Source organism: Acomys russatus, chromosome 27, assembly GCF_903995435.1.
Source record: "Acomys russatus chromosome 27, mAcoRus1.1, whole genome shotgun sequence".
In the NCBI taxonomy this organism is placed as follows: domain Eukaryota; kingdom Metazoa; phylum Chordata; class Mammalia; order Rodentia; family Muridae; genus Acomys; species Acomys russatus.
Window position 1 is genome coordinate 58,079,181 of NC_067163.1, and position 60,643 is coordinate 58,139,823.

A 60,643-nucleotide genomic window follows, 5' to 3' on the forward strand; every position below is an offset into this window, starting at 1 on the left:
GCAATGAAGGTGTAGCCAACACATGTGTTTTTTTTTTCCCCCGAGACAGGGTCTCTCTGTGTAGCCCTGGCTGTCCTGGACTCACTTTGTAGACCAGGCTGGTCTCAAACTCACAGAGATCCGCCTGCCTCTGCCTCCCGAGTGCTGGGATTAAAGGCGTGCACCACCACGCCTGGCCCCAACACACTTTCAATGTCTTTCTATTTTTTCTTTGTTTTGTTTTTTTGTTTTTTCTAGACAGGGTTTCTCTGCATAGCCCTGGCTGTCCTAGACTTGCTTTGTAGACCAGGCTGGCCTAGAACTCACAGAGATCCACCTCCCTCTGCCTCTGGAGTGCCTTTTTTTTTTTTTTTTTTTAAAGATTTCTTTATTTATTATGTATACAATATCCTGCCTGCAAGCCAGAAGAGGACACCAGATCTCATTATAGATGGTTGTGAGCCACCATGTGGCTGCTGGGAATTGAACTCATGACCTCTGAGCCATCTTTCCAGCCCCCCCCCTTTTTTTTAAGACAAGGGTCTCTCACTGAACCTGGAGTCTGGCTGGTCAGTGAGTCCCAGCACTATCCTGCCTCCTCTAGCAGTGGGGGGTTACAGGCACTGGCCACCACGCCCATACACCTAATTTTGTCTGTAGGTGCTGGGGACATCAGGGCAGCAACTCAAGTAGGAACCGGAGCAGAGGCCAAGGAGGAATCCTACTTACTGGCTTGCTCCACATGGCTTGGTCACCCTTTCTTAAACAGCCAAGGCCCCCAGCCCAGGGTCAGTACCACCTCCAGTGGGCTGGGCTCACCTGCACCAATCATCAGGAAGAAAATGCCACATCGGCTTGTCCACAGGCCAGTCTGAGGAGGAATCCTCTCAGTTAAGACTGCATCTGCCCCAATATGTCTAGGTTTGTGTCAAACAAAACCAAACAGCACAGACTGCAAGTACTAGCCGGTTCAGGCACCACCCGAGCCCTAGGGGTGGGCTTCTTTGGAGGATAGAATGTCTGGAATACACAGAGATGAGTTTGCAGGAGATGGTAAGTACCAAACATCTCTGTACAAGTAAGTAGCAAGCCAGTAAGAGAGCTGGGGGGGGGGGGGGGGGGAAAGAGGTGGTGTTTGTTTGTTTGGTTTAAATCGTGAAGGTTTTGTACCCTTGAGATGGCACAGAGTGTGTAAAGGTGCTTACCACCAAACCTGGAGGCGCCGTGTGGGAGAGGACTGACTCCCACAGCTGTCCTCTGACCGCCATACATCCGCTGTGGCCCGAATGCCCCCCCATATAACATACACACTAAATAATATTTCTTACAAAATAAAATGGTGCAGCTGGAGAAAGGGATGTGCAATTAAGCGCTCTGGTTGCTCTTCCAGAGGACTCGGGTTCAATTCCCAGCACCCACACGGCAGCTCACACCTGTCTGTAGCTCCAATTCCAGAGGACCCAGCACCGTCACACAGACCTGCATGCAAGCGAAACACCAATGCACCTAAAATAAAAATTAATTATAAAAAAAATTAAATGGCACACCTTTAGTGCCAGCGCTCAGGAGACAGAGGCAAGTGGATCTCTGAATTCGAGGCCAACCTGGTCTACAAAGTGAGTCCAGGACAGCCAAGGCTACACAGAGAGATCCTGTCTTGAAAAACAAAAAGAAAAATTTAATTATATGAAATGTAGAGTATCTTCCCGCCACCCCCCACGCCGCACTCAAAGAAACCTCACAAAGACCAGTAATCTTTCCCCCACGCCCCCACCGCGCCTCAGGGGGAGGAAGTGTCCAGGCACAGGTGGGCGAGGTTTCGAGGGATCAGCAGCAAAGTGGGCTGGGTTCCGTTGGCCTGATATGACTCAGCAGGTGGGGCGGGGCCAACGGGTCCAGGTAAGCTGCCGCGGTTTCTGTCCGGCTCATCCTGTCCAGACCACAGCAGAAGAGTTTGAATGAGATCCTGGCCAGGGGTGTGGTTTCGGGTCACAACCGAGGCAGAGGCAGAAGGGTCGTGAATGCGAGGCTAGCCTGGGTTACAGAAAGAGGCTCTCTGCTGCAACAATCAATCAACCAATACAAACTAAGGGGGTGGGGGGAGGGGCCGGCAGGGTCTTGACTGGCACCTTCCTGTGGGTCTACTTCTCACGTCTTCCTCAACCACTCCGTCTTACTTTTTGAGTTAGCGTCAATCTCAGCTTGGAGCTACCTGGTTCTGCTAGACCATCTGGCCAGCGAGCTCCCAGCATCCTCTCTGATCTTCCTAGTCTAGCGATGGGGTTACAGACACAGACATCACAACTGTCCTGCCTCCAGCTTATATAGCGAGACGCCCACTGCCCCAGCTCTGCTGCTCACTGCTGTGTGACCTCAGGCAAGACCACACACGTCTCTGAGCCTGTCTCCAATGAAATGGCCATCACAGTGTGTACCCCTTACTCCAGGTGCCTAGGAAGTGTTTTGGATTTGGGTGGGTTTATTTTGTTTTGTTTTTGTTTTCCCGAGACAGGGTTTCTCTGTGTAGCCTTGGCTGTCCTGGACTGGCTTTGTAGACCAGGCTGGCCTCGAACTCACAGCAGGGATTAAAGGTGTGCGCCACCACACCCGGCCAATTTGGGTGTTCTTGCTTGTGTTCTACATCTGTCTGAGGTTCCACTGCTTTAAAAAGAAAAAAGCAAACTTATTATTACATTTTCACTTAATTGGGGACCAGAGGGTTGTGCATAGGTCACTAGGTCACTGTGTATATAGACATCAGGGGACAGCTTGTGAGAGTCAGGTCCCTCCACCTACCATGTGGGTCCTTAGGTCCTCCTGCGCTTTGGCAAACATCCTTACCCACTGAGGCTTCTTGTCAGCCCAACTCCAATGCCTTTTAGTATATAATACAGAGGTAAATACTGTCCTGAAGACTTTATGGGACCCAGATGACTAACTCCAGCTCCTGTAAGTTATCCCCGGACTCCTGCCTCCCTGCACATTTATGCGCACATACAAAGAAACAAATGTAGTAAAAAAAAATTTTTTTTTAAATAGAAGAAGGCCTGCTGTCAGCCCTGGGCAGGCGCTGTGTGTCTCTGGTGTGAATCTCTCATCAGCCCTGGGCCCTGCCGTCAGCCCTGGGCAGGTGCTGTGTGTCTCTGGTGTGAGTCTTTACTGTATTATCTGTGTCCGACACAGGGCTTTTCCTGTACCCAGAGACTCGAGCGACACCCCTTCCCTGCTGGACTCACATCACCCCGGCTGTGCGCTGGCTGGCCTTGGGGAAGTCCACTGTGAAGCAAGATGCTGGAAAGGGCACCTGGCAGCCTCCTCCCGTGTGGGCAGCCCTGGAGGGAAGTGGTTCAGAGGGGAAGTTGAGAAAGAAGAGGCCCCGGACAGTGAGATAGCGGATAAGCACGGAGGGCACTGGAGGGTCCTGCCTTGCTTGACCTGGGCACCTGCATCTGGGGTCCCCGAGGCTAACCCATTTCCTGATGCTCTCTGAATATCAGAAGGCTTTGTTGATGCCACCTGTGTCTCCAGATTTACTCCTTCCTGTGTGCGTGTGTGTGTGTGTGTGTGTGTGTGTGTGTGTGTGTGCGCGCGCGCGCGCGTGCGCGCACATGTGGTAATTAGAGGTTGACACTGGCTTTCTCCCTCACACATTCTCAACATTGATTTTTTTTTTTTTTTAATTTCCTTTTCTTTGAGACAGGGTCTTACTATGTAGATCAGGCTGGCCTCGAACTCATGGGGATCCTCCTGCCTCTGGCCCAAGCTCACTTTCCTGAGGGCTGAGGGTGGAGCCTGGGATCTTCGCCAGCTTGGCAGGGGCTCTCCTGCTGAGCTGTGCCCACACCCCTCAAATTTGTTCTCTGGAGAATAACTTCAGACTTGCACAAGAAGTGTTCGTGTTCCCCTTCACAGGCTCGCAGTGGTGTCCGCCACTCTCTGACCCCCCGGCCTCCCTGTCACTGAGCCACGTATGTTCACAGGACGTGAATGAAAGAAGGACTTTTGCTGTGACGGGTCCCTGCACATCAGCAGGACAGCCAGAGCAGAGCGAGGAAGTCAGGGCTGTGGGAGACGCAGGAGCCTCTCTGGAAAGGGCTTTTAAGATGTATTTTGTAACTTTATGTGTGTTTTGGCCATGCATGCCTAGTCCCTGCAGAGCTCAGAAGAGGCCTTGGATCCCCATGAGCTAGAATTAGAGATGGTTGTGAGCTGCCATATAGATGCTAGGAATTGAACCTGTGTCCTCTGATAGAGTGTCCAGTGCTCTTAACCACTGAGCCATCTCTCCAGCCCCAACATCATTGGTTTGGATGTGTGTGTGGTGTGTTCAAGTGTGTGTAGATATTGTGTGTGTGTGTTGCACATGTGCAGCCTAGAGGTTGATGTTAGGCTTCTTCCTCAACTGCCAGCTTGCTCGAGGGATCCTCCCTACCCCCCCACCCCACTCCCCTCTTTGAGACAGGGTTTCTCTGTGTCGCCCTGGCTGTCCTAGACTTGCTTTGTAGACCAGGCTGGCCTCGAACTCACAGAGATCCGTCTGCCTCTGCCTCCCAAGTGCTGGGATTATGGGTGTGCGCCACTGTGCCTGGCTGTGATTCTGTGTCTCTTTTCCCATGCACAAAGATGACAGACTGGCTATACCATGGCCCAGCATTTGGGTGAGGGTGTGGGTGGAGAGGATCCGGACTCAGGGCCTCATGTTTGTGTGGTACTGAGCCATCTCCACAGGACCCAGGCAAGGCTTAGGGGAGGAATAACGGGAGGGGATGTCTGAGCAGAGGGAGCTGGCTGTGCTGAGCTTCCCAGTGGCCCTGACCTAAGGCAGGTGGGGGAGCAGAAGAGAAGGTTGTATGAGCCTGCCCCCGCCCAGCAAATAAGGTAATCCATTGGTAGAGTGCTCGCCTGGCACACGTGAGGCCGTGACCGCCATCCCTAGCCCTACGTAAACCAAGCAGCAACATGGTGCACACCTGCCATCCCAGTGCTCAGGATGTGGAGGCAGGAGGACCAGGAGTTCAAAGTCATCTTCAGCTGCGAACCAAGTTGGAGGCCAGCCTGGGCTACGAGTCTCTGTCTCAGGACACAGAGGACAAACTAAATGTCTAAGGAAGGTGTTCTAGAGTTCAGTGTGGGGCTGGTCATGATTGTTCTAGAACCCATCAAGGTAGGTGCCACACCGGTGCAGTGCATGTGTTACAGAAAGTTTTAGTGACGCCCTCCTTTAATCCCAGCACTCGGAGGCAGAGGAAGGCAGACTGCTGTGAGCTCCAGGACAGCCATGACTGAGAAACCCTGTCTCAGAAAACAAACGAAAAACAAAAAGTTTAGCAAACAAAATTAAAGCAAGTGATGACCTCCCTCCCTCTCTGCTTCCTCCCTCCTCCCCCACCTCCTCCTTCCCTCCCTCCCTCCCCCTTCCCCTCTCTCCCCCCTCCCTCCTCTGGCATTCTGAGCTCCCTGGTAGGGGGCACTGTGGTGGCTGTAGGAGGGAAGTACTGAGCTGCTAGTCATCCTGACAGAGAGTAGGTGACCCCAGGGGAACTCCCTCAGCCCTGGCTGGCAGCCAGGCAGGTGCTAGGAACTGCCCCTTAGATGTGGGATCGACCTGAGCCCCCTGCCCGCCCTGGGGTTTCCGATGCCTGTCTACCTGCAAAGCCACTTCCTGTCTGTCTGTCATTCTGCTGGCCTGGCACCTGGCATACTCCCTACCCTGCTTCCTTGCTGGCAGCTGCTGGAGGGGGCACCCAGGAAAGATCCTTCTTGGAGCCACCAGGCCCCTAAGGGTTCCAGGTCACACCCTGGGCTTGCCTTTGGCCCCTCTTGGGATCTTCCAGGGACAGAGTGGGACTCAAAGTGCCCAGTCTGGGCAATCACTGCAGCTGGGGGCCTTGCAACAGAAGTTCCCTTTGGGGTCATTGTTCCAGAATTTTCCAGGAAGGGCCAACTCCTGCAAGAGACCTTCCCTGACTTCTCTACCCACAGGCGCATATGACTCTGTCTCAAAAACAAAGCAGGACGGAGGGCTAGGAAGATGGCTCAGTGGGTAAGAGTGTTTGCTGTGCACGGGTGAGGACCAGAGTTCAGACTCCAGCACCCACGCAGAAAGCCAGACTTGGCCATCCTCCTGTCCCAGGCCTGAGACAGGAGGATGGCTGCAGCTTGCCAGTCACCAGCCTACCTCTGGGCTCAGTGACAATTTTCCTGCTTCATGAGAGTATGGTGGAGAGTGGCAGAGCGGGACGCCAGGTGTCCTGCCTGTGCCTGTGTGTGGGTGCAGCTGCACATGCAGGCTCCGATAGCACTCACACACCACACAATGAAATAAATGGCTCGGTCACTGTTATTGACACAATATCTCTTTTTTTTTTTTTTTTTTTGGTTTTTCGAGACAGGGTCTCTCTGTGTAGCCTTGGCCATCCTGGACTCACTTTGTAGACCAGGCTGGCCTCGAACTCACAGCGATCCGCCTGCCTCTGCCTCCCGAGTGCTGGGATTAAAGGCGTGCGCCACCACGCCCGGCTTTTGACACAATATCTCTTTATTAAATGTTTTATTACCTTTTTTGTTTGTTTGTTCGCTTTTGTTTTGTTTTGTTTTTGGTTTTTTGAGACAGGGGTTCTCTGTGTAGCCTTGGCTGGCCTGTGCTGCAGTTAATATATCTCTGTGCGGCCAAAGAAGCCAATAACTGACACAATGAGACTGAAACGTAATTTAAAGCTGCAAGCACTACGTTGGGCAGAATCTAAACTGCTACTAATCTACCAGTAAACTAAACTAAACTGCTCTAATCCTCATAACACTCGCCAATCTGATCCCCCTTGGGCGGCTTCTCTGCACAGACTCCTGCTGTCAACTGTCCACTCTTAACTGTCAACCCCGGCTCCTCCTCCTCTCCTGGAAGCCCCTCCTTCCACTTCCTGTCCATCTGCCCAGCTGATTGGCTAAGAAGTGCTTTATTGACAACTACTACATCCACTCAAGGCATTCCTCCACAGTTGTGGACTCGCTTTTGTAGACCAGGCAGCGCTCCCCATCACCTGCCTCTGCCTCCTGAGTGCGCTGGGAATTAAAGGCGTGGGCCACCATGCCCGGCCTTAATTACCTTTTTCTTTTAGTTGGGGGAGGGGTGAATGCCAGACTCTCAGGACAACTTGTAGGCGCTGGGTTCTCTCCTCCTGTCATGCGTTCCCAGGGTTAGGACTCAGACCAGCAGGTCTGTCGAGCTGTCTTGACAGCCCCTCTGTTTACTTTCTATTTGTTTTTTCCTGAGGGGGGGCGGAGCTCATGTAGTCCAGCCTGGCCTTGAACTCCTGACCCTCCACCCTCTGCCCTCCAAGTGCTGGAACTGCAGGTGTATGTCTCCATGCCCAGATGTTTTTGTTTTGACACAGGGTCTCATTGGTGCTGCCCAGGCTGCCTTTGTGTTGGCAATCCTTCTACCTCAGTTGCCCCAGGATGGCTGATGAGCACTCCAGCCGTCTCCTCAGCTTCAACTCTGGCTCCAGAAGAGCCCTCCCCACTTCTTTCCTTCCTTCGGTCCCCTCCGCAGAAGTTCCCCAGTCCTGGGCCCTTTGACTAAGGCATTGTGGGAAAATTTCTTCCAGTGACGTCACATAGGCCAGAATCTGCTGCGTTCAAGCCTCTATGTAACCCGACCGTGTGCGTCTAGATTTTTTTTTTTCAGCCACCCCACCATGTTGACACAGGCTGGCACTTCTGAGAAGAGCTAGGCCCTCAGAGCACCTGTATCCTCCCCTGTCTCTGCCTGCTGTCGATAGCAGATAAGAGCTTCGAGCTGTGGTTTACGAAGAACCCAAGTTATTGACACTGGGTCAGAGAGCAGATGGGACTGAAGCAGTGGGGTGCGGCGGATTCAAGCTCTTTAGCCGGGATGGTGGCGCCTTCTTTCACAAAGTCGGGGTACCCTGGAAGCACAGCTTGTTTGGGGTACCTGAGTTGAGGCTTGGTGCGGGCTGGGCCCAGGCAGGGACCCTGACTCCACCGGATACAGACAGAGCCTCAATTTTCCGACGGCACGCAGAGGCCTGTAATTTCCAGCGCCCTGGAGCTCCTGAGGGGAAGGAAGCCTAAAGGCTTTGAGGCGCCCAAGGCCCGACCTAGATCTTCTCCCAACTGCCCTCTGGGTACATCATCCCCCATTCCCTCAGCCCCGCCTCCCTGCTGCATCAGGACCACACCAGCTACAGCCCTTCACACTGGCGGTTCCCTTGGACTCACTTTGTAGACCAGGCTGGCCTCGAACTCACAGTGATTCACCAGCCTCTGCCTCCCAAGTGCTGGGATAAAAGGTGTGCACCACCACGCCCGGCGAGGCTGTGGGCTCTGCTCCACGTGTCTTTAGGGATCCGAACTCGGCCTCCTGCTCTTGCGGCAAATGCTTCCCTGACTAAGCCTTCTTGCGGCCTCTAGAACTAGCAGTTAACTTTCAGTTTACTAGTCCCTCTTGGAGTCAGGTTAGACTTCTCTCAGAGTCAAGGGTCATCCCAGGAAGATCTGCAGCTGCCGCCTGTGGGGGTCTGAACCTCAAGGAGCTGGTGCCCCTCAAGTCTACCCAAAGCGCTCCGAGGTGGCAGACTTCATGCAAACATCACAGTTTCCCCAAAAGGCAGCTCACCTTGCCAGGCCCTAGTGCAGGCTGGAATGAGTTTCCCCACAGCAGGTGTGTGGCCTGCCGTGGGGGCAATTTAATGAAGAGCTATTTGGATTTCTGGACAGCATGCTCTAGGGGCCTCAAGACTGAAGAAAAATTGGATGGGGTTGAGCTCTCTGCCCACCTAGCCTTCTATTTCCAGTTTGAAAGAGTTTTGATGGTGGTGCATGCATTTAATCCCAGCACTCGGGAGGCAGAGGCAGGCAGATTACGGTGAGTTCAAGGCCAGCCTGGTCTACAGAGTGAGTCCAGGACAGCCAAGGCTACACAGAGAAGCCCTGTCTTGAAAAGCCAAAAGGAAAACAAAAAATTTTGTTTTGTTTAATTGAAAATAAATTTGTTTGTTTCTATGTGTGCTTGCTCATGGCATGCATGTGGAGTTCAGAAGACGCCCTGAGGCATCAGTTCTTTTTCTACCATGGTGGTCCAGGAATTGAAGCCAGGGCATCCAGGTTGGCGGCCAGCACCTTTCCCTGCTGAGCCGTCTTGCTGGTCTTTGGTTGATTTGCTGTCAGGATCTCATGCGGTAGCCCAGGCTGGCCTTGAACTCGTCTTCTCCCCGGAGAATGTCCTACCACTTAGTGTGATCTCTCTTCCTCTCTTCCTCTGCCTTCCTGTCTGAGGACCTGAGGCACCTGGGTTTGTGTATCTTCTCGGTTGGTGTCCACGTCCATAAATGCAGTGTGCAGTGCTACCATGTCAGCACTTGGAAAATTGAGGCAAGAGGATCTGGAGTTCACGGTTACCTTGGGCCGCACAGAGAGCATCTACTACATGAAAAAGGATTCTGCAGGCATGACTCAGGGTGGAGCCTCTGCCTGGAACCCCCCTTGGGGGGGCCGTGGGGCATCTGTCTCAGCTATAGAACGCTGGCATAGCACATGTGAGGTCCTGGGTTCCGTCTTCAGCCCTTCAAAATAAAAGGACTGAAATGGCAGCCTGGTAAGCGTTTTCCTGTAGCGGAATTTGTCAAGGTCTCAGGAGCCCCTGTCCCTGGCTTCTCTGTACAGTCACTACCAGGTCCCTCAGTGCTGTCATCTGCCTCCAGGCTGCCATTTGCTGTAAGCCAGCGCAGAGGTGGCAGCACAGGGGTGAGCTCACAGGTGGTTGTCACGAGCCCATGGTGGCAAAGGGGAAATGGGGCTTTCGTGGTCTCTGTGTCCTCAATTTGCATGGCTACTTTTACATAGAAACCTTTCCAGGCTTTGCACAGCAGCCCTGCTGTGGGCCACTGGGTTAGGACCCAGGGACAGCGTCCGTTTGTGCTTCCCATTTTGAGGGAACGTTATCACCAATGTCTTCTTAGAAAGAGGACAGTGGGAGCTGGGCGGTGGTGGTGCACCCTTTAATCCCAGCACTCAGGAGGCAGAGGCAGGCAGATCGCTGTGAGTTCGAGGCCAACCTGGTCTACAAAGTGAGTCCAGGACAGCCAGGGCTACACAGATAAACCCTTTCTCAAAAAACAAAATGAAACAAACAAAAACTTAAAAAAAAAAAAAAAAGGTGCAACCACGCCTGGCTTTTTTAAAACTGCATTTATTGTGTGTGTGTGTGTGTGTGTGTGTGTATGTGTGTGTGTGTGTGTGTGCAACAGAGCACACATGTGGACAACTTGCAGGAGTTAGCTCTTTGCTTCCACTGTGTGGGTCCTGGGTTGTCAGCATGGTGACAAGTGTTTTTAACCACAGACACACTTAGATAGCTCATGTTTTAGATTTTTACAGACAGAATCTCAGTCTGTAGTCCAGGCTGGCTATGAACTTGAGGCAATCCTTCTGCCTCAGTGTTCTGAGTGAGACATGACAAGCATGAGTCACCGTGCCCTGCTTTTTTCCTTTTGAAATTTCTGGGGGTTTTGTGTGTGCTTTAACATTTTTTGACAGATTAAGAGTGAGCTCTGTAGCCCAGACCTGTCTCCAACTTGGCAGTGACCCTCCTGCCTCTGTTTGTGAGTGCTGAGGTGACAGGCTCTGCCACCATGCTGTCATCCCAGAGCCTCCTTGGTGCAGACTGAGCCCGCAGCCCCACTCCCACCCCCAGCCCCAGCCCCAGCCCCACCCCCACCCTCACCCCTCTACCTATCTGCTGTTCCCTCCTCAGAGCGTCTTTCTCAGAAAAGCCACCTCTGCCATCATCTGCAGCTTGTGAAACGTCCTCTCCACAGCCTGGCATCTGCGGTGCTCACTGTGCAAACAAGTAGGGGACTTGCGGCTCAGTGTGGGAAGCTGCAGGGGGGCTGTCCAGGCCCTTCCCACCCGTTGTCCCCGTGGGATGGGAGTCCATTGGGAGGTGTCACATGGACACAGTGGTTGTGTCTTCCATCCAGGCACAGATGAGAGGAAAGCACAGGCCGTGGGCAGTCAGCAAGGGCCTTTCTTATATGGACAGTCTGGCTTTGCTGGGCCTCAGTTGCCCTCTGGGAAATAGGAAGAGACATTTCTCCTCCACTTGGTTATGGGTATCACAATTCCAGTGCTGGAAGGCCTTGAATATGCCCACTGTAGCGTCATTGGTGTGATGGTGCACACATTCAGTCTCCACGCTGGGGAGACAGGACCAGTGGCTGGCTGCGAGTTCCTTTGTTGTTGTTTTTCGAGACAAGGTTTCTTTGTGTAGCCCTGCCTGTCCTGGACTCACTTTGTAGACCAGGCTGGCCTCGAACTCATAGTGATCCCACCTGCCTTTGCCTCCTGAGTGCTGGGGTTAAAGGCGTGCACAGCCACGCCTGACCCTGCCCCATATTTCAACAGGTACCTGCCTACTATGGCCAGCCTCTGGGAAAGCTGAGGCAGGAGGATTGTAAGGTCTGTCAGTCTGACTTACAGAGCAAGACCCTCCTGACTCAGAACGTGGGGTATGTATGTGTGTGACTGTGGCACTGCGGGTAGAGTGCTTAGCTCACAACAGGACCAGGCCTGATACCCAGCACTGTGTCAGCTGGGGTGGCACACAGGCCTTTGATCCCAGCACAGAGAGGGGGCACAGGACAGTCAAGGTCAGGGCCAGTGCCATGGCTCAGTTTTGTGAAGGAGCTTGCTTGCTACTAAGCTCAGTGAGCTGTTTAAGGCCCAGGAGCAGCTGGTAGAGGAGAGTCAACCTCACAGGTTGTCCTCTGCCTGCCGCACATGTCCACTCTCAACCAGTAAGTAAGCATACTATGTACATTAAACAAAAGCACCAGAGAGCTAGCTGTTCCCTAAGAACACTAGCTCACGTGGCCACTCACAATTGTCTGTTAGCCCAGCTCCAGGGCGAGCAACACCACGGGCCTTTGCCTGCACACACACATGCACACAGACAACTAAAACACATTCTAGGAGGCTGAAGAGATGGTTGGCTCAGAGGTTAAGAGCGCTGAGTTCGATTCCCAGCAACCACATGGTGGTTCACAACCATCTGTAATGAGATCTGGTGCCCTCTTCTGGCCCTCACGTGCACATGCAGGCAGAGTGCTGTATACATGAAAAATGTCTTTAAAAAAATAAAAATAAAACACATTTTATACTAATTAATTGATAATTAAATAAAAAATTAAAGAGGAGGAGGACTGAGAATAGGGAAGAAGCAGAGGAGAAGGGAGGAGGGGAGGGGAGGGAAGGAGAGGAGAGGAGAGAAGAGGGGAGGGGCAGCAGTTGGAAGCCTAGACTCCGAGGTAACTGAGGTGCAGTTGTCTAATGAGGCCGGTGATGTGGGTGGGTGCTGGAAGGGCAGCAGGCACCAGGGTTCACTAGGCATGAGCTAAGTTACGGCCCTGGGGGAAAGGCCCAGGAAGCAGAGGACATTTAACGGGAGGGCAGCCCAAGATCCCAGTCTCCTGGGCCTGGCTTGTGCACCGCTTTGATTGAGGCAGCAACTTTCACTAGCCTAAGTTTCAAAACTGTGCGGCCTGCCCCCTGGGCGGTAGAGAGGCTCACCCCGGGACACAGAGGCCAGCCCTGATGAGGGAGCTTGGGCCTGCAGGCCGCAGACAAGAGAAGCCTTGACCCACTATTCCGCACCAGGGCTTAAAGACTTCGAGGGACACGTGTTCTTGGAGTACGGAAACTGAGGCTTGGCACAGGATACTAACCCCACCACGAGAAGTCTTTGGCCCAAAATGACTTTTCAGGCATAGGGGCTCGGAGCCGCGCTCTGGGTGGGGTCCGGCTGGTTATATCTGGCACAGCCGTTCCCTTTGGGTGGCTGCAGCTGCCCGGGCTTGGGCCGTCGTGCCCTGCTTCAGCACCCATGCCGGCAGGTGCAGGCAGCCGCTTTACATAGCCACGCTTGGTGTCCCTCGCCTGCCTCTCTCTGGCTCTGTGCTGCAGACCCAGAGAGCTCAGGGCTCTGTCTCACTTCTACTTTTCACTTTTACTAGCCTGAGGAGAAAAGCACTCGTCAAAAGGCCTGGCAGCTTGGATGTGTGCTCCACCTGGACGCAGCAGGGAAGGTGGAACAGGGTTCCAATCTCAATCCTGCAGGGGCCAGGCTGGGGTGGCCTGAGGCTAGTGTCTTCCCTTCTTTGCGCCTCCGTTTGCAACTGTGGAAGATGAAAATAATTACTGTAGAATCTTTATAATCTGTCACTCTGTTCGATTTTGTGCTGGGAGGCCTCAGAGGGACTGAGCCTGGTAGGTCTGTCTTTCCTTCCTTCCTTTTTTAAAAAAACAAATAGACTGGGCATGGTGGCACATGCCTTTAATCCCAGCACTCGGGAGGCAGAGGCAGGTGGATCGCTGTGAGTTCGAGGCCAGCCTGGTCTACAAAGGGAGTCCAGTACAGCCAAGGCTACACAGAGAAACCCTGTCTCAAAAAACAACCAAACAACCAAACGGCAGTAGTGGCACCAGGGAGGCAGAAGCTGCGGCATCTCTGAGTCTGGGCAGCCTGGTCTACAGAACAAGGTCTGGAACGTCCTGGGCTGCACAGAGAAACCTTGAAAAACCAACACAACAAAATGGTCTCTGGCTGAAGAGATGGCTCAGAGTTTAAGAGCACTGCCTGCTTTTCCAAAGGTCCTGAGTTCAATTCCCAGGAACCACATGGTGGCTCACAAGCATTTATGATGAGATCTAGTGCCCTCTTCTGGTGTCCAGGCATACAGGCAGGCTGCACACTGTATACATAAGTAAATAAATAAATCTTAAAAAAAAAAAAAAAAAAAAAAAGGTCTCCTTATGTAGCCCTTGCTGGCCTAGACCCACAGAGACCCCATGCCTCCTGAGTGCACAGAGATTAAAGGTGTGCAAGACCATTCCTAGATTTTTTTCCTCTTTTTAAAAAATATTTTAAAAACCATATTCATTTATTGGCTTTATTGCATTGTATTTGTATAGGTCAGTGGACAAATTGTCGATCCTGGGGACCAAGGTGAGACATCAGTGGCAAGTGCCTTTATCCACCGAGCTGTTTTGCTGCCCGTTTTAGTTTTGGGGTATGTTTGTTTTCTGAAATAGGGTTTCTCTCTACAGCCCAAGCTGGCCTGGATTTCACTATATGGCCAAAGCTGGTCTTAAACTTTTTGCAATCCTCCTGCCTCAGCCTCCCAAATGTTAGGATAACAGATGTGAACCAACACACCTGTTCGTTTTTTCCCCTTTCATGACACAGGGTCTCATGTAGCTCAGGCTAGCCCCAAACTCAATGTGTTACTAAAGCATATCTTGAACTTGGGATCCTGGTGTCTGCACATCTGGAATGCTGTGTCTACACTGGGGGTGGAATTCAGGTTTTTCTCACCCTGGGTGAGGACTCCGCCAACTGAGTATCAGCACGACGCCCCTAGCTATTATTTTTATTCATTTATTTTTAATGTTGATTGTGTCTATGTGTTTGTATGTGTGTTTGTGTACATGTCTTCAGAGGACAGAGGTGTTTGTGAGCCCCTTGATGTGGGGGTTGCTGGGAACTGAACTCCTGTCTCTGCACATGATCTTGGTTACTCTGCTACCCTTCCACACCCCTTTTTTAAAATTAATTAATTTATTTATTTATTCATTTTTGAGACACAGTTTTTCTGTGTAGCCTTGGCCAGGCTGGCCTCAAACTCACAGAGATCCACCTGCCTCTGCCTCTCTGAGTGCTGGGATTAAAGGAATGTGCTTTCATGCCTGGATTTTTTTTTCCCCAAGGCAGACTTTCTCTGTGTAGCCTTGGCTGTTCTGGAACTTGCTCTGTAGACCAGGCTGGCTTCAAATTTATAGAGATCCACCTGCCTCTGCCTCCCAAGTGCTGGGATTAATGGTGTGTGTCACCATGGACTGGCACACACTCATTTTTATTTATTTATTTAGATTATATTCGTGTGTTGTGTCTGTGTGTGTGCACCTGCATGGATGCGCACTGCATATATCTTCTGCCTGCACAGCTCAGAGGGGGCGGGATCCCCTGGAGTTACAGATAACTGTGAGATGCACCATGTGGGTGCTGGGAACTGAACCCGGGTCCTCTACAAGAGTAGCAGGTGCTCCCAGCTGCTCAACTGTCTCTCCAGCCTCAGCCCTGTGTTCACTTGAACGTGGGCCTGTCTCACAGGCTGGTTTATTCTGGGAGTTCCAGACATGCCCTGGCCTCCCAGTTTGTTTTTCACCTAGAACAGAATCTGAGGAGGCCTGTGAAAGGGGAAAACGGGCCCAGAGAGGTGTAGCCACCAGCTTGGGTTGCGCAGCAGCCTGACAGAAGGCCATACGCCTCTCAGGAAGGTTCTTGTGATTTGGTCCCTGTGGCCTCCAGCTTGTGAGGGACGTGGAGACAGAGCCTTTCCCCGGGAATAGTCCAGCTCAGAGTAGGAGCTGAGTCGGGCTTAAATAGTGGCTCCCAAAATATCAGGCCGATGATAGGCCGAGCCCGGCGCGGGCGCAGTTGGCTCACTTCGTGGTTTCCTGCTTGCTAAGATGTTTCCTGCTGATAACACACTGGCAGCCTTATCTGTGACCCAGGGACACTCAGGGGACAGGCTGTCCTGGCCCTGGCAGGAGCTGTGAGGACAGGGAGGGAGCATGGCCCAGGTGGCTGTGGCTGGGCAGCCCGCTGAGTATGTATTTTGGGAAAGAGCACTGTCTTCGGAGTCTTACTGCTGTGGAGCTGCGTCCTGGCCAGCTGTTTCCCGCTTTACAGCCCCCTGTGTCCTTTAAGGATCTCCTAGTCGGCTGGTGGTGGGGGGGGCCGGGGCGGGGTGATGTCCCTGGAGCCTCAGGGCTCTGATGCATGCAAGGAGGGTGACCAAAGAGGGGACATTGCAGACAGAAGTTCACGAGGAAGATGGGCTGGAAAGGATGACCAGGCTGAGGGAACACATGTGCAAAGGCTTTGCCTCCCACCTCTACTGTCCCCACCCCTCAGAGGAGGAAATGGAGGTCACAAGCTGAACGTCTGATTCTATAAAGTTTTTTTTCATTATTTATCTATTTTTAAATATTTATTTATTATTATGTATACAGTGTTCTGTCTGCATGTACACCTGCACACCAGAAGAGGGCATTAGATCACATTATAGATGGTTATGAGCCACCATGTGGTTGCTGGGAATTGAACTCAGGACCTTTGGAAGAACAGGTGGCAGCGCTCTTAACCACTGAGCCATCTCTCCAGCCCCTTTTTCATTATTTTTAAGATTTGTATGGTATGTGTATGTGCATGCGTATGCCATGGTGTACAGAGCACACCATGGAGGTCAGTTCTCTTCCTCCATGTGGTCCCTGGGGATTGAACTCAGGTCTTAACGCTTGGCAGCAAACACCCTTACCCACTACGTCCTATAACAACCCCTGGAAATCTGATTCTTTCTCTGCCCTCACTGACCAAGACAAGACCTCTGGAGAATTCTTTTGCTGTTATTTGGGGTTTTTTGTTTTTCTTTTGTTTTGTTTTGTTTGTTTTTCGAGACAATGTTTCTCTGTGTAGCTTTGGCTGTCCTGGACTCACTTTGTAGACCAGGCTGGCCTGGAACTCACAGTGATCCACCTGCCTCTGCCTCCCAAGTGCTGGGATTAAAGGTGTGCGCCACCACCGCCCGGCTCTTTTGTTATTGTTGTGGTTGTGGTTTTGATATAGGGTCTTGTTCTGTGGCCCAAGCCAGCCTGGAGCTTATGTCTCCCGCCTCAGCCTGCCCATGTCACATCACTTGGCTTGAAATATTATTCTTTTTGGTGTTTTGAGACAGGGTTGAAATATTCTTTTATCTTAAAAGTATTTTTTGTTTGTTTGTTTAGTTGATTTGGTTTTTTGAGACAGGGTTTCCATGCGTAGCCTTGGCTGTCTTGGACTCACTTTGTAGACCAGGCTGGCCTCAAACTCACAGCACTTCTGAGTGCTGGGATTAAAGGCATGTGTCACGCCTGGCTTTTGTTTTGATTTTTTGAGGCAGGTTTCTCTGTATAGCCCTGGCTGTCCAGATCTTGATTTGTAGCTTAGGCCGGCCTTGAACTCAGAGAAACACCTGCTTCTGCTTAAGTGCTGGAATTAAAGGCCCGCACCATCATGCCTGGCCCTTAAAAAGTGTTTTTACAGCTGGGCGTGGTGGCATACATGCAGCACTTGGGAGGCAGAGGCAGGCAGATCTCTGTGAGTTCGAGGCTAGCCTGGTCTACAGAGTGAGTCCAAGGCAGCCAGGGCTACACAGAGAGACCCTGTCTTGGGAAAAACATCATTCTAGCAAAAACATAAACGATACTCAGTACATAGGCCTGCCTGTACGTGTGCGCGTGTGTACATTTACATGTGTGGCTGATGAATTCACCAAAACATTAAAGTCACACATGAGTGATGTGTGGAATCCTCCATGTGGGGCGAGGACATTCCATGTTCACACTTCCCTACATCTCTTAAAATCCTGGCACCACATTGACTTCAAACTGGGCCAGGGTGGGGATGACGAGATGGCTCACTGGGTAAAGGCCCCGCAGGAAAGGAGAGAGGTGACTCCTGCAAGTCACCTCCTCCGGCTTCACAACACCCACACACACACACACACACACAGTGTAATTTGTAAAAATTAGTAAATGCTGTGCAGTGGTGGTGAACGCCTGTAATTCCAGCACTCAGGAGGCAGAGACAGGTGGATCTCTGAGTTTGAGGCCAGCCTGATCTATACAGAGAGTTCCAGGCTACACAGAGAAACCCTGTCTTTAAAAAAGTAAAAAAAGAAAAAAGGTGTGTGTGTGTGTGTGTGTGTGTGTAGTGTGTCGCCTCATGGCCAGCACTATGGGACCCATCTGTACTGTGGAATATTACTTAGCCTTGAAAAGAAGCAGAGCTCTGACACACATTGCCACCAGGACAGACCCTGAGAACGAGACACTGAGTGACAGAGCCAGGCCCCATAGCATGGATTCCCACTACCATACACTATCCAAGTCAGGCCAGTCGACTGACACAGGAAGCAGATCACAGGCTGCCAGGAGCTGAGGGAGGGACTGAGCTGGCAATAGGGTTTCTTTCTGGGTCAATGGAATGTTCTGGAACTTGATGGTAGTGATAGTCATAGTACATTTACTGCTAAGTTGTACATTCTACAAATGCATGCTGTGTGGATTTAAACTCAATTAAAATATTTTTAGGTGCTGGGGTTTTTAGCTAAGTTGTTAGGGTGCTCATAGCTCAGTTGGCAGAGTGCTTGCCTGGCATGCACGATGCCCCAGGCTTATTCCCAGCACCTCATAAACTAGATGTGCTGGGTGAGGGCAGGGAATTAAGGAGTTCATGCCAAAGTCTACTGCTTGGCACTCAGGGGGCTGGCCTGACTGCATGAGACCCTTATTTAAAAAAAAAATGAAAGCTGTGTGTGGTGTTACACGCCCGTAACCCCAGCACTCAGGACACAGGCACAATATCCACTCAAGTTTGTGGCCCACCTGAGTTATGCAGTTTGACTCCGTTCCCCAAAACTGCATGTATGTATTGGCTTGTCTAACATTTCCATACTTGTGTGTGTATGTGTGAGTGGTGCATACACATGGATGCCACAGACCTGCTGTGTTGCTCTCCCTGACACTGGGGCCAGCCTGGCAGCTAGCCAGGCCCAGGGTCCTTCTATGTCTGCTCCCCGCAGGCTCGCAGCACGGCCAGGCCATGTTCTTACAAGGGCGCTGGGATTTGAACTCAGGTCCTCATGCTTGCATGGAAAGTACTCTTCCCACAGCACCATCCCAGCCCACTAAGTACAGACTTTTCCAGTGTGTATCATGGAGAGATTGTGGGATTACATTTTTATTGAGCTCTTGGCCATGATGCCGCTGGCTCTCTGCCGGCACCCCTCAATCCCACCAGACTTTCTCTGAGAGTTCATGGCCTTTTGAGCCCATTTCCCAGACAGGGCATGGAGGCTCAGATGCTGGCAAGCAGCTGAGTCCGGGTGGCAGTCAGGTTTGGAGGGCTCCAGCACCCTTGTGCCCAGCCCTCCCTCCTGTGCAGCTGAGGTGCCATGTGACCAAACACCTCCCACAAATCTCTCACGTGGGGTGGCTGCTGCCTGCAAGCTTTCTGGGAAGCTGTCCCAGGTGCAGCCTGTTTCTCTTGGAAGCTGCTTGGATGGGGAGGGGTGGGAAACAGCTGGTTGTGCAGAGGCACAGGGTGGAGCCTCTGCAGGAAGGGACCTCGGGACTCCGGGCCTCTGTCTCTGGCTCTGCTCTCTGGACGCAGCATGCTTCTGTGGAGAGTGCAGCTTGAGGGACGTTGCCTGCTGGACTCAGTGTCTGTGTGTGGGTGTGTGAGCATGCACACAGAGGCCACGTGTGTCGGGCATCATTCTCTGTTGCCCTGTCTTCCTCCTTTGACAGTCTCGTCCTGATCCTAGTCTGACTTTTGGGGATGTTGCTAGGTGGGTGCTCAGATCAGAACTCATGCCTGCACAGCAAGTGTCATTCCTGCTGACCCATCTCACCTCTCTCGCCCTTGAGAGACATTTTCCTCAGTGGTGTAGCCACTGGCAAGGAGCTCGTGTACTTCTGTACAAGTCTGCATGCTCCTGTAAGCAGCCATCCTGAAAGTCTTGGAGGAGAAGGAGGAGGAGGAGGAGAAGGAGGAGGAGGAGGAGGAACAGCACCAGCAGGAGGAAAACTGGTTGGGAAGAGAAGGGGATCAGTGGGTGCAGGAGGGGGACAGGAGACAATGGAGGGTGAAGACGATCAAAAAATGTCAGATGCATGTATGAAAATATCAGAATGAAATTCAACATGCACAATTCATATATACACGTTAAGAACTCTAGGGCACAGAGGTAAGGGCGGTTCTCTCTTCTTGGTCTGGCTGGTTCCCACTGAGTTCCTCCTCTCAGCTCCAACAGTGGGTACAGAGCCTGGATTGCAAAGTGCTTGTAACCTCGTGAGCCAGAGTGATATCACTAAGTGTTGGCAAGGACACGGAGCAAGGGAGTGCTCTCCCTCGCTGCAGAGGAAGAAAAGAAGCTTACCAGCTTGGAAAATTGCAGCAGCCATTCAGCTGAGCTCAGATTTCTCCTGTAGTCCAGACATTCTCCCCCAGACACTAAACACACATCTGCCACAGTGAGCCAGGCACGCTTGGAATTGCTTCGTGCCCGCGAGCTCTTGATGGAATAGTATGCAGTAAGGACAAAGAGGGAAGAGATCCGCTGCACACAGCGAAGTCGGAGAGCAATGGAAGGCAAGCATTGCACAGAAGCAGTACAGAACATTGACTGGCGACCAGGACAGGAGGCACAAGAGAACGTGGCAGAGCAGCTACTCTAAGCTCCCACTAAGGACAGGCGAGCTGCTCAGCATCCATGTAGGACAGCCCAGCAGTGCCCGGAACTTCAGCTCCAGAAACCTGACACAACTTCCTGGCCTCTGTGGGCTCTCACGTGCACATGAACATTTAAATAATAAAGCAAAATCTTAAGGCAACTCTAACTAGCCAGTGGTTTTAACTGACACATCAGTTTTTCTCCAGGAGAGAGGATGACCTCCATCAAGGGCATGCGAGAAGAGCTCATGTGGCTCTGCACATGTGCACTGTCGAGCAACGCAACGTATCAGGGTGCATGGGTAAGGTATACTGGAGCTGGAGTCTGGGTAAAGCCTCTGCCTAGAATCCCTTGGTGAAGGCCTGGGAGACATTCTGGATTCTGCTCTCAGGTTAGTGGAGAAGGCATGTCGGGTGGTGAGGGGCAGTGCGCAAGGGGAGGGATGTGGACATCAAGTGTTAAGCAGGGCTACACCCATTGTGTAGAAGAGGCGCGTGTGCCTTGTGAGGAACTTGCAAGAAATTTCCAGACACTACCTTCCTACCTTGCCGATAGAAAGGATTTTACCATGAAAATAGAATTCCTCGGGAACAAAACAGAATTATCTCGTGTCCCAGAAATTCCATTACTGGGGAATCCACTTAAAACACCCAAAGACTGATGGGCAAAGCGATTTTTGTGAATTGGATTCATGGTATGAGCGCAGTGTGCTGAAGGCAGAAATGACCCATGTGCCTGTCAACAGATGAGCAGTGAGACAGGTTCAGCAAAGGGATGAAGCAGTGACCTGTGCCACAGCCAGGACAGAATGAAAACATGCTGTTGAGTGACAGCAACCAGACACGGAAGGCCCCGTGGTGTGTGACCTCATGGGCATGAAGTGTCCAGACCAGGCCAATCTAAATGGTAGCAGATCAGTGGCTTGCCTGGCTTGAGGGAAGCGTGTGGGGACAGGCCTGCGATGATGCCACTGTTTAGAATGTCACTGAATTGTTCATATCCAAACCATCTATGAGCCTGGGGGGACTGTTGAGTGAGTAAAGTGCTGCCATGTGAGAGACAGCCTGAGCCTGAATCCCCGGGACCCACGCAACAGCAGTGCCTTCTCTCTGCTCCCAACACCTCTGGGGCCAGATGGGAGCAGAGGCAGGAGAGTCGTCAGAGAAGCCCTGTGTCAAAGGAGGCAGAAGGTGAGGGCCACACCCAAGACTTCCCCTAGGCCCCCCAAATCAGTGGTCCTCAACCTGTGGCCACAACCCCTTTGACAAATCTCCAAAACTATTTAGGTTTCAATTCACAACAGTAGCAAAATTACAGTTATGAAGCGGCATCGAAGAGTTGGGGTCATCACAACATGAGAAGCTGTATTAAAGGGCCACAGCATTAGGAAGGCTGAGAACCAGCTACATGGACCCGAGGTTTTCCTTCCTTGTTGCTTCCTTTTTTTTTTTTTTTTTTTTTTTAAAAAGACAAGGTTTCTCTGTAGCCCTGCCTGTTCTGGCCTCACTTTGTAGACCAGACTGGCCTCGAACTCACATTGATCCGTCTGCCTCTGCTGCTGGAGATACCTGAATTTCAATTTAAAAACATAAGTCTGAGCTGGGCTTGGTGGCACACGCCTTTAATCATAGCACTCAGGAGGCAGAGGCAGGCAGATCTCTGTGAGTTCAAGGCCAGCCTGGTCTACAAAGTGAGTCCAGGACAGCCAAGGCTACACAGAGAAACCCTGTCTCAAAAATCAAACCAAACCAAACCAAACCGTAAGTCTGCTGGGCGGTGGTGGCACAAGCCTTTAATCCCAGCACTTGGGAGGCAGAGGCAGGCAGATCGCTGTGAGTTCCAGGGCAGCCTGGTCTACAAAGTGAGTCCAGGACAGTCAAGGCTACACAGAGAAACCCTGTCTTGAAAAACAATAAGAACTAGGACAAATTCCCCACTCTGCAGGCGGTGGGGGCCCAGCCTGTCCTTCCTCCTTGTATGTGGACAGCTATTTATAATGCGCGTGTGCCCTCTCGTGGTCACAGCTGGAAGAGTGCCATGGACAAGTCTGCTTTTCCCTTCTCCCTGGGGACAGAGCAGTGACAACCCAGGGGCAGACAGAAAGGCCTGGGGACACACGACTGGAGTCAGGAGCAGCTGTGTGTGTGACAAGCTGGCCTGCAAGAAAGGCTGAGCAGGATTACTGTCACACATGTCAAGAAGTGGCTGACAACAGAGCAGGCTGTGTCCCAGTGGTGTGTGTGCCCATGGACACCAAGCCGTGCTTACTGACTTTTTGTGGTGCTCAGGCTGCAGCCCGCAGTCGCCCTGTGCACACTGGGCACATGCCCGCCACAGGGCTGCCCCATCTAAGGTCGCTGTCTGAGCACCCTGCTGGCGGGCCCCAGCTTCAGGCTGGCTGGCTGGGTACACGTCCGTGTGTAACTGGGGCTGGGGCTTTCCCTGAGTTGGCTGGAAATGTCACTCAGTTCTCTCTCTCCCAATTCTTCGAAAAGCCTATCTGTCTGTCTGATTTTTGAAGGTCGTATGTATTTTTCTCTGGCTGCTGCTGTGAAGACCCCCACACCCCCCATACCTTGTAGTGTTTTTCTCACTTTGTGTTTTACCGAAGTGTAACTGTAGAGATGAGTGAGTAAACACATGTAATCATTATTTATAAAAGGACCAGTGAGATGGCTCAGTTGCCGAAGGTTCAGTTCCTAGGACACACATGGTGGAAGGAGAGACTGACGCCTGCAGGTTGTCCTCTGACCTCCACACCAAATAAATGAATAAAAAGACAAACTCCAAACCAGAAAGTGAGCTGGGTGGTGGGGTACACCTTTAACCCCAGAACTGAGGCAAGCATCTATGCATTACAGACTAGCTCTGCTACTTAGCAAAAGATCCCAAACAACCCAGCCTGTTCCTCCCAGAGGTTGATGACCATACACTTACAAGTAAACCCTCCAAGCAGCCTGGCCCAGTCCAGGCTCCGCGCTCCACGCTGGAGCACCGCTGGCAGGGTCCCCGCTGGAGCACCACTGGCAGGGTCCACGCTGGAGTGCTGGAGCTCTGCTGGCAGGGTACTTTATAAAGAATCCAAGTACATCTCAGTGCCATGCCCCTTAAACTCAGCACTCAGGAGGCAGAAGCAGGTTTGCTTAATGAGTTCCAGGCTAGCCAGGGCTACGTCTCAAAACAATCAAAAGCAGTAACAGCAGAAAGAATGCTTTCCAGTTCTGGAGGCCACCATGTTTTCTGGTGCCTTTTTATGCCTTTCCAGGACAGGAGGGCAAAGTGACACAAACTTCCTCCACTGGGAACTTTTTTTCTTTTCTTTTCTTTTCTTTTTCCTTTTTTGAGACAGGGTTTCTCTGTGTAGTCCTGGCTGTTCTGGACTCGCTTTGTAGACCAGGCTGGCCTCAAACTCAGTGATCCCCCTGTCCCTGCCTCCCGAGTGCTGGGATTAAAGGCGCGGCCACCACCACCCAGCATACAGTGATGTTTTGCTTGCATGCATGTCTGTGGGAAGGTGTCGATGCCTGCAACTGGAGTTACAGACACGTGTGAGCTGCCATGTGGTTGCTGGGAACGGAACCTGGGTCCTCTGGAAGAGCAGCCAGTGCTCTCAATCACAGAGCCATCTCTCCAGCCCCTAGAGGGCAATGTTTTAATTGATTCTCTCCATCCAGCACAGGTGGGCTGGCAGAGCCCTCCGACTTCTGGGCCTCCTGGTATCTGTGAGACACCAGTGCTCAGCTTTGCTGCCTGCTTGGGGTTAAGTGTGGGCACCTTTGTGCCTGCTGATGACCTGGTCTGCTCCTCTGCTTTTTAGCTGCCATTTCTTCTTGTTGGTGTGCAGGGTGGCACCGGAGCCCTGCACACCTCCACTCCTCTCACATGCTGCACAATGGTGGATGAGCTTTGGGTGACTGGACTGAAAGGGACTGCGTAGAGCCACAGCCTGCTGCAGACCTGGGGAGGGCGATGGGGTGGCAGGACACAGCCTGGACTGGCAGCCCTCGGGGCCACTGGTGGTTAATGCAGGGCTGAGAGGCTGCTGGGGTGCTGGCAGGCTCTGCCCTGGGAAGTGAGCTGTGCACTACACACCCATAGAGGAGTGTGGTGACAAGGAGGCGCAGGAGAGCACAGGTAATGAGTACGAGGGCAGCACCTACAGACAGCCCATGCAGACACTTCAGAGCCCAAGGCCACAGGAGCACAGTCCAGAGTTTGGGAGCCCAGCCCCCACCTGCACAGGTGGAAACCTGGGAGTCTATACCCTCAGACCACCAGAGAAGAGCCATCATGCACAGGTGGGACAGGCAGACTAGAGGTCCTGAGGGTATCCTGTGCCCCTTTGGAAGGGCACTCCAGCTACCAGGGGGAGGGGCCACGTGGTCCCCTCGCTGCTGGGCCTCCTTTCCTGCAAGGGGAGTCAGTGGCCATCCAGGGTGCACAGAGAAAGGACAGGCATTGAGTGTAACAAATGGGACTTTAATGTAGCTGTCACACACACAAGGTGGAGGGCAACGTGGCCCTCTGCTGTAAGGGTAGCCTGTGCCGCCCAGTGACCCTCAGGGGCAAACCTGAGGCCATGTCCCCTCTCGGGGAAACACTGATGTGGCCAAGGGCTAGCACAGGGGGCACAGCTGGCCTGGGCACAGCAACTCTCCTGGACATAGACCAGCGTGGAGAGGACAGCTGCTCTCAAGTGCTGCATGGTGTGTGCACAGGACACACAGAGAAAAGGGTGGGACGGTAACAGATGACAGTGACAGTGATCAACAGGCTCAACACAATGGCAACAAAGGAGGCCCTGGTGCTGGGTGAGGATGGCGTCCACAGGGTGCTAAGTGGCCAGGCATGTGGCACTGGGAGCCGAGGCTTGAGCTGGCTTGTCCCTAGGAGAGGCTGGCAGGCCCTTTCTTCCCACCCTGGATCAGAGTGGGACCAGGGAAGGAGTTCTGTGTGGGTCCACGCAGGCTTGAGGGAGGGCGGCTGTGTGCCCAGGACCACCCTCCAGCTTCGGTTTCGGTGAGTGTGGCAAATGTGCCCAAGGCTGGGTGGGCTGGGGTGGTAGCAGAGCCCCTCACTGGGTCCGGAGCTGGTAATCTAGAAAAACAGGGCACCCACCCTCAGCTCTCAGCTCTCCACAGGGACACAGGAAACCCACCCTCAGCTCTCAGCTCTCCACAGGGACACGGGGCACCCACCCTCAGCTCCACACAGTAAGCCCTAGCCCTGGACCAGCTCTGCAGGTCCTGACAGCCGGGCAGCCACTCACCTCCGTTCTGTGTGATGTAGCGCACCCAGGGCAGGGCCTGGTAGCCGCTCTTCTCAATGATCTTCAGATAGCGCACCTGGACACAAAAGCCGTGAGTGTGCCGCACCCCCACCAGCACCCTTCATCCACGGGGGCGGGCCTGGCCCAGCACTGAAGGTCTATCAGAGGCAGCCAGTAGCCAGGCTGTATGCTTTCTCCTTGGTGACCTTGGGCTTTTCAGGGGACAAGGAGGTGTCCCTCACCCACACACGTGCTGAGGGTCCCCATGCCAGAACCAGGGTCTGGAGGTTCTGCTGTGCCTCGGGGCTTAAGTGTGGTCCCAGGAGGCCCGTCCTGATACATTCATACCTGGATGCCAGAGGTAGTGAAATAGGGGATTTCGAACTTGACACTGATGGGAGGCTTGCCTTCCTTGTCTTCAGCTTCCACACTCGGGAGGCCAAAGTGGGCCCGCATCAGGTACTCCTTGCCACCCTGGGAGCCAAGGTAGGAGACAGTTAGGCAGCTCCCAGTCCACAACTAGTGTGCTGTCTCCCAGGCTAGCCCATGGCTCCCAGGAGCTGAAGCTGGTCAGGCTGTGAAATGGCTTCACCAACTCCGAGGAAGAACGGGGTGGCTGCTGGGCCAGACAGGTCAGCCTGCCTGTGGTGGGAAAGGGAGCCTGGGATCACACTGGGGAGAGGGGTGCGTCCCACTACACGGGCCTTTCTGCTTGGTCTCAGAACAGTCTAAGGTAACAGTAAAAGGTTGAAGGGGACTATGAGAGAGACGGCACTGAGCTATGGGTGGGCTCAGTTCCCAGGAGCCTAGCAATAACATGGAGGTGGTTTGAAGGCAGGACCAGTCAGGACTGGCTGGGACCGTGGCCTGGCTCTGGCTCTGTAGAGCATCAGGCCTGTGCCAGGTACCCCAGCTCTAGCTATACCTGGGACAACATGGCCTTTGGATCCTGAGCTCAGACTGACGGGCAGCAGGAGTGGCTATAACTGGAGCTGGGGAGCAGGTTCCCTGCATCAGCTCCCAGCCATAGAGGACACCATGAACTCTGCATGAGAGATGGAGTAAATAACACCCTGACTCCTGAGCCGGGTGTGGTGGCTCACGCCTGTAATCCCAGCACTCGGGAGGCAGAGGCAGGAGGAGCTCTGTGAGTTCGAGGCCATCCTGGTCTACAAAGTGAGTCCAGGACAGCCAGGGCTACACAGACAAACCCTGTCTTGAAAGACCAAACCAACTAACCAACCAACTAGCACCAACAAAAGCCCCAAATCTCACAGAAACAACAAATAAACAAAAATCCTCACAAAACAAACAAACCACCACCAAAAAACCATTTTGACTCCTAGCACCTAACAAAATGAGGAGAAAATGTAGAGAGAAGATGCACTCACAGGAAACACAAGAAAGCAAGTGTAAGCAAGGCCTGGCCATCCCAGGGTGAGGAGACAGAGGCAGGACGATGGTGGCAAGTTCAAGAACAGTCTAGAGTGAATCTGAGACCAGGCTACACAGTGAGTACAGACCACTGATACTACCCAGGTAGACCCTATTTCTTTCTTTCTTTTTTTGTGGCAGGGGGAGACCCTGTTTCAAACAAAGTCTCAACAAAACAAAAATGCACACTCAGGAGGCAGTGGCAGGTGGATCTCTCGGAGTTCAAGACCAGCCTGGTCTACAAAGGACAGCCCAGGCTACACAGAGAAAGCATGTCTTGAAAAACCAAACAACAACAAAACCAGAAAATAAAACAAAAGAAAAACAACAACAGCAAACAAACCAAAAAACAAAACCAAAAACCAAGCAACCAAAGAAACAAATAAAAAAACCCAGAAATACAGGCTGGGCATGGCCAGCCTGGTCTACAAATCAAGTCCAGGACAGCCAACGGTACACAGAGAAACCCTGTCTCGAAAAACTAAAAGCCAGAGAAACAAAAACAAAAATGCTTCCATGTGAAAGCAGAAGCTGTAGAAGTGGGATCCACATGCTCAGGGCACCTCTCATGGGTAGTTAGAGTGGGGCTGAGAGAAATAGTTATGTGCATCAACAGTAAACAAAACGACCCTAAGTGAACGGAAGTGAGGGAGAGCTGACTGGGCTGGGAACTGGGTGCACACTCATAAATTAAGACTAAGGAAACATGGACTGGAGAGATTGATCAGAGGTAAGGGCACTGACTGCTCCTCCAGAAGTCCTGAGTTCAATTCCCAGCAACCACCTGGTGGCTCACAACCATCCATAATGAGATCTGATGCCCTCTTCTGGTGTGGAGGTGTACATGCAGGCAGAGCACTGCGTACATAATAATAAAAAATTTAAAACAAAACAAAACCCCAAAACAACACGAAAGACAGGAAGAAGCCAGAACTACTCAAAACACCAAGGCAGATCCTCAAATAATTAAAAATACTTTTTGGAAACCATTCAGAAATTCTGCTTCTGGGCATGTGCCTGAGAATAGAAGGCAGGGCACAGAAACACCCATAATTCCCTGCAGCGGTAGGCTCAACTACAGTGCCGGTCAGTGGAAAAAGAAGGGACATGGTGTGCAGTTTTATCAGCAACATGCAGGACACATGAGCTGCGTCATTGTGCCATGTGGCGAACAGCTGCACAGAAGGGCCCATACTGTGTGACTCCGTGTACAGATGGTCTCCTGCAGTCTCTGAAACCAGAGAGAAAGCAAAACAGTGGCCACCAGGGCCAGGGAAAGCGAGTCGGTGTGTCACTAGATGGCATCTACCTTGAGCCTGGCTGTCCTTCCCACCTATGCTCCCTGACTCCATGCAAGGCCCTCGGGCCAGCATGCAGTGTGGGAGTCTACATGCTTGAGGTGCCTTGGGGTCATCCCTAAAGCACAGAAAGGGTAAAAAGAAGAAGTCGGCCTGCCTTGGCTCTCACTGCTTCATCTCTGAAACACTGCGGGGTGGCACAGGGGAGGGCGAGGGTGAGGGCAGAGGTAGCTGCAGGGCTCCCCTACTGTGTGTGGACCCATTTGCCGTGTGGCTGTGTTGGAGCACCAAGAGGAAGCCTCCTGGGATGTGCCTGTGGCCTGCCCTCCCTAGTCCTGCGAGGGTGCATAGAAGGACCTATGTTCCTGGGACCGGACTGCCACGCCGCAGCGCTGCCCCTCGCTCACAGCAATCACCGTCCCACAGGCGGCACACGGGTGGAAACTGGGATGTTTGGGGGCTCACCGGGAAGGACTTGATGGACCACACAATCTCACTGTTCTCGGGGACCCACTTGACACTTCCCACTGTAGTCTTGAACTTGGGTGAATCAGCATCGTTGGGGACTGGTATGTGGATCTCTACGTTGTTGGCTGTTGACCGACGCTTGAACTGGCTCTTGGCCTGTAAGGACACCCCAGGCAGAGGCTCTGGATGCAGGGACGGGAGTCTAGCCCCCCACCCCTACCCCCAACCACCTTAGCAGGGCCGCATAGTCCCTGCCTGACAGTGGGACCGCACTCTGCCCTGGACTCTGACCTTGACCATGTACTCGATGCGGCTGTGGGAATGCTTCTCAATCACGGACTCGATCCAGATCAAAGGCTTCACCTGTGGGGTGAAGGAGGAAGGTACTCCCACCTGCTGCCATCTCACCAGTCTCATGCTATTGAGGGAAAATAGGCCAGACAAGGCTCCATTCTTCCAAGAGACTACTGTGTATGAGCAGGGGCTTCTGCCCACCTAGGGGCGGGGAGGCACTCACATGGGTGTTGAGGCGGTAGGACATGAGTTCGAACTCTCCATCCGGGGGGATGAAGGAGATGGTGCGGTCGTTCTCAAACCGTGACAGCCGCACACACTGGTGGAATTTCACATCCTCCAGCTCCACCGACTTGCTCTTCCCTCCTATGCAGGGCAGGGGTGAAGGTCGCAGGGGTCTAGCGTCCCTGCGCAAAAGCTCCCACTGCCAAGACCACCCTAGCAGACCAGTGCCTGTCCCATACCCAGAAGGCATCTCGGTTTGCATGCAGAAGCGGCCAGTTCCTAGGTACCTCCTGTCATCCTCCACCTCCACATCCCAGCCTGATACTGGAATGGAGCCCTGGGGTCCGGGCTGCCTGTGCCATGCCATGTCTTCCGCATAGGAAACACGTGCTAAGTGGCCGTGGGCTGCACCCACCCACTTCAGAGGGCCCAGGTAGGGCTAGCAAGTCCAGGAGGCTGGCAGGGGGCAGGCATCTGAAGAGGGCCTCGGTGATGTGCCCAGTGAGGAGGACTGGAAGCCCAGCCTTGGTGTGTGACCTCCCAACAGCCCACATGCAAAGAGAAGAGGCCAGAAGATGGGGCCAGGCTCTACAGCAGGCCTCTGACTATAGGGTAGGTTGGGCCTCCCTGAGGACATCTAAGGCTTAGGACTGTGACTCTCTGTCACCCTCCCAACAGTCTCGCACTGTAGCTCAGGATGTCCTCAACCTCATAGTCTTTGTGCCTCAATGTCCTGAGTGATGGGATGACAGGCAGATGCGACACTAGACCTTCCTGGCTTTTGGGGGCTGGTGGGTACTGAACCCAGGCCTGCTGGGTCCACACTGGCCATTTACTAAGCTGCAGCAAGGCCTTTGAGGCCTTTTGAGCAATGTGAAATTCTGTTACATCTTATTTCTTGTGGATGGGAGGGGGTGTGTGTGCAGCACACATCTGACACTCAGAGAACAAACAACTGGCTCTCTCCTTCTACTACCACGTGGGCTCAAGAGTTTCACACCAGGGCTGGCTGTGGTGGCACACACCTTCAACCCCAGCACTCCAGAGGCAGAGGCACATGGATCTCTGTGAGTTTGAGGCCAGCCTGGTCTATAAAGCAAGTCTAGGCCAGCCAGGACTACATAGAGAAACCTTGTCTCAGAGAGAGAGAGAGAGAGAGAGAGAGAGAGAGAGACAGACAGAGAGAGAGAGAGAGAGAGAGAGAGATAGAGATAGAGATAGATATGGAGATAGATTGGTTCACACTAAGGTAATGGGGTGTGGCAGCAAACGCCTTTACCTGATGAGCCACCTCAATGACCAAGACATTTTCTTAAGCCTGGTACTTGAAAGCAGCTGGCTGTCCAGTAGGTAAATCTGGGCTCAGCTGAAACCACCTCCCAGCCTCTGTGCTGTGCTGTTACTCACGGCCTGTGTTGTCGAAGAGGACTTTGTCGTTGAGGCCCAGACGCAACTCAGGCATGCCTGAGAGGAAGACCCGCATCTTGATGGAGCCCACAATCTCACTGCGCAGCACGTTGCCATTGGCACTGACCTGGAACAGCAGGGGCCACGTGAAGTGAGGCTCCAGCATGCTTGGTGCAACTGAAGCATGGCTCTCTCCCTAGCGTCTGTCCTGGGGTGGACAAGTGACAGCCGGATGTGGGCAGGAGGTTAAGCAGCACGGAGGACCCGTGATGCCTCACTTCCAGGAGAGCACCTGTCTAGCAGTAGAACCATGACCAGCTGGGCCGCGGTGTGGGTGATGTCACCATGACAGCATCAGAGGGCCTACTGGAACCTAGGCCAGGCACGGTCTACCAGCAGGCACTAGCTCTGGGTGGCAGCAGGGTGTATGAGGCAAATATGGCTGCTGCTTCACCTGCATGTTTTCCAATGTTGGCCCAATGTTGGAAGGTGGTACAGGAGCCATGTCACGGCAGCAGTGGATGCAGGACACAGCAGCACAGCCAGCAGCGCTCTCCGCATGTTGTGCCAGCATCCGCTACACTGGGCAATGGCGGGAAGCCTTCCCAGGCCTCTGTGGTCCTCAGGGGAGCAGCATCATGGGTGTGAGCCACTGACTGCCAAAAGTCACCATGCAACAACACACAGCTCTAGGTGCTTTGCAGAAGCCGCTAAAATAACCACCATGACACAAGGGCAGAAGCACGAGGAAGAAATAATGGAACCCTGAAATGTCTCCATAGGGAGAGCGGGGAGGAGACACAGCATAGGAAGCAGAAAAGAAAGCAAAACAGCAGCCCTTAGTCCAGAAACTCAGCAAGCATGAGCCACGTGTATGCACACAAGCATGCACGCATGCTCATACACAGACACGTACTCACGTACACACACACAAACAAAATGGATTTTCCTTTTGGAGGATGGGGGATAAAGTCACACCATGGAATTCAGACAGGCCTCAAAATTATGATATTCTTGCTTCAGCCTTCCAAGTACTGGGACAATGGGTGGACGCTACCAGGCCTGTTCTCAGATTAGGTTTTAAAAATGGTTGCCTACCAGAACTCACTTCCAATAAGATGTAGGCAGATTCAGAGTAGGCTAGGGTGTGGTGTCTGACTGAGAACCGCCCCCCCCCCCTGCAGAGCTTCAGGCTTTGGAGCGCATGCTCACTGGCTGGTGCTGCTGCTTAGGATGTGCAGCCTTGCTGGAGGATGGGTGTCACTGGGGTGGGCTTTATCGCTTATAGTTGGAACTCTCAGCTTTCAGCCCCAGCCACCATACCTGCCACCTGCTGCCATGCTGTCCCTGCCGTTATGGGCCCTAGCCCTCTGGAAGCCACAAGCCCAAATTGACTTTCCTAAGTTGCCGTGGTCATGGTGTTTTACCATGGCAACAGAGAAGTACCTAACACATGGGGAAAGATAAATGTCAAACGGTATGGCAGCTGCATTCCTGTCGCCTTGCATTTGGGAGGCTGAGGCAGGTCCTCGGTGTAGGTACAGTGACACCTTGTGCTAGGCGCTCTAAGCCCTTTACTGACTTACTGACGTCTCACAGCCGCTTGGATCACTTAGTGGAGAAGAACACTGTCAGCATCAATAGTTAAAGCATGCTCTGTTCTTTTGCTTTGACTAAGGAAGCTGAGCTACCTCAGTAGCCCCGAGACTTCTGTGGGTTCTAGGTTAGCCAGAGATAAGGAGACCCTGTCTCAAACAGAACAAAGCCCTGGGCCAGGTGTGGAGGTGCACACTTCTAACCCCAGCACTTTGGGGGCAGAGGCAAGTGGTTCTCTGAGAATCCCAGGCCAGCCAGGGCTACATAGTAAGACCCGCTTTCAACAAACAAAAACACACTGTTGGGAATGGTGGCGCACGCCTGTAATCCCAGCACTTTGGAGGCAGAGGCGGGGGGCGGGGGTGTCTCTGAGTTCAAGGCCAGCCTGGTCTACAAACACAAGGCTAGACAGTGAAACCCTGTCTCAGGAAAAAAAAAAAGAAAAAGAAAAACCAAAATGAGCTGGGCGTGGTGGCGCACACCTGTAATCCCAGCACTCAGGAGGCAGAGGCAGGGGCATCTCTATGTCTTTGAGGCCAGCCTGGTCTACAAAGCAAATTCAGGACAGCCAAGGCTACAAGAGAACCCGTCTCGAAAAACAAACAAACAAACAAACAAAAAAAAAAACCCCAAAACAAACAAACCATAAAAAACACAAACCACAACAAAGGAAACAGGCTGTAAGAGCACACACTATGCAAAAATGAATAAATAAATAAAACTGGGTGTATGGAACACACATATACACATACACACACAGTTGCAAATTAACTGCTAACACGACAGGTTCTGCAGTTGCCCTGGAACAGGCCTTGTCTGGGCTCACTAAGGCATGAAGACCAGCAGCATGTGAGGTGGGCTCTGCAGGAGTGAAGGGAGAAGCATGAGCAGAGCTGCATCCCCTCCCTTCCTAACTGTGGGCACGAGGCGACAGCTGCCCACAGCCCTGTGGCCGTGACGTCTGCACAGGATGGGCTGTGATTTACAACCAGCCCTTCCTCCTTTAAGCCGCATCTGTCAGGTATTCTGTGACAGCGGCACACTAACTGACACACCCGTGAGTACAGGTCCTGCACCCAGGACCACAGAAGCCAAACGCTCAAGCCAACCATGGCGCTAGCATCCTAGAAAAGTACCACAGTTTTGGCGTGTGTGGTTTTGTGGGGTGGCAACAGGATTCCAGAGTGGGGTCTGCGGACAGTCACAGCCATGAGCTCACCCTCCTGTGCCCATGCTCAGTGATGGGTTACAGCGCACACCACCACTCCCAGCCTCCACACGTGTTAGTTCCTCAAGCTTGTACACAAGTGCTCTGTGGGTCCATCTACTTTCACTTTAAAATGTTATTACTGTGTGTGAGTGTGTACAATGTACATGTCGGGGTGCCACCACCTCTGTGTGGAGATCAGAGGACAACTTTGTGGTGCTCTCTCCTTTCACATTTCTGAGGGCTCTGGGGATGGAGCTCAGAGGTCACTAGGCTTGAGCTGTGGCAGCCTGGCTCACCAAGCCATCTCCTCAGCCCTGTATTTTTTTTTTTTTTAAGCTAAATTGTATTTATTTAATTATTGTGATCTCTGTGTGCGCGTGCATGGGTGCGTGCGTGTGTGTGGTCAGAGTAAGCTCTGAGGAGTCAGTTCTTCTCCATCATTGGTCCCAAGACGGAGCTCAGACGGTCAGGCTTTGTGGGCCTGAGCCATCTTGTCCACCTTGTTGCCCCTCTAGTTTTGTCTGTCTGTCTTTCTTTCTTTCTCTTTTTCTTTCTTTCCTTCAGTTTTTGAGACAGGGCTTCTCTGTGTAACAGCTTTAACTGTCCTGTAGACCAGGCTGGCCTCGAACTCACAGCGATCCACCTGCCTCTGTCTCCCAAGTGTTGAGATTAAAGGTGTGTGCCATAACTGCCCAGCTTATTTTTGTTTCCCTGAGATAGTGTGATCCTAGATGGTCTGGAACTGGAAGTTCCCCTACCTCAGTCTCCTGAATGCCACCAAAATGTTGTTCCTACAGTGAGAGAGAGAGAGGCTGGTGCAGGGAGAGCAAGGTGTCTGTGGGGCTGAGCTGAGCCCTGCCATCGGCTGCCACGGTCCCGGCTTACACTGCTGGTTTTTAGTTCTGTCCCTGACTTCCACCCTGGAAAAGACGGCATGCTAGGGAAGAGGAGCAAAAGCAGCCTACCAAGAGGTTAACGGCCTCAATGACATCCAGGAACACTTCGTTCTTCCGGTATTTGATGCCCTCCGAGCGCCAGGACACAGCGTTGGTGACGGTGGCTGGGGGCCGAGGGGCCCCTGTTTCTAGCTTGTGGCCCTCCTGAGTGATGTACCTGTAGGGCCAACCGCTCAGTTACAGAGGTGACACACAATGCTGGGCCCTGACCTTGGGATGGAGCTAGGGTGCAGGGCAGGCTCTCGGAGGGGTGACCTCTGACCCGGCAGTGTGCATGCTCTAGTGACTGCCCGCATACACTTACTTTCAGAGGCAAGACACTGGTGCGGGGTGGTCAGCATTGTGGGCACCTGGAGGGGACTGAGCCCTGGGCCACCCAGTGACCCCACCCCGCCGGGACAGCAGAGTGGCAGCTTTCCCTGGGCTCCCAGTCAGGGGGGAGCTGGCACTCCAGGTTGTATCGAGTGGATGGAAAGTGCAGCAGTGGAAACCCAAGACCAGCCCTGGGCTCAGCAGCAAGTATCTGCAGGGTCGAATACCAGCACCAAACAAACCACCCAGACTTAGGACCCCACGTCCAGTGTCTAGTGAACAGGACATGTGGCCTCCTCCTGTCAGCTGGCAGGAGGAGCAGGACACGGCCTCAAAGTAACTAAAAAACAAGTAGGGCAGGAGGAGCAAGCTGGCAATTCAGGCCCTGTGGGGCTGGGGAGCGCATGGGCACTCACTCCTGCAGGATCTTGCTGTCCGTGGTCTGAGGGTAGCCAAAGTCCATGAGCTCGTCCAGCAGCTCGTAGATGATGACAAAGTTGTCTCGGATGCTCTCCTCCTCCAGCTCCTTAAAGTACTCAGAGAAGACCTGGGCCGGGTCAGGGGAGCAGGGCTCAGCTGAGAGGCGAGGGCCTCCGGGTCAGGCCCTGAACCCAAGGATCTGAACACAGCACACAGGCATGTGTGCTGGCACTGTAGCTGCCTGGGGCCTCTGCAGTCACTCCTGACTGTGCCTGCCACCCCTGCCTCTGACTTGAGGCTGCTGCCTACCTCCCTACGGTGTTGGTCGTCCCTAGGGTAGCTGGTTGTAGGAGGCTAAGGAGGGGATCCTGCCTTTATACTAATACCAAAGCAAGCAGGTCATTAGAACAAGTGGGAAAGGCCAGTTCTGGGGAGAAACATGCCCATAGCCCCCTGCATCCCTGCTCACCCTAGCACCCCAACCATATCCTGCCCACCATAGGTGGCAAAACCAGGCTATTCACATCCCCTTGCCCCAGGACATTTGCACAGCAATAATGTCTGCCCATTTTGTGTCCTTTCTTTCCTCCCTACAGTGGGGATGCACTGAAGGTCAGAGACTCTCACCCACAAGGAGATGAAGTCAGTCTCCTGGCCCAGCATCCCCAGGTACCCAAGGCTACAATCCCAGAAGGGAGGTCCCACAGCTGGGCCTTACCTGCACCACCTTGTAGAGGAAGGAGAACACCAGTGACACACAAGCATTCTTCTTAGAGGTGGCGACCACTGCATGGTGGCAGTCAAGGAGCCTTCTGAGACTGGGGTACCACAGCACAGGCGCCCAGCCCCACGTCTCCCTGCCCGAGCAGTACTCCAGGTGTCTACTGGGTCAAAAATTATGACTAAGGCCCAGTCTGAGGCAGGCCAGGGACATGTAGTAAGCAGCCAGGGGGCCTGGCTTGTGGGACAAAGGAAATGGAGGGCATAAGCGGAAGCTTCTGAATGCTGCATTTAGGAGTAAGACTGGGAGAGCCCGGCTGCACGGGGAAATCATCCAGGGCCAGATCTGTTTCTGTCTTTCTGTTGTGCGACAAAACTTTTCTGGGGGGATGCTATATACATACCTATGCACCCCAGATAGAGAGCTCACAGCAAACCGAAGTATGGGCTATTTCCTTTCAGGTACCTTGGAAGCTGCCTACTGGGTCCATATAAAGTCCACAGGAAAGCCAATATAAGTTGGAAAGTAGCTATGACTGCTGGCATTCCTGTGAAATGTTCTGCTACCCGGCATGTTCTCCAAACAAGAGGCCTGTTCCTGATGAGGCCTAACAAACGGACGGGAGCCGTGCACAAGCCACCTGTCTGGGAGACGCTGGCAGGTACACTTCCTAAGGCCTATGTGACAGATGCACAGTTTCTCACCATACAGCCACAGACCTTTCTGTGCAAGTGAGCAACAGGGGAAGCCACCATTAAGGGTCCCACCAACCAGGCACTAAGTATGGTGTCCATGAAGAACTGATAGCCACTAACCCTGATAAACAGAACTTGGCTGAAGACAACCAGGTGTAATGGTCCTTCCACCTACCTTACAGCCTAGCTGAGGTTGGATAATTGAAAGAAAAATGAAGGGCAGGAGAGATGGCTTAGTGGCTAAGAGCATAGGTTGCTCTTCCAGATGATCTGAGTTCAATTCCTAGCATCCACATGGTGGCTCATTACTGGCTGTAACTGTACTTCTGGGGGGATCCAATGCCCTCTTCTGGCCTGCATAGGCATGGTGCACAGACATGCATGCAGGCAAAATATCCTTATAAGGAAAATATTTTAAAAATAGAAATTAAAAAAATAAAAATAAAAAGGAAAAATGAGTTGTTAAAACAGGTATGGGGGTCCGGGCAGTGGTGGTGCACACCTTTAATCCCAGCACTTGGGAGGCAGAGGCAGGTGAATTGCTGTGAGTTTGAGGTCAGCCTGGTCTACAAAGTGAGTCCAGGACAGCCAAGGCTACATAGAGAAACCCTGTCTCAAACAACAACAAAAACAATAGGTATAGGGTACCAAATGGGTACAAAGAGAAATCCCTTCTCGAAAAACAAACAAAACAAAACAAACGGATATAAGAGGTAGGGGAAGAGGAGGAGTGGTGGAGTGCTGTCTACACACTCTCAAGCACTCTGTCCTGCAGGAAAGCTCCTTAAGCAGGAAGGTAAACAACTCCAAATAGTTTCAGAAGTCCCCGAGATTGAGCAGATTCTCTAGGCCCCTTCTTCCCAAGAGTAAACAAGCAAAGCTGTAAAGACTACTCTGAGAGCAGACCAGCTGCCCACAAGAAGCAGGGGCAGTCGAGCTACCTGGCAGCAGTTTAGACAGCGTCACTTGGAAGGGACATTCGCTAACCTGTTGAACTGCTTGCCTGCAGGCTGTGCAGTGAGCCCCAGGTTCCCAGCTTTCGTGGAACATGCTGGGCTAGGCTCCTGTAAGTAACCCCTCACCCATAGTCCTATATGTAGCTCCAGGAAAACTCATTGGTTCGCCAAGTTGGTCTTCAGTGGTATTCATACTTTGGTCTGTCTTGAGCTCCCTAACTGGGATGAGTAGATGTGTGTGTAGTGTCTCAGAGGCACAAGTTTTATCACACAACACCTTCCTAGCCTTGCTGACTGCATTTAGGCCAATCTTTTTTTTTGGGGGGGGGGGTTCACAACACAGGGTTTCTCTGTGTAGTCCTGGCTATCCTGGACTAGTTTTGTAGACCAGGCTGGTCTCAAACTCACAGAGATCACCTGCCTCTGACTCCTTGAGTGCTAGGATTATAGGTGTGTGTTACCATACCCAGCTTCCAATCACCTTTTCTACAGAAGCTTCCAGATCTCCCCAACTGTCTGAGGCTGCTAGACTTGCAATGGCTGTGCTGGCACAACCTGCCAGCCCCCAGGAGCTTCCTGCTTCCTGTTCCTCAGCCTCCAAGGGAGGCCTATGATCAACCCCCTAAGTTCCTGTTAATGTCACACCTGTGCCCCTGGCCCAGGTAATTGGCAGGAAGGCCTGGGAAGGAGGGAGGCCATGCCCACCTGAGCCTTGACCCAGCTATAGCACTACCTAGCCTAGCCACAAGCTGGGAACTCATGAGACCACAGCATGATGGTGGAGGATGCCCCAATGCAGGCAGCGCCCTCCCATGCCCCTGTGGCCACACTGTAGTACCATAGTGGCAGGGACTCAGACCACACGTGCCCTGCCTATTCCTGCAGCTGGACAGCCACAGCCTGGAGTGTGGCTTCAAGTGACAGGCATCTCTCTAGGGGTCCCAGGCCATCTATATCCTCTCCAAAGCCATGCTCAGGCTTCCAGAGATGGGGATCTTCCCTGAGATACACCCTGCGGCGGAGGGGGGGAGGGGGGCTACCTATCATCGCTAGCCTGGGTGAGAGGGCAAGAACGTGTCCATGGGAAGAGGCAGCCACACGCACGCATTTACTTACTGACCCTGAGGGACCTGCAGCTGCACAGCTGGCGCATCCCACTGCTTACTGCACAGTCAGATCCCGAGAGGTCTGTCCAAAGCTGCAAGTGGTGGGTGTAGCCATGGTGGGTTTCCACCCGGCACCACGCTTGGTGTAAGGCTCAGGTGGGGCTGGGGGTGCAGGGTACACGAGAACTTCCTTACTCCTGCTCTGCTCCCTCTCTCCAGTCTGCTCACATTTGGCAGACAGCCCTACCCATGCAAAGACCTACCCCCTGTAACAGACACATCCCAAAGGCTAACCCCAGGCCCAGCTGACCTCCACTCCTGCCATGTGCCCCTCCTGACCCACACTACAGCTTCTGGAATCCTTAGCATGCGGTGGCCTGTCACTGCCAAGCCCCCGTCCACAGCACAGGGATACAGTACAGGTTGTTGTGCTTAATCCACATGAAGCGAACGCCACCGTGGGCCAAGATGGGTGACAGCATGCCCTCCTCCTCCTTCTCCATCAGGATGGGCATGAAGTGCTCCACCTCTGACATGTCCACGTCCCCACGGTAGTTCCTGCAGATGAGCACCTGCATCAGGAAGAAAGAAGGGGTGGCCTGGGGTCCCCGTGGGGACCATCTGTGAAGGGACAGGCCTTGAGGCCAGTCTGACTTCCACCTTAGGGAAGTCCCACCACAAGGCAGTAGCCAGAGGGCAGGAGAGAGGTGGAAGTGAAACCCTCAGACACCGGCAAGCCTTGTCCTGAGAGCACTCCACGCAGGCAGGCGCGTTGGTGCACTTGGCTCTCCTGACAGGTCAGGGCGCCTGATCCCTGAGGAACCCAAGTTCATGGGATCCCCCGAGGCCTGCACATGGAAAGACAGTCCTTGCCTGGTCTTCCTCCTCATACAGAGCATCTGAACCGCTGCCCATGAGCAGGGGGACTGTGGGATGGGGCAACCATACTGCAAAGTTAGTGATCACTCAGAAGGTGACACCAGAGTTAAGCATGACCCAGTGGCTCCTCCTGGAGGAGAAGCTGGGAGTCCATGGATTCTGAGGAGAGTGGAGCAGGAGTGCAGGTGGGCCCTAGGAGCCCAGGCAGATCCCAGATCCACTGTGTAGCCAACGATGTTCCTCCTGCTGCCTCCTCCTGAGTGCTGGGATGGCGCCCAGCCTACATAAACGAATACTTCAATGGCTGAATCTTAAATAGAGCCAGAGCTGAGACAAGGCCTTGCCTTTCAACAGATGCATGGAGAACCTGGGTCTGCATCTTCTCAAAGCACTCCACAACTACGCTCCAGAATCTGAGGGCCCGCCAATCCTTCCAGTCTCCACCTAGTTGCTGTGGTGTCTGGGGAGAGCCTGCTCTGACAAGAAAGATGCCTGCGCTTTTGCTTTATTGAGATTACTTCACCCAGGATATCCTCACACTCACGACCATCCTTCTACCTCTGGAATGCTGACTGGGACTATTGGCATGAGATACCAAACCCAGCTCAATGCAACTTTTTCTATGTGTATGTGAGTCTGACTGGACAGGACAGGGGACAACATGGAGTGTCTTCTTCAACTGTACATTTTGAGGTAGGGTCTCTCACTTGAGCTCAGAGCTAGCCAGGATGCTCCTAGGATCCCGGGCCTCTATACGGTCTTGGCGTTATGTAAGTTCTGAGGATCTGAAACAAGTCTACACACTTATACAGCAAGCATGCTCCCTGCTGGAAATACGCTGCCAAGCACTGTGATGCGCACCTTTATCCTTAGCACCTGGAGGCAGAAGCAGGGGGATTTACAGAGTACATTTCAGACCAGACATAATGAGACTCTGTCTTTAAGAAAGAAGCAAAAAGAAGAACAAAAACCACAAAACCTCAGAGTTGCTGAGCATGGTGGCGTATGCCTTTAATCCCAACACTCATGAGGCAGAGACAGGGGGATCTCTGAGTTTCAGGCCAACCTGGTCTACAGAGAGAGTTCCAGGACAGTCAGGGCTACACAGAGAAACCATGTCTCAAAAAACAAACAAACAGGGCTGGAGAGATGGCTCAGAGGTAAAAAGCACTGTCTGCTCTTCATAAGGTCCTGAGTTCAATTCCCAACAACCACATGGTTGCTCACAACTACCAATAATGAGATCTGGTGCCCTCTTCTGGTGTTCAGTCATATATGCAGGCCGAACATTGTTGTGAGCCTAGCCTTTAACGGCTGAGCCATCTCTCCAGCCCGCAGGCCGAACATTGTATACATAATAAATAAAAGTTAAAAAACAAACAAACAGTCAACATAGTGGCACATGTCTTTGATCCCAGCACTCGGGGCAGAAGTAGGCAGATCTTTGTGAGTTCGAGGCTAGGTTGGTTTACAAAGCAAGTTCCAGGACAGCCAGGGCTACGCAGGGGAACTGCCTCAAAAAACAAACCAACTGGCTGGGCACAGTGGCGTACTCCTGTAATCCCAGCACTTTTGGATGCAGATCTCTGTGAGTTCGAGGCCAGTCTGGTCTACAAATCGAGTCTGGGACAGCCAGGGCCACACAGAGAAACCCTGTCTCGATAAAAACAAAAAAAGAAAAATGAAACAAAAACCAACCAACCAAACAAATCCCCAGGGGTTAAGAAATGTCTCATTGCTTAAGTGCCTTGCTGTTCTTCCAGAGGACCCAGGCTCAGTTCCCAGCACCCACATCAGGAAGCTCACAGCTGCCTGCAACACCAGCTTTGGGGGATCTCATGTCTTCTGACCTCCTGGGGGCACCTGCACTCCTGTGTACATACCCAGACTCTCTACCACACATGAATATTTTTAAAAAATCACTATTTTCCATGGGGTCTGCTGAGTGCATATACCCAACGTGCATGCAGGACATGAGACTCTTGAGATGCAGGCCACGAGGATGCCCAGGGCAGGCTCTACCCTCAGAGTCGCTGTGCGTTGTGAAAGAAACCAGCCAGGAAGTGCACCCTGGATGACCCTGAGAAAATGGGATGGCAACATGGGTGGCTGCAGGGGAAGGGCCACATGGGAACTGTGGCTGAGGGCTGAGGAGGGTCCTGGTCACTCAGGGTAACAGTGCCTATTTGGTCACACTGCATGGCTGCTTGGCCATGTGGCGGTGCTGTAGCTCTCCTCAGCTGTTATGTTGTACTGGCATCACCTACCTCAGATCCTTTCACTTCAGAAAAAACTGTCTCTGTTACTTCTAGCTGGGCGAGTGCAGCGAGGGTGGTTCCTTTCCTAAGTCCTCTTTGGGCCTTGCAGGGACATAGCACCCACCAGGCAAGCCTTTGGGTGTGATGCCCTGGTGAGGGACTCCCACTGCCTGCTGCTGTTCCTCTTGCTGTCTTTTATTACATGGTAGGCTTCTTAGCTCTAAAGATGGACTGCAAGCCAGAAAGGTGGCGCTGCCTGCCTGAGAGAACACAGCAGAGAGCAAGGCCAGGATCTGAGGGGCATTCTTGCTCTCACTTCCACTCACTCTGTGGCTGCCTGTGCTCTTTGGGACCTGGTGTCCTGGCAGCTTTAAGCCCACTTTCTCCCCTAGATGTCCAGGCACTGGATGACTATGAGTACCTGACTTTTCACCTCAACAGGGCTGTCCTGGTGAGCAAATGTGCACCATGTGCCTATATGGCGGCTACCACTATGGCAGCCAAGGCAGACATGGTTGCTGCACTGTCACAGCCACCTGGGGAATAGATGGGGACCCTTTCTTTCTTTCTTAATTTCTTTTTCAAGACAGGGTTTCTCTGTGTAGCCTCGGGTGTCCTGGACTCACTTTGTAGACCAGGCTGGCCTCGAACTCAAAGTGATCCACCCGCCTCTGCCTCCCAAGTGCTGGGATTAAAGGCGTGCGCCACCACCGCCTGGCATGAAGGGGATCTTTTCAACAGTCTCTCCTTCAATAAAGGCTTGAGGAATGGGAAGGAGTGTCAGGAAGCCCCTGGAGACTCAAGGTGGTAGACCGATTCTGAGCTGGGGTTGCAGCTGAGGGAGACAGGTGAGACCCTGAGGTGACAGCCCATCTATCTGTCATCCTTTCACCCCATGGTTCTTCCCCTGAAATGGAAGAGGAATCAGCTTCAAGAGAAACTACACAGAGCAGCCTGTCCTTGCTCAACCTGTCAGAGTGTGCCCGGGCGACAGCGGGCCTCCAGGACGGGGTGACACTCCCATTCTATTTCCTGTCCTACAGCAGCACTGTCCACCTCTGAGACCCAGGCCTCCAGGGTGCCCTATAGTCACCCTGGACATCTCCAGGTGCACTTTGTCACTCGCAGACCTTCTCCACCAGAGCATGTGGCAGGCTGGCCTTCTTCCGGCTCCCTGGCCTCAGCACAGCACCCCGGAGCTTGATGAGTTTCGTGTGACAGCCAGGCCCTGCTCTGGGGGTCAAGATGCAGCAGGGAATGAGTCTGGAGTGTCTACTCTCATCAGAATGTCCCAGGAGAAGGGAGCGGACAGATAAACATGCATTGGGAGGGCAAGCAAGAGAGGCTTCCTGGAGGAGGTGCTGTTTGAACTGACACCGCGTAGCTCTCCATGAGTACAAAGGCAGAAGCAGACAAACTGTCCAGAGACCTGCTTCGTGGTCCCCACTGGCTGAAGTGCAATGAGTCGGGGTCACATGGATAGAAAGTCACTGGGTGGGGGATAAGGACACAGACAACAGGTCCTTGTGTGCAACAGGGGAAAGCCTGAGATTTTGTTGTCAGTGCCCAGAAGAGCAGCATGGGGGCAGGGGCCAGAAAGCTCTGTTCCTCAGACCTAGGGTCACCTGGGCTGCTCTACCAAGGGGAGAAGCTGCTGGGGTGTCTGGGGAAGCAATAGAAGCAGCTAAGTGCCCTCCAGAGGCAGGTCTGTCCACAGTCCATCCCAGGGACTCTGCGCCCTGGAACTTCAGTGGCCCTGGAGCCTCCTTCCATTGAATCCCTAAGGTGGCACCACCAGTCTGTGGGCTGCCCTACACCCAACCTGCTGACTGTGACATCTGTCATCTTCTCAGAGCCACCTCAGGTGCCCAGCTCTGCCTGGAAGTCTTTTGTAACTTTCTCTGACTGCCAAACACCAGCCAAGCAACCCTTTGGCTGCTGGTCCAATTGTTTCCTGCTAGGCCAAGAGGCCTGTGGAGCCTAATACCATACTCTGTGGGCCTAGCTTAGGGCCAGCCTTGTCTCATACCTGTACTCAATAACCCAGATAAGGCTCTTGAGACCAGCTAGCACAGCAAGGCCCAGAAAGGCCAAGGTGCTTGTCTATGGTCACACACCTCAGCTGCAGAAATGGACGGAGTCCACTTGGGAGTCTTGTTCCACAGCTTTAGCCCAGGATGGGGCACTTGCTAGCACCAATGACATGCTGAAGGAACAAGCGAGCCACAACAGGCAGCCCGTTGTACCTCTAGACCAGGGTGGAAGGCAGAACACACGCCACAAGACCTAGGGAACACCGCCCCTACCCTGCTTCCCAGAAGGCTGTAGAGGAAGCGCAGGTCTGGGACTGAGCAGTTGTTGACCTTGGGTGGCATCCAAGGCAGGCACACACTCACGGGACTAAGGAAAGCGCTGTGGGTGGGGCACTCCACCCCTACTTCTTAACCACTCTAGCTCTTCCCTGCAGCCTGGAGGCCACTGCTCTGTCACTGATGAATGTCGCACTTGTTTACTGTGGCTGGACCTGTTCCGGTAGCTTCTAAACATAAGAGGCTGGCCACTTGCCTTCCACCCTGACGGGCCGACAGTCCGTCTCTGAAGGCTGAGAATGCCTTCCTGTAGGAGTGTTTGCACTGAGCACACTGTGGCTCCCTGCCAGAGGGCTCGTTAGACATACTGGAGGTACTGGGATCTATCCCTGGCATCACAACACCAAACACTAGACTAGGGAGACAGCTCGGTTTGTAAAGTGTTTTCCAAACTGACCTGAGTTCCATACCCAGATCCTCCATAAAAGCCAGGTGCTTGCCAGGTGGGGGCGGTACGGGCCTTTAATCCTAACACTCCTGAGGCAGAGGCAGGCCCATCTCTGAATTCAAGGTTAGCTGGTCTAGAGTGAGTTCCAGGCCAAGCCAGGGCTACAGAGAAACCTTGTCTCATAAAAGCAGTAGGGGAGAAATCAGTCAGGCACTCGAGGTGCAGGCAGGAGATCCATGTAGTTAAAGGCCAGGCAGCCTAGCTTAGTCAGTCTAGTGACCCGAGTTTGATAACAAGAGCCTATGTAAGGGTAGCAGGGTCTCCTTCCACACACGTGCACACCCGCAAAAACACAAACAAATCAAGTTTTCTCTTTCAGATACTCCTGTTTCTGTCCAGGGCCTTCCTGTCTCAGCAATCTTTGTTATTCCCTAGGCAAGAAAGCTCTCCCTGACCCTCCAGCTGGAGCTGCCAGTCAGTTCCGAACACGTGGTCTCCATAGACATTCGTTTATTTGTGCTTTTCCAAGTGACTGAGCTTAGCTGTGACAGATTCTGCCCACCCACGGTGGCCCAGGGCTTAGCACCCTGCCCGGCGAAGATGCTTGGGGGGGGACTTCCAGACCGCTACGTCCCAGTAATCAGTGTGACTCTGGGCAGCCTGTTTCCCCCTCGGTAAAAACCGCACTTCTATCACCGCTCTCAACTCAATGTCACAGGAAGCACACAGCTGCTCTAGGGAGCGCGGAAGACTGCACGCTGCGGAGGGAGAACCTAGGGCCCTAGTCCCCGCCACGCCTCGGGCCAAGGGTCGCCGGGTCCCGCCTCAGGAGCAGCATCCGGCCCACGGCAGAGGACAGAGCCCTGTCTCCAGGCGCTCGAGGCGGGAAAGGGGCAAAGTGAGCAGTTCCACAGCAAACGCAGCCCACCGAGTTGGCTAGCAGTGGGGCGGGACTCGAGGAGGGAAGACCACCTCCCGTTTCCTAGCAACAGGGCGGGGCCGGCAAGTGAGGCTGCCCCGCCTGCCCGACGCCCTGGCAGAGCTGATCAGCCAGTTACCTAGCAACAGGGTGGGTCCCACAGGGCGAGGGCCCCGCTGGTTGCATGGCAACGCCGAGGGTGGGGAGCCCTTCAGTACCTTGCCCTTCAGGTCCAGTACATAGACGGCGCTGGCGGACATGGCGGCTTTGGAAGTCCTCGGCAGTAGCCGAGGGCGGCGGCAACGGCAGGAACTGCCGGCGTTCAGCAAGGCCCGGCGCGCCCCGCGACACTTCCCCTCCACTTCCGGTCCATGAAGCGGCGCGTGGACCGTTATGTCCGGTTTGGGGTGGGAGAAGCCGCAAATGCGCAGGCGCGCAACGGAATAGGGGCAGGCGCAGTACGAACTTTTTGGGCAGTATTTTACACCCAGCCTTAACGGGCCGGAAGTAAGTCCCAGTGGGCGAGACCTGGAAGGGCGGGGCAACTGCATCATGGCTCCTGTGTTGGCTGACTAGCAGTGGACGCTTCCAAGTCCCTTGCTCTGTGTGTGTGTGTGTGTTGGGGGGGGGGGGGGACGCTGAAAGCGGAATCGATTTGGGGGTTAACCTTGCTTTCGGCAGAAGTCTAGTAACCTAATATCTATCCAGTCACTGGCTGTGATTCGCTGTAAATAAGTCAGTCTCTGAATGGCAGTCAAGCCTTATCAGCAATCTGTCAGTGTCAACCTGCCAACGCCTGAGCGACTGCCCCACCCCAGTCTTGCCCCAATGAACCAGGAGAGCACGTGTGTAACTTAGCTACTGTGCCTTAGCGGAAAGTGTGGCTGATTACTGCATTTTCTTTTAATTATGCCATTCTTAACCGTCCCTCCCCCATCGAGAGAATAAGCCAGTACCTCAACACCCGCACCCCCTCTGGATTTTGGTTTTTTTTGTGTGTGTGTGTGTGTTCCTGTACATACGCATGAGGTCAGAAGCACCTCGTAGGGGTCGTCAGTTCTCTCTTTCATCTTGTGGGTCCCAGAGATCAATCTCAGTTTTGGTAGCTTGTCCTTCCCCCTTTTCAGTTTTTTTAGGATTGCAGCAGTATTCACTCTTTAATCACTGAGATCTCTCCAAATTGTTCCCAGTACCGACATCTGGTGCCTCACAACTACCTGTCCTTGACTCTGTGGAACACGGGCACTCCTGTATACACAACTACACGTAGACACACAAAATAGTAAGTTTTTTAAAAAGTAATGTTTTAACAAGGTATAGTATATGCTAGAACTTGGAAGGCAGATCTCTGTGTTCCAGGCTGGCCAGGGCTACCTTATAAGACCCAGGCTAAAAAAATTCATTTGCAAATTTCAAAATGTAATTTTATATTTCAGTCATATTAGCCCATTTCCCTCTCAATATCTACCTCCGTTCTTGCTTACCTTAAAAAATGAAAACATTTGTATGTATGTGGAATTCAGAGGACTTGAACTTAGGTCTTCAGACCTGGTGGCAAGAGCCTTTACCTGCTGAGACCCTGTCAACACACTGCGAGGACTGTAGTTCTGCCTGGGCTACAGAGCCTACAGAAGTAAAAAGGGCACGGGGTGCACGCCTTCAACCCCAGCTCTCCAGAAGCAGGAGCAGAGGTGGATCGCACAGCCTGGTCTACACGGAGTGTTTCCGGCCAGCCAGGCTTGCGCAGTGAGACCCTGTCTCAAGCCTTCCCTACCAACCCTCCAAACCAACCAACCAAAACCCCCCAAGCAACTAAACCTCACACCCCAACTGTATCATGCACAAAATTCTTCAAAAGATTGTGTATTTTGTATACTATGTTCAACGACAGAAAAAAATTCATATAAAAAACTTCAGGCTAAGTGCACGGTGCCAAACAGAAATGAAACGCTTGCAAACTCCTGACAGTCACTGCAACATCTCATTACATATTACAAAATCAGTGTGTTCCCCAAATCTGGAAAGTCTCAAATCCAAAACGGTCCTAAACACCACTCATGCACACTTCACATGCCATCTTCCTCAGGCGTGAGCACAGATGGAATAAACCTGGCATCTGGACTGTGAGACAGCTCAGGGTGTAAAGGCGCTTGCAGCCAAGCCCACAGCCTGAGTTGGATCTGATCCCCAGGATGTACATGGTGGAAAGAGCATGTGCCAAGTTGTGCTCTACACATGCACACACAATACATAATTACATAGTATATACGTACATATACACACATGCGCACACATCCCTTTAAACAAGAGCATCTCATTCCTCCCCCACTGAGAAATAGTCTTGCGCTCTGGATTCTTCCTTCTCCAGGGACACAAGCAGAACGGGAAGGTGTCCCCGAACAGATGACACTCAGGGACACAGGCAGAACGGGAAGGTGTCCCCGAACAGATGACACTCAGACGCTACTTCATGACTGGCATTGCTTTATTCTCTACATGACAGCTCCTTGGATTTCTGTCATTCAGTATCCATGGCAACAGAAGCTGCTTCTCTCAATAGTGGTCCACATAGATTCCCAGATGCCACAGCTCTGCAGCATCTGCACAAAAGAGGGCCCTCCCATCACTATGCCATGTCTACTAGCACTTTGCCTTGGCCATGCCTGGCACTTGCTGTCCTTAGACCAGGAATGGCAAGCAGGCTCGTGACACATGCCATCTGGTTAGAGCCTTAGGTGTCTGTCATCACTGAGAACTGAGACTGATTAGTAACGTCCATGGCAGCAGGCCAGGCTATGTGCTGGAGACCCGTGTTCCATCCTTGCTTCAGGTGGCTGTTGCGGATGTGATCTGATGTCCAGGTGGCCCAGAACGCAGCAGCACTGGGCAGGAGCGTCCTGCCTGGCATTGCGGTACAGGTGAAGACAGAGGCTGCTATAGGGGTGGAGAGGGGACCTTCCTGCCATGGCCCTTACCCAGAAATGACCTCACCTTGTCACGTCACAATGTTGCAGTCCAAATGCGAACGGGCACTACCCTGACACCAAAACTCAGTTAAAGAACAGCCTGACTTTAATCAAGTTTCAGAAGCCTGGTCTCAGCACCAGGCAGTTGTAGAACACTCAAGAAAACGTGGAGAGGATCAACACAGTCAACTGGCCTCCTGCCTTTCGCACCAGGGGCAGGTTACTTGGTCCAGCTGACTTTGGGAATGTCATAGTGCTCAGTGAGTGTGTCCAGGTGTCGGTTGAAGTCCTGTGGAAGAGAGGCCACATCAGTGTGAACCAGTATGTACCCAGCCCATCTCACATACTCCACCACAGGTCTCACACACCCCAAACGAGCCTGGGGAGGCACCATGCCTGAGGTTGTGCCCCAACAGTCCAAGCTGCACTGCCCAAGGCTCAGGCTCACCTCCACTCTCTGCTTGTGGGTTTTAGACGCCTTCTTCAGGATTCTTTCCATTTGCTGGAGAGAGAAGAAACCAGGGTAAGTCCCCATGCCCAGCACAGCCCAGTCTGCAACTACACATACAGGTGTCGGGAGCAGCTGCCCCCCTTGGGAGGTGCCTGCTTAGTCTCCTGCAACCCCAGCAGTTCCTGCCAGAAGCTGGAAACTGGCTTCTGCTGCCTTGAGCCCAGGGCAGAGTCTGCAGAGTAAGAGGCTCCAGGGAGAAGGGCTGAGGGGACAAGACTGAATGTCCAGTGTCCTAGTTGTCATGACAAAATACCCAGGCAAAAAAGCACTTGGGGGAGAAAGGGTCACCTGGTTGCTATTTCAGGTTACAGTCCTTCAAGGGAGTAAAGTAGAGACAGAACCTTAGGGTCAGAACTCAGTTGAAAGCAGAGAAATGGATGGGCGCGTGCTTCATGTTCTCACAGTTAAAACCCTCAGTTGGGGCTGGACAGATGGCTCAGAGGTTAAGAGCATTGGCTGTTCTTCCAAAGGTCCTGAGTTCAATTCCCAGCAACCACATGGTGGCTCACAACTGTCTACAATGTGATTTGGTGCCTTCTTCTGGTGTGCAGGCATACATGAGGCCTAATACTGTATTATTAATAAATAAATATTAAAGTTCAGAATTTTTAAACAAACAAACAAACAAACAAACAAACAAAGAACCCTCAGTTGAAAGCAGAGAAATGGATGGGCGCTTGCTTCATGCTCTCATAGTTAAGAACCCAAACCCTGAGGCTAGAGATCTTCAGCTCAGCGGCTAAGAGCTCCTGCTGCTCCTTCAGAGCCAGCACCAAGAATGGTGCCTCACAATCTTCTCTAACTCCAGGTTCAGGAATTCCCTCTGCCAGCCTCCTCTGGCAGCAGGGCATCATGTATGTACACGCAGACAACACATTCATACACATAAATAAAATGTCCAAAGTCTCACACCCAGAGACTGGTGCTGCCGGAGACAGGCAGGGGCGGCATACCCCCCTCATCAGCCCCCAGGGCAACTGAGTCAACCCTCATTGACACTCTTCTCCGAGGGGAGTGTCGCTTGTGTCAAGATGTCAGTTAGGGTGCTCAGGGGGCCACCACACCACAGCCAACCAGCCCCTGTCCTTATTCCGTTACAGATGTTTAAAAAAAAAGAAGACTCTAGTGGAGTGCAGGCTAGAGCAGAGAACACTACTGGCTAGAGAGCCAGAGAGGATGGGGCCAGCGAGATGGCAAAGGCGCAGTGCATTCCCCATCTCACAGCACAGCAGGTGACCAGAACCCTCAGACCGCTGCACACCCCAGAAGCCCAGTGGGCCAGATGGAGGATTTCCACCACGTGATCCATGTGTTGTAGCACTGCACTCCAGAAGTTCAAATACTACACATTCTATGCTGGGCGTGGTGGCACATACCTTTAATCCCAGCACTCGGGAGGCAGAGGCAGGCAGATCTCTGAGTTCGAGGCCAGCCTGGTCTACAATGTGAGTCCAGGGCAGCCAAGGCTACACAGAGAATCCCTGTCTCGAAAAGAAAAGAAAAGAAAAAAAAAAAAAAAAAAAAAAAAAAAAAAAAAAAAAAAAGAAAGAAAGAAAGAAAGAAAGAAAGGAAGAAAGGGAGGGAAAAGTCTCATCCTATAGCCCTGGCTGTCCTAGAACTCATGTACCTAGCACGTCTGGCTCAGAGATGCTTTTCCAGTCCTCATCTCCACCTCTGTCTGCCCTACATGGGATCTAGCTAGCCATGGTTCCTCCTTAGGCCACCTTCTGGCATTACCATCACCCTTGGTTGTACCGGTTGCTCACCCTGAGTGGTAACTGAATGCAGGCCGTAGCTGTGATGACCTCCAGGTGACACCCTTTGAGGGTGACTTAAGACTTGGACACAGCTATCCCAGGGCTCCCCCTCTAAGAAATGGCAGCACCAGACCCACCCAGGCTGCCCTGCCAGCCCCCCCACACACCAGCAAATCAGACCCAAGTGACTTGTGCACACGTTGTTCAGGGGGCTGGCCAGGGGGGCTGCTCAGCCTGATATTCAGGAGACAGGCACTTCTTTCTCTGCAAAGTGTAGCAGTAGCACTGGCCTCTTCCCGTTAGATGCTAGTGGCTCTCTGCCGAGGAGGAAGTCCACAAACCTCTAGCTCCTCATGGGGGGGGGGGAGGGATTGCCTCGAGAAGGAGGCAGGCCTGGGCAGGGGGGCAACTCGGACGTGGCCTGCACTGGGTCCTGGGCGCAATCCTTCTGCACGGCAAAAAGTGAGCCACACCTCTGGTCCACCCACAGCCTGGCAGGCTGAGAGTCTGTCTTATTCTGACCTCTCCTCTCCCTCACTTTTAACACCAAGAGAAATAACTTAAGGAGGCATTAAAACCCACTTAAAGCAGCCGTGGTACAGAGTGCCTCTCATTCCCAGCAAGCAGGACGATTACAAGGTCATCTTTGACTACAGAGTGAGTTTGAGGCCAGTTTGGGCTACATAGACAAATGGTACCTCAAAACTAAAAATAAAGCTCCCGATGGTGCATACCTTTCGTTCCAGCAGGCAGGAGGTAAAGGCAGGCTGATCTCTGTGAGTTCCAGGCCAGCCTGGTCTATAGAGAGTGCCAGGACAGCCAAGGCTACACAATGAAACCTGTCTCGAAAAGTCAACAACAAACAACAACACCAACAACAAAGTAACTAGCATGGCTTGTGGGGTTCACCAATCATTGCAGGCACCCGGAAGATGAGGTAGGAGTTCCAAAACACACCCACACACCCACCACCTCCAAACTACAACAAAACACATTTGAAGGTTTGAAAGGGAGCTGTCATGTAAACAGACTTGGTGGTATCTTAAAAGCAACGAGTATCCCAAGGCTACAAAGAAACTCTCTCTCGAAATAACAAAACAAAAGCCAAACCAAACCAAAAAACCCCCAAACAAAACAAAAACCCAATGAACTTCACAGTTATCAACTGCTGGCGGGAAGTGGTGACCCCCATCTGCCATCCCAGGATACGGGATGGCTATGTTAGGCAGGGCTAAGGAGTTGGGGTGAGAGCCCGGGCTCCGCCCCGCCCTCCGCGGTCCCCGCCACCAGCCTCACTCGCTTCTCCTGCATCTTCTCGAAGGCCGCCTGCGCCGGCGTGCGCTTGTCCAGGCAGCGCCTCTTCTCCTCCTCGCTCTTTTTGCTCGTCCCCATGGCCTCCAGCATCTTGGCCTTGTCTTTATCCTTCTTCTTCTTCTTCCTGAGGGAACAGGGGGCCGGTAAGCGGGGCCGGAGCACGGAGCCGGCCCTCGGGGACACACCGCGGGCTCCCAGGCCTCACCGCTTCGTCACGCCGAGCTCCGCGACGCCTTTCAGCTTCAGCGGGCCCTTCTGGACCTGCTCGTAGTCCTCCATGGCGCCGGCCGCGGGAACTCCGCTACGCTTATGTTTGCAAACGGTACTTCCGCCCGACGCACTCCTCACTTCTGATTGGCCAGCTAGGCAAGATACACGCGCCTTCCGGTCTCAGTGATCCGGAACACTTCCGGTTTTTGGCACCATGGGAACCCGCCCACAACATAGCCAACCTGAAGCTGCGCTTGAGTTTGCTCCTCCGTTTCCGCGTCGGCTTGAGTTTTGTGGCGTTCGCAGTCTTACTCCAGTTTAGGCGTGGTGGTGCACGCCTTTAATCCCACCACTTGGGAGGCTGAAGCAGGGGGATCAATTTGAGTTCGAGGCCAGCCTGGTCTACAAAGCGAGTCCAGGACAACCAAGGCTACGCAGAGAAGCCCTGTCTCGAAAAAAAAAAAAAAAAAAAAAATTCATTGTAGCCCAGCTCGTCGATCAGGGCTGCAACGCAGACTGGGGAGCTGAACTAGACAAGCAGACATTATACAGTATATATAAATGATAAAATCACAAAGCGAAGGGCAGAGGGAAGGGCTGCAGGGCTGTCCAGTCATAACCCCTTTTGACGTAGGGGTTGAGCAATCAGGTTAGGAGTGTGCCCTGGGCCTGGGAACATGGACTTAGCTGACCCCGCCCCCAAGATTGCTGGACTCAGACAATTGTTTCCTTATAAGTTGTCCCTAAGATGGCTGGTCTCAGACAGCTGTCTCCTTACAACAGAAACTAGTCAGCTGTTGGGAAGTCCCCAGATCCTAGGGTCTGGGAACTTGAATTTAATTTATTCCAGTGGTTAAATGGAGTCTGAAAACAAAATGAAATGGTAGTTATTATTGTTGTTTTTGTTTTTTCGAGACAGGGTTTCTTGGTGTAGCCTTGGCTGTCCCTGACTTGCTTTGTAGACCAGGCTGGCCTTGAACTCACAGCGATCCACCTGCCACTGCCTCCCGAGTGCTGGGATTAACGGCGTGGGCCACCACGCCCAGTTTTGATCCTGCTTCTTTAGGATTCCAGCATATACTGAAGACCAGCTGAGACATCCAGCCTCGTGGACTGGACAACTACTGGGTTTTTGGTCTTTCCATTGTCAGGCAGCCATGGCTGGACTAGCTGGACCACAGCCTGTGAGCCACTCTAAGAAATCATGGATACATATAAACATATGCATAGACATATGCATGGATTCATTCCATCAGTTCTGTTCCCTGACTAATACAATATATATGTTAACAGTTCCCCAGAACTTAGCACAACTGATGCCACACTGAAAGCATTGCTCTAACCTTAAAATCCCGCACAGAGAGCCGGGCGTGGTGGCGCACGCCTTTAATCCCAGCACTCGGGAGGCAGAGGCAGGCGGATCTCTGTGAGTTCGAGGCCAGCCTGGTCTACAAAGTGAGTCCAGGATGGCCAAGGCTACACAGAGAAACCTTGTCTCGAAAAACCAAAAAAAAAAAAAAAAAAAAAAAAAAAAAAAATCCCGCACAGAGGCACCAACACCTGCCAAAACAGGAACAAAGCCCTACTCCATCAAAACCTGGTCCATAGTTCCAGGATCCAGGAAAGTCCCTAAATGTACTAACCTTGCTCTTTTCTCTTCTGTAGTTTTGCTGCTTGCTGTTCCTGCTAACTGAAGTGTGTCAACCAGGAGAGGTTTTTTTGTGCATAAAATACAAAGAATGGTGAGACTTGGGGCTGCATGCAGCCTTCTTGCCAGCAATACTTTTTTCTTTTTGGCTTTAAGAGTGCTTCTGTGTGTGCTCTCTGTTTTTATATATAAAACATATATATTTATGAGTGTTTTGCTTGCGTGTGTGTAAGTGATGCCCAGGGAGGCTAGAAGAGGGTATTGGATGCCCTGGAACTGGAGTTACAAATAAATGCTTGTAGGCCGGGTGTGAAACCCAGTCTCAGGGAAAACAAAAACAAACAAAAGCAAACAAACAAACAAACAAAAATCCCAAATAAATGTTTGTGAGCTACCATGTTGGTGCTAGGAATCAAACCCAGGTCCTGCAGAGCCATCTTTCCAGCCCCATGGTGTGTGTGTGTGTGTGTGTGTGTGTGTGTGTGTTGAGAACCCTTAAAATCTCTTAAATCTCTTTAAAAAATTTTTTAAGACTAGAGGCTGGAGAGATGGCTCAGCACTTAAGAGCACTTCTTGCTGAGGACCAGGATTCAGTTCCCAGCTCCCCTCCCCATCCATGGCCGTTCTCAGCCATCCATGAGCACACAGGCGGTGCACATACAGACACAGAGGGAAAACACAGCACATCTTAAAAAGTAAACAACAACATACAATAAAAATGTCAAAAGTAGCCAGGTGTGATCCTGGCCTGCAATCCTAGTATTCAGAGGATCAGGAGGAAGCAGAAGAATCAAGGCACATGTGCCAGCCTGGTCTTCATAGCAAGTTCCAGACTATAAAGGACTACAAATGCTAGTGCACACCTTTAATCCCAGCACTCGGGAGGCAGAGGCAGGTGGATCTCTGTGAGTTTGAAGCCAGCCTGGTCTACAAAGAGAGTCTAGGACAGCCAAGGACACACAGAGAAACCCTGTCTCGAAAAACAACAAAACCCTGTCTTAAAACCACGAACAACAAGTGTGGAGGTGTGTACCTTTAATCCCGGCACACCAGATGTAAAGGCATACAGATATCTCTGTAAATCTGAGGCTGACCTGGTCTATGTAGCAAGTTCTATGCCAGCCGGGGATATATAGTGAGACTCTGTTTCTTTCTTTTCTTTTCTTTTCTTTTTATTTAATTTTTGGTTTTTTGAGACAGAGTCTCTCTGTGTTAGTGTTGGCTGTCCTGGACTCACTTTGTAGAGTGCTGAGACTCTGTTTCAAAAACAAAAGCTAAGTATCTATTGTCATCTTTAATCACACATTGTGCCATGGATCTTCCCCTCCCCCACCCCTGCCTCGTTGTTGTTTTTGAGAGAGGGTTGTAAATGCTTTGGCTGTCCTGGAACTTGCTCTGTAGCCCAGGCTAGCCTTGAACTCACAAAGATCTGCCTGTCTCTGCCTCCTGAGTGCAGAGATTAAAGACATGAATCAACACTGCCTGGCTGTCACAGATCTCTTGAATATATTGCTCCTACCTGCAACGTTGAGACATTTAGCCTCTCCCCAGATCATCATTGTCCTCCTCCTCCTCCTCCTCCTCCTCCTCCTCCTCCTCCTCCTCCTCCTCCTTCTTCTTCTTCTTCTTCTTCTCTCTCTCTCTCTCTCTCTCTCTCTCTCTCTCTCTCTCTCTCTCTCTCTCTCTCTCTCTGTTTTGAGACAGGGTTTCTGTGCAGCCTTTGCTGTTCTGCACTCGCTTTGTGGTCTCGAACTCACAGCGATCTGCCTGCCTCTGCCTCCCTAGTGCTGCGATTAACGGCGTGTGCCACCATGTGCCAGGCTCAGATCCTTCTTCTGCTGCTTAAAGGAGTTCAACGTCTCCCTCCTTCACCTTTCTGTTCTTTCCCTCAGTTCCCCAAGTTGGAGCTGGAGAGATGGCTCAGTAGTTAACTCTGCTCCCAGTCCCCACATGGTGATTCACAAGCACCTGTAACACCAGCTCTAGGCAGCTGAGGAGATGGCTCAGCGGTTATGAACATAGCTTGTTCTGGCAGGGAACCAGAGAACCCGAGGACCCAAGTTCGAGTCCCGGTGTCCACATGGGTCTCAGTGGATGCAATCTCTTAGAAATCCAGGGAAAACAAACAAAGAAACCAATGTACAGAAAAGGAGGAACACCACCACCAGCTCTAGGGGATCCAACACCCTCTCCTGGCCTCTGCAGGCACCTGCATGCACACACACTTAAAAATAAAACACACCTTTAAGGAACTTCGGCGTGTAGACCTTTACGAGAAACTGCACCACAAAATGAGGAACTTTTCTGATGATTTGTTCAGAGCTGTGAGCCCAGGCTCACAGAGGCCTGGTGTCTTACGGGTTTTCAGCAAGTGAAGGCAGAAACCACAAATGGGGAACTGGGTAGTGTAGGGCACTGCGGAGGTGTTTTGTAAGATCAGTTTGGTCATTTAAGGTATATGTGTAAAGCAGTTTTCAGAAGTGGGGCGGGAGGAAGAGAGTCAACCACTGTGTGGGGAGGAATGGGGCCTGTCTGTGGTGCATGCTTATAATCCTAGTGCCGAGGAAGCTGAGACAGGAGAATTCTGGGACGTTCCAGGCCAGCCTGGATTACAAAGTGTCTCAAAAGCCAAAACCAAAGAAAGTAGGAAAGTGTGGGACTAGGGCTTTGTTGGTACCACACAAAATAGGGAGACAGAAGCCAGAGGATCAGGAATTCCGTTATTCCTGGCTACTTAGTGCATTTGAGGTTAGTCTGTACACCTGGTGTTTGTTTGTGTGTGTGTGTGTGTGTGTGTGTGTGTGTGTATCTTCATAAATACTTTATATTGGGTACGTTGTTACAGTGCAGGAAACTGACTGAAATACTGAATTGTGGTTGATGGCTTAGCAGTTCAGAGCACTGGCTGTTCTTCCAGAGGACCCAGGTTCAGTTCCTGGCACCCACATGGCAGGCAGCTGACAGTTGTCTAACTCCAAGATCTTATGCCGTCATGCAGACATCACTGCAGGCAAAACACCAATTCATATAAAATAAAAATAAGTAATTGTTTTAAAGGAGAGAGCTTGTTGCTCATGCAGTGGACCTGGGTTTGGTTCCCAGCATCCTCATAAACTCCAGTTCCAAGCAATCCTGAATCATACATATTTTTTAAAAGATTTATTTATTATACATACAGTGTTCTGCTTGCATGTACCACGGCAGGCCAGAAGAGGGCACAGGATCTCATTAAAGATGGTTGTGAGCCACCATGTGGTTGCTGGGAATTGAACTTAAGACCTTTGGAAGAGCAGACAGTGCTCTTAACCTCTGAGCCATCTCTCCAGCCCTGAAGCACATATTTTTAAACTTATGTTATTGGATTCCTTCTGTCTTTTTCTCCCTCACAACTTTTCCAATTGTTCAGCTATTCTCCCACCCTTAAAAAAAAAAAAAAAAAAAAAAAAGGAGTATAGGAGGAAGAATAAGGAAAAACAATCTCCCCTGGGAGCAGTGGAAGAAAACCCCGGCGGGGGGGGGGGGGGGCAGCGGCAGCATAAACCTTTGTCTGACAGCTGGAAACAGTGTGTCATTCTTTCCTGCTGAGGTCCCCTCTGTGGCATGAGAACTCAGATTTTCCATTGTTCCAAGCCCTGCATCTGGGCCCAGTTGTTAGCACCTTTATTTATTTATTTATTCATGGTTTTTTGAGACAGGGTTTCTTTGTGTAGCCTTGGTTGACCTGGCTGCCTTTATTTCAATTTTTTGTGGGTCAGGGTTTTTGAGACAGGGCTTCTCTGTGTTAGCCTTGGCTGTCCTGGACTCACTTTGTAGACCAAGCTGGCCTCGAACTCACAGCGATCCACCTGCCTCTGCCTCCCAAGTGCTGGGATTAAAAGTGTGGGCCACCACGGCCAGCCTGTCTATTTTATTTTGGATTTCTTTTTGTTTGTTTGTTTTTTTGTTTTTCAAGACAAGGTCTCTCTGTGTAGCCTTGGCTGTCCTGGACTCACTTTGTAGACCAGGCTGGTCTCGAACTCACAGTGATCCACCTGCCGCTGCCTCCCGAGTGCTAGGATTACAGGCGTGCACCACCATGCCCTGCTTTATTTTGGATTTCTTATGTCTCTTTCTCCCTTCTCTACCGCAATCCTTTCTGACACCCCAACACCAGGTAGGAGAGAAAGAGGGGCATAGGTCTCTTTGCTACTCCCTGCTGGGTAGAGTCTTTGGGGCAAGTCCAATCTTTGATTCAGGATATCTCTGACTTCTGGTCAAACTGCATCAACAGCAACCAGGAGCAGCAGGGGGAGCACCAGCAGCCTTCTTTCTTTCTCAGAGTCCCCCTGCCTCCCTCTTCTGGGCTCCGGCATTTTCCCCCCTCTCCAGAGTCCTCATCTGCAGCTGGCAACGAGCCCCTCTCAGATCCCGCATAAAGCAAATAGTTTGCTGCTGTGGACAACCTGAATCAGCCCCATATCTCACACCTGGGATTAAAGCAAAAAACATGTTTACATAACATAACTGAGTTTTTAAAGACAGGTAAACTTTCCACTATAGAATGCAGCTCCCTCTTCTGGCCTCCGTGGGCACTGCATGCAAATGACGTACATTCACTCACACATGCAGGCAAAACACCCATGCATATAGTAAAAAAAATAAATATTTTTGTTTCTTGGTTTTTGAGGCAGGGCTTTTCTGTGTAGCCCTGGCTGTCCTAGAACTAGCTCTGTAGCCCAGGCTTGTTGGAGGATGGTCTGATTTTTTTTTTATGCTGATTTACTGCTTGCTGTCTCTGTGACCCACCCTTTGACCAATATGAGATAGGTGTGGCTAAGGTTCCCAGGACTTGGAGAGACAGAGGGAATCTTGGGAAGAGGAAGAGAGGCCCGGAGGAGGAGAGCGGAGAAGGCGGCTGCCATGAGATAGATGGAAGAGAAGCACATGGCCGGCATGGATGGAGATTTGGCCCAGATGAAGAACATTAGCAAGTATATGGGATTATGGATGGGAGGTAGCTTGATAGAAATTATTAGAAACAGATGGCATGGGATTGGGACAGGTATGCCTCACTGCCTCACTATAGGAAGTAGTTTAGAGGATTGATGTCTGCTCTGCCCCAGGTTAACTAAGGCTATTTTAAAATATAACAGGTGTCTGTGTCTTAATTGATTGCTAGCGGGCTGTGCTGCTGTAATAATATTTATAGGCCTGATAATAAACATTATTAGGCCATACTGGTAAATTAAATAACAACAAGTGGTGCCCAACGTGGGGCAATTATTAGGTAATGCTGGTAAATTTAACCATAATAAATTGATGCCCATCTAAATTCAGGTACCCATACCCTTAGAAATCATATTTTGTCATAGTCTGAAAGGGGGGAATAGCTCCCAGAGAGCACCCATGGGCAGGGCATTTCACAGGCACCGTGCTCCTGGCTGCCTGTGGGGCTCAACTCTTACAGAGCAGGGATGGCTGCAGACATGTGGCTGGCTGGAGGAGCAGACCTAGGAGGCTGGTAGTCTTCTAAACTCGTCTAGGGAATGGAGTTAATTGCCTAGAAAAATAATAAAATAAAAACCACCATGGCGCCTTGGAAAGAAAATATTGTGAAAGAAAATGTCGATGTTTTCCTTCATGTAGTCTTTCCTTTATCCCTGTCTCCCTGCTTTCTTCTTGTCCTTTCTTTTCTTTTCTTTTTTTGTCTTTTGTTTGTTTTGTTTTGTTTTTCTTGGTTTTTCGACACAGGGTTTCTCTTTGTAGCCTTGGCTGTCCTGGACTCACTTTACAGGCCAGGCTGGCCTTGAACTCACAATGATCTGCCTGCCTCTGCCTCCTGAGTACTAGGATTAAAGCTGTGTGTCACTACTGCCCAGTTTTACTTTCTTATTTTTGTTACCACTTATTATGTTTTTACAGTGCTGTAGAGTGAATTTAGGGCTTCTTGCATGCCAGGCATGCAAACTATGTCCTCAGGCTTTTTACAAACAAAACAAAACAAACAAAAACCCAATCATTACTTCTCACTAACGTGTATGTGAGTGAGTGTGTGTGTGTGTGTGTGTGTGTGTGTGAGCTGTTTCTCTACTCCCACCTTTATGTATATCCTAGAGATATAACTCAGGTTGTCACACCTAGTAATGTTGTAACTTGCTTAGCCTGCTTAAGCTCTATCCCTCCTCTGTTGAGGCTACTTTAGTTCCTAGCATAACCGCAGTTTCTCTGTTAAAACCTTCTGTCGACTTTAGCTGATCCAAAGCCTTTTTGCCTTCAGATCTCCATTTGGATCATAAGGTGAAATTAAGTTCAAGTCCTCAGGCCCTACATCCCTAACACCAGCATAGTCCGGTACTTGTTGCTTAGGATAAAACAATAGGTGATAAATGCATGTTCTGCTCGAGTTGGAGATAGATGTATGTTCTGTTAGAGCTAAGACAGAAACATCCTGCTTTGTTCCCTTCTCTTGGAATGGTGGGAACAGGAAAGTCCTCAAGCCCATGTCCCAGCCCATCAGCTTAAAATGCTTTGTCTGGCCACCTGGATGCATCGCGCTCAGAACAAAATTGATTCTTCTTGTGCTTAGCTAATCAAAACGACATAATGCTGTCCTCTTCCTTGCTTCCCATCTGGTTACCTGCTTATGGTTTCTCTTATTAAAAGCATGCCTTAGAGCCAGGCATGATAGGACACGCCTTTAATCCCAGCACTTGGGAGGCAGAGGCAGGTGGATCGCCATGAGTTTGAG

At 51.9% G+C, this 60,643-nt stretch overlaps 2 protein-coding genes across 2 annotated transcripts; both read right to left on the minus strand.

Moving 5' to 3' along the window:
• Window positions 1-24,774: 24,774 nt before the first annotated feature.
• Ap1m1 (adaptor related protein complex 1 subunit mu 1) lies at window positions 24,775-45,896 on the minus strand. Its single transcript, XM_051169687.1, has 12 exons — window positions 45,729-45,896; window positions 39,113-39,269; window positions 35,938-36,005; window positions 35,216-35,346; window positions 34,497-34,644; window positions 30,726-30,852; window positions 29,317-29,459; window positions 29,091-29,162; window positions 28,797-28,955; window positions 25,948-26,073; window positions 25,600-25,675; window positions 24,775-25,427 (listed from the first exon to the last, which is right to left on the minus strand). Exons 1-12 carry the CDS (start codon window positions 45,768-45,770, stop codon window positions 25,405-25,407), a joined length of 1,272 nt encoding a protein of 423 aa, XP_051025644.1. The 5' UTR covers window positions 45,771-45,896; the 3' UTR covers window positions 24,775-25,404.
• A 2,392-nt stretch (window positions 45,897-48,288) lies between these two features.
• Window positions 48,289-52,430, minus strand: Fam32a (family with sequence similarity 32 member A). The gene is made up of 4 exons (XM_051169698.1): window positions 52,264-52,430; window positions 52,041-52,182; window positions 48,925-48,978; window positions 48,289-48,765 (listed from the first exon to the last, which is right to left on the minus strand). Exons 1-4 carry the CDS (start codon window positions 52,335-52,337, stop codon window positions 48,697-48,699), a joined length of 339 nt encoding a protein of 112 aa, XP_051025655.1. The 5' UTR covers window positions 52,338-52,430; the 3' UTR covers window positions 48,289-48,696.
• Window positions 52,431-60,643: the final 8,213 nt, after the last annotated feature.

Bases quoted from the DNA above. Each gene is read 5' to 3' on its own strand.
- Ap1m1 (XM_051169687.1), bottom strand. From the start codon at position 45,770: ATGTCCGCCAGCGCCGTCTATGTACTGGACCTGAAGGGCAAG. The intron at 29,163-29,316 runs GTGAGTGCCTCC...TTCACCCCACAG, and splicing joins CCTACCGCCTCAACACCCAT to GTGAAGCCTTTGATCTGGAT. The intron at 26,074-28,796 runs GTGAGCCCCCAA...CTTGGCTCCCAG, and splicing joins GGTCCATCAAGTCCTTCCCG to GGTGGCAAGGAGTACCTGAT.
- Fam32a (XM_051169698.1), bottom strand. From the start codon at position 52,337: ATGGAGGACTACGAGCAGGTCCAGAAGGGCCCGCTGAAGCTGAAAGGC. The intron at 48,979-52,040 runs GTGAGGCTGGTG...TTCTCTCTCCAG, and splicing joins AGAAGATGCAGGAGAAGCGA to CAAATGGAAAGAATCCTGAA. The intron at 48,766-48,924 runs GTGAGCCTGAGC...TCTCTTCCACAG, and splicing joins CCCACAAGCAGAGAGTGGAG to GACTTCAACCGACACCTGGA.